Below are 72,089 nucleotides of genomic sequence, written 5' to 3'. Positions count from 1 at the left end.
GCATGTGGGATCTTAGTTCCCTGGCCAGGGATTGAACCTGCTTCCCCTGCATTGGAAGGCGGATTCTAAACCACTGGACCACCAGGGAAGTCCCTATAGGGTGTTTTTGTCACTGTAAATTGCCCAAAGTAATTTTTCTTACCTAATTATTTCTACCTTCCAGTAAGCTAAATTCTACCTTTTCAATTAGGACCCATTTCCTCTTAAAAAAAATCCTACTTGGAGACTATATGGTTCATGTAAAATTGTTTTCAAGGCAAACAGCTGGTCAGAAGTCTGGGACAATTTGAGTGGTAAAATAATGCATGATAGTAATGGGTTTTAAATCATAGAATAAAATAAGAATCCATGAGTCCATACTGATAAATGAATAGGGGAGAAAGAAAAGTTCTTCCTTAGTAACTAATAAGTATAGAAGGAATAATGTTAAAACTAGTGGGTGAAAGTTCGATGAGGAACATAGTCTCAATGAATATCCCCACAAATAACTTATTAATTTCAAAGGGAAAAATAGTAACTTTACAATGGAGAAATCTGGCAGACAGCGTCTTAAGCAAGTGATTAAAGCTAACATCAGCAATATTGGGACAAACCAGCAAATACGCCTTCTGATATGATGCACTGAGGACATGAGATCACTTCTGTGGTATGTCTGCTAAATATGCACGTATGACCTGAACCCAATCATAAGGAAACATTAAGACCATCTCAAACTGAGGAACAAACTACAAAACAACTGGCTTGTACTCTTCAAAAACACCACAAAGAAAGGTTGAAGAACAATTTCAGATGAAAGGAGACTAATAACTAAATGCAACGTGTGACCCTGGCTTGGATCCAAGATTGGTAGCAAATAGCTACAAAGGGCATTATTATTGGGACAACTGATGAAATTTAAAATGCGCTGTGGATTAAATAATAGTATTCTATCAATGTTCAACTTCTTGATTTCAACAGTTGTGCTGTGGTTATGCAAGAGAATGTCTGCTCTTTTTTTTTTTTTTTTTTACTTTATCTGCTCCTCATATTCTTTCTTTCTTTCTTCCTTACTTATTTTTGGCTGCGTTGGGTCTTCTTTGCTGCACGCGGGCTTTCTCTAGCTATGGTGAGCAGGGGCTACCTTCGTTGCAGTGTGCGAGCTTCTCATTGCGGTGGCTTCTCTTGTTGCGGAGCACGGGCTCTAGGCACGCGGGCTTCAGTAGTTGTGGCTCACAGGCTCTAGAGCGCAGGCTAAGTAGTTATGGTACACGGGCTTAGTTGCTCCACGGCATGTGGGATCTTCCCAGACCAGGGCTTGAACCTCGAACACACGTCCCCTGCACTGGCCAGCGGATTCTTAACCACTTCGCCACCAGGGAAGTCCCGAAAATGAATGCTCTTGAAAGATGCACTATTTATGGTTACAGGGACATCATGTCTTCAATTTACTCTTAAGTTTCAGAAACATACATTCAGAGAGAGGGAAAGATAAAGCAAATGAGGCAAAATGTAAACAATTGATGAATCTGAATAGAGGCTATAGGGAGTTCCTTGTACTAACCTGCAACTCTTCTGTAAGTTTGAATTATATGAAAATAAATTATAACAAAAATAGTTGACCAGAAACCTTTTATTTCACTGCACAGTGCTAAAAATATTCCTAGAATTTAAGTCCACTTTCTTGGTAAACACCTCTAAGGAACAGAACTGAACCTCTATGAAATAATTCAGAGGTTCTTCAGGATCCTAAATCTTCAATAACCATTTACTCATCATTGATGAGAAAAAATTAATTTTCCATATAATCAAAATTTATTCCTTTAAGTCATTCTTTCAGCAAATATGTGGGAGCCTTCTATGTGCCAGACACATTCTAGGTGTTTGGTGGGCTAAAGAGACCAAGATCCCTGCCTTTATGGAGCTTACAGTCTAGCAGAGGGAGACAGACAATAAATAATGTTCATAATTAGTAAGTAAATGATATATTATGGGTTAAATGGTTATAAGTGCTATAGAAAGAGTACAGCACGGTAAGGAGGAATCAGAAGTGCAAAGGCAGGGCAAGTCCAGCCAGGCTGCCATTTTAAATAGGGTAGTCAGGAAAAGCCTTATTGTGGAGAAGCACAGGCTTGAAAGAGGTGAGAGAATGAGCTTTGCAGGTATCTGTGGAAAGAGCAATCCAGGAAGGAACAGCCAGTGTAAAGGCCCTGAAATAGAAGCTGCTCATTTTCTTTTTTTTCTTTTTGATTTTTTTTTTGGCTGTGCCGAGTGGCTTGAGGGATCATAGTTCCCCGACCGGGAATTGAATCCGGGCCCTCAGCAGTGAAAGCAAGGAGTCCTAGCCACTGGACCACCAGGGAATTCCCTTTTTTGTTGTTTTTTATTTTTTGCGGAAGCTGCTCATTTTCAAGGAATGGAAACCCCTGTGGCTGCAGTTGAGTGAGAAAGTCATATTTCTGCTCAAAATCCTCCACTGGTTTCCCATTTCTCTCAAAAATCCTTGCAGCAGCCTTTAAGATCCTATAGACCTCACACTTTTCACCTTTCTGATTTCATCTCCTACTCTACCTTTAAGTTCATAAACATTTTTGTTTACACCAGAACAAAAATATCTTCTAAAATACGCATCATTATCTTTTGAAATGCAAGCGTCACGTTTTTTTTGACTGTAGGTTAATAATTATACTGCACTGTAATGGCGCTAGTCACAGGCTATCCTGAGTACTGCATGTAGATTAAAATATTAAGGTCTGTCAAAGTGTAACGTGTGAATGTGTGAGTCATATAAAAGAAAGGCACAGGAAAGTCCAGGATTATGTGTACAGACATTCCCGCTCACTGTTGATTTCCACAGGTGGAGGGTTTTTTCCTAAAATGTGCAGGCATCATCTGTTTCAAAGAATCAAACAACTTCATATTATCTCCAAGCTCCCTTTTAGCTCTAGACTGACACCCCATTTTCCAGAAGAGAAAATTGTAGCTCAGAAAGAATAAACGGGACTTCCCTGGTGGTCCAGTGGGTAAGATTCCGCACTCCCAATGCAGGGGGCCTGGGTTTGATCCCTGGTCAGGGAACTAGACCCTGCATGCTGCAAATAAAGATCCCACATGCCACAACTAAAGATCCCGCGTGCTGCAACTAAGGTCCAGTGCAGCCAAATAAATAAATAATTTTTTTTAAAAAAAGAAAGAATAAACGACTTACCTAAGGAACACATACCAGGGAAAACTAGGAGTCTGTTCAAGCCACCTGAAGCCACCTTCTCCCAGCCCACTGCTTTCTCACTCAGCAGCTCAACACTGTTCCCAGAAGCTCCCCAGAGGACAAAAGCACAGAAGTTCCCTCATCTAAGAATAAAACATTTTACCCTATTATTCTCCAGGGACAATTATGGAGTGTTTCAGGTTGTGTCACTGATTACTTGCTACAATTTTGCAACTCCAAATAACTTTAGGTTCCCATAGCAACACACTCTGCTCTGGAAACTGACATTGTTCCCTAATCCATGTGGGAAGGAACAAGAGCTTCTCCTAGAAAACACAGCAGGTGGGAGAAGACATGTCATGGAGTGTGACGGGTGGGGAATGGTTACTAAGGACTTTGTCCAGCCAAAGACAATGAACTAACATGGTCACCACTGAATGATTAACCAATCCTTGACCATTCTCAATGGGGCCCAAGAAGAGATGTTTGCCAAGAAAGTGTCTTCATATTGCAAGATGTGTTATGATGCTTGGCAGGACCAAGGCAAGAAATTAAGAACCTAAACTCCATCAAGTGAAAGAAACTTCCACTAAACTTCATTAAAAGTACACGGTGTTTTTCATAGAAGAGATGTTGCAAACCCAAAAGATTCATGTTGGCAGATAAACTGAAAGGCCTATCACAGAATTATTTGGGAGGTTGTGTACTGATGTCTGCAACTTACTTTGAAATGGATCACAGAAATAAGACGAATTGATTGATGGAGGGATGGATAGACATGTACGAAAGCAAGCATAGTAAAATAATTGTAGAATCCTGGTGGTTGGTATAGGGGTAGTCAATGTGAATTCTTTCAACTTTTCCCTAAGTTTGAAATATTCATAATAAAATGTTGGAATAAACTTAAATGCATATCACATTATGAGAACAGGAAGAAAAGATGAAAGTGTGGGAGAAAAGATCGTCGGGAAAGGAGAAAAAGAGATAAAAAGGGAAAAGAGAGACAGAAGAGATTATCTTCAGTGTCCTTCCTAAGCTGATTCCCTTTCTTACCTCTGCCCTTGAGAACTGATTGAAGCAGATTTTGATTGAATTGGGTTGAAATTATTGAAATATATCACGGTGTCAAAAGGAACCCAAAGGAATTTTTGAAAAACACCGAATCACTAATGTCTCTTGATGTTTTGAATTGGCTATTGTTATCCTGAGATGTTTATGTAAAATAAAATAAGCATCTATAAAGGGTGGGGTAGAATTAAACAACTGTTTTTTAGTCAGGAAGTCCAATATCCCAAAAACGGAAGCTATAGCTGACAGCTTTTGAACGTTAGGGCTTATCACTCAAGTCCTGGGGCTAGTGGAATACACAGTTGGAAAACTTCTTCAAGGCTGATCTTCATTCCTTTACACACAAAGTTCAAAACAGTGAGTAAGAGCTATTACATGTGAAAATAGTACCACCTAGTGGACAGAGTGGGAAATAGTCTAACAATGTCTTGCCTACCTACTCATTTTCTTCTCCTTTAGAGGAAGATTGTCTACTAGTTCTTTATTTTTTCCACTGTTCTTAATTATTCAACAAACGTACATAAGGAACCTCTGGAACACTAGAAAGAGCACAGGACTTGGAGCTAGAATAACTTGTCACCGTACTTCTACTTCTTTATATACCCTTTGTGTTTCCAGTATTAGTTTTGAACGTAATTTCTCACAAGGACTTGCTCATTAATTATCAAAAGGCCCACAGAATGGCATTTATAGGGTGGGATGGAGGTGTTAGCTAATGCCGTGGTGGTAATCATTTTGCAATACACAAGTGTATCAAATCAAGACTGTACACCTTAAACTTACACAATCTTGTGTGTTAATTATATCTCAAAAAAGCTGGGGGCCAGAGGATGTGGGAGTGGGAAGAGGCCCAGAGACCAAACTGCCTTCCATATACATCTTCATGTATTTAAGATGATTGTAGTCACCTTGGTCATGTCATGGGAAATCTCACCTTTAAACAATTCCTTTCTTAGGGTGTGGAAAATTCTCCAGTTTTCTAATTAAATTAAGAATGCCCACGGGGGAATTCCCTGGCGGTCCAGGGGTTAGGACTCCTCGCTCTCACTGCCAAGGTCCAGGGTTCAATCTCTGGTCGGGGAACTAAGATCCCACAAGCCACTCAGTGTGGCCAAATGAATAAATACATAAATAATGTCTATTCTTGAAAGAAAGAAAGAAAGGAAGGGAGGGAGAGAGGGAGGGAGGAAGGAAGGAAGAAAAAAACACCCATAGGAAGAGTAACACCTCAAATGAAAAGGCCTGGGTTCTGATATCTGCTGTCAGTTTACTAATTGTGTGATTTTGGGAAATAACTCCCTTTGAGTCTGCTTTATTTAGATGTCATCTGCCTACACTACTTCGTAGATTTGTTATTGGATCTTAAATCTCCTTATGTCTTCTAGTAACACCCATCTCTGGGATCAGCAGCCCAGGCCTAGCTTGACTCTCCTCCCTGCTTCCTGGAGCAGAAAGGACTCTCTGCGTCAACTCCCTTCCGGATATAGCAGCAGCTGTAACAGCAGGGAATTAGGGCAGAAACAATACTGCAAGGATGTTATTTTGCTCAAGATCACAAAGTTAATAAGTTTAGATATAGACTGGGCTCCAAAACCCATACATTAAAAAAAATTTTTTTTGGATTGTGAAACATGACACCAATACAGACAAGTGCATTAAACATAGAGCTTAATGAGTAATTATAAAATAAACACCCATGAAGTCACCATGCAAAGCAGAAATAGAACTCTACAAGTCTTCTTTCTTCCACACATTCTTGTATATGTACCCTGGTGCGTGTGTACATGAGTTTCTCCAGGGTATAACTTTAAGGAGTGGCAATACTGTATCATGGGGTATATGTGTATTTATCTTCAAATTTACTAAGACAAACTGTTTATTAAGTGGTTGTTCTAATTTACTCTGCCACCAGCAGCGAATTAGAGTTCTCATTGCTCCATGTCCTAACACTTACCCTTGTCAGCCATTTCCCTGATTACTAATGAGGGTGAGCACTTATTCATATGTTATCACTGGAATATCCTCTTTAAGGTGCGCTGATTCATGATTCAAGTCTCTTGCCCGGTTTTCTACTGAGTTATCCCATGCTCTTTTTTCTACTCAATGCCTCACGCGGGGTTCTAGATATGTCCAAACAGCAGAGAGCAAAGGGAGGACAGGCACTAGGGCTTATTCTTTGTTTGTACTACCCACAGTGCTATACAGAGCTGGCCACAAAGTAGGGCTTAAGAAATACATGCTGATTTTTTTAAAAATATTTATTTATTTTGGCTGCACTGGGTCTTAGTTGCAGCATGTGGAATCTTAGTTGCGGCATGCGTGTGGGATCTAGTTCCCCAATCAGGGATTGAACCTGGGCTCCCTGCATTGGGAGCATGAAGTCTTACCCACTGGACCACCAGGGAAGTCTCAATACATGCTGCTTGGTTAGTACAGGTCCATAATCCTTACCAGTAATCCCAAAACACAAAGAGTTATGAAAACCAAAATAATTTTTCTAAGTTTGGTACAATATTAATTTGGAGGCAAAACCTGAACTGACACAAGGCTAATTATAGTTTTTACTTATCATATGTTTCCTGCAGAAGTATTAATGGTTAACTATGGATGCTGCCCCAGACCCTGCTGCGAAATAACATAACATACAAGAACCTATGCCCCAGAATAGCTTCCTAAAATCTGAAAATTTCTGAATTCTTGAACACATCTGGCCACAAAGATGTTGAATACAGGATTCTGGACCTGCCATTTATTGAATCCTTGCAATATTTCTAGCAGCATGGTTAAGTAGGTGTCTTACATATATAATAGACCTGTTGCGAAGATTAAATAAGGCAGGCATTAGCCTACCTTATTGCACATAGGAGACACCAGAGGCTCAGACAGGTTAAGTAATTTGCCTAGTCACTCAGCAGAGCTGAGATTCATGTTTATTGAAATTAGTATATCCTACAAAATACATAGATGGCATATTAAAGCATAACTGATACTACAGAGTCATTTAAAGATGTCAATGAAACATACTTAACAGTAGTTAAATTAGTGAGCCAAATTGAATGCCTGCAGCATATTCACTGGGAAATGGGATTTAGATGGATTAGTCACAGTAACACAAAGTGCACTCTTTTCAGAGATGAACTCTGAGGTCCAGAGAGGTTAAAGGGCATGCCCAGGGCCTCACAGCTAGTCAGTCTGAAGAGCTGAAGGTATTAATTTTAGTTTGCTGAACTTCTAACAGGGCTTCCTGACACAGATACCAACAATCAAAACTGCATTCCTCTTCTCATGGACTTTTAAGACAAAGTGAGACTGTTATTTCTGAAAAATTCAATATTTAAAGCAAACACGTTTTCATAAGGTAGACTCTCAAACCTCCCCTTCTCACCTTGCAAACTTACATATTCTTCCCTCCAGTCTCGGAGGATGAGATTGTCTTTTTGTCCAAGGTCCACTGCTTCATCAGGGCCTTGCATTCCAGTCACTCCCATCTTTTCTGGGGCCTTGGTTTCATAGTCATCATCCCCTCTCATATTTTTAACCTTCCTGCTTTCAGTTGGCTTTTCCAACTTTTAAAAATATAGCGTAGGGGGCTCCTTCCTCTATACATCAGTGTTTTCCCCTTTCCTTTTCAGCAAGCTTAAGAGTAGTCTACACTACCCCATTTTCTCACCTCCCACTTATTCCTCAAAGCACTAGCAAGTTGCCTCCCCACCCCCTGCCCCAGTGTTCCTCTGGCGACAGAGTGCCAATTTCTGTGGACACATCTCAGTCACCTTTCTCACTCTGCTGTATTTGGTGCTGTTGACCTTTCCCCTCCTTGAAGCTCCTCTCCCTTGGGCTCAGTGTTGCTCCTGTTTCCCAATTCTCCTGGAGGTTTATCTACAGCCTTGATCTCTCACTTGAGCTTCAGACTACATTCAGGCAGACAGATTCCAAATTCAAGTTTCTGGCTTCTCCAGAAACATCAGTCTAATTGTCTTCAAAACCTTAGTTGCTCCTCTTGAGCCCAGGCCTGCTCCTGCACTCCTTATCTCAGGAAATAGCTACTACCTACCAGATAATCTAACTAGAAACCTAGTGGTCACACCTCACCCTTCTCCGGCCTCCAAGTCAATCCCTAATTCCTGCCTTTACCTTATCAAATAAGCTTGAAGGAGAAGGAAGAGAATTCTCACTCTTCTTGTCAGTTAAGCAAATATTTGTTGAGCACCTTATACACACTTAAAACATATTAGAACCCACCTCAGTGTAGAAATTCAGTAGCCCACAAATCTTAGAAAATGCTAAACACCTACCAATTTATTTATATTTAGGTCAAAATACTTTTGAAGCAATCACTATAGATAACTAAAATGTATCAGGAATCATAAATAGGCATTTCTAAGTGCACATGTCAAGGGCCAGCTTTTAAATCTTTTTTTTTTTTTTAAGATCAAATTTATAGAGAGAATGTTTTGCTTATTTCTTTTAAATTTTATTTATTTATTTATGGCTGTGTTGGGTCTTTGTTTCTGCGCCAGGGCTTTCTCCAGTTGTGGCAAATGGGGGCCACTCTTCATCGCAGTGCGCGGGCCTCTCACTATCGCGGCCTCTCTTGTTGCAGAGCACAGGCTCCAGACGCGCAGGCTCGGTAATTGTGGCTCATGGACCCAGCTGCTCCGCGGCATGTGGGATCTTCTGGGACCAGGGCTCGAACCCGTGTCCCCTGCATTGGCAGGCGGACTCTCAACCACTGCGCCACCAGGGAAGCCCAAGGGCCAGTTTTTATAAACTTGGTTTAATGGGACATCAAATAGCTCAAATTCATCCCAAGTTGTGGCAGCTAGCCCCCAAGAAGGCCCCAATGTCTCACCTCCTGGTAGCCTTGCTCTTGTGTAATAGTCTCCTCCCACTGAATGGGGTTGACCTGTGTGATCAATGGTGTATTGTGGAAATGATGGGAGCTTGCTACATTATTCCCTCGGTGAGGGGGGTAGCTAGCTGCATGCCAGGAGAAATAGTCAGTCCAATGAAGAGGTCCACTTGGCTAGAAACTGACTTTTCCTGCCAACAACCGGTACTAATTGCCAGGCATGTGAGTGAGCCACATCGGAAGCAAATCCTCCAACCTCAGTCAAGCCTCTAGATGACCACAACCTCCTGAGAGACTTGAGCCAGATCACTGAACTAAGTCACTCTTGAATTCTTGACCCAGTTTAACTGTATGAAGATAATGTTTGTTTTAAACAGCTAAATTTTGGCACTCATGTAAGAAATGTGGAAAGCTCCGCAGCACAAGCGTTCACATTATTGACCAAATGATGATGAGATGCTCCGAATATAATGACTATGGCAAAGCTTTGAATGTTCTCTCAATTTATACAGATATGAGAATTCATTCTGGAGAGAAAGTCCTATTGAATGTTATCAGTATTGGAAAGTCTTCCATTTTTCCACATGCCTTAGAAAACTTGAGAACTCACACTTCAAAGAAATTTGTGAATATAAAGAATGAGGGAGAGCCTTTAATGATGTCTCTTACATTAGGAAATATATGAAAATCCTCCCCAATGCAAAATCTGTAAGTGTATTAACTTTGGAAAATTTCTCAGTGATTCCTGTCTTCACTGACATGTGAGAACTCATACTGGAGGGGACCCTAGGAATACAATCAATGTGAGGATGTCTCAGCCTCAGTTCTGCACTGAGTGGCCACAAAATAATTTATACTGAGAACAAAAAGTATAAATGTTATGAGAATGGGATTACCTTGATCAATATCCCATTCTTAGTTTGGGCCACTAGCTCATTCCTCTTTAGTCTTTTTTGGTTTCATATAAACATTGATGTCTACATCATCAATGCTATCCCCTAAATTAAACCTTATATTCTTAAAAAAACAAAACACTACTAAGTTTTGGAGGTAATTTGTTATGCCACAATATATAATACACAGACTTCCCAAGACATGTGAAAATCTGTTCAATATAATGCATGAAGAGTTTTGTCCTGCAATTTTATCTATTGGAATGGGGAAAACAAAGACTCTTGGTGGTAAACAGCCAAGAAGAGGCTGAAAATATCTGTCCTTAAGAAGTTATTTTGAAGATTACTCCATAAATCAATCTTTGTAGGACAGTTGATGATTTCCAACTATGGAGGTAGAAGTTAAGCCCTACAGTATATTAGATAATTCATTTAGAAACTGAGGACCAGACCAAGTACCCTTAAGGCGTCAATTTATGATCGTGAGAGTCATACAAGCACTAAAGAACTCAAAACTCAGACTCCTGCTGTCTCCCTATCCTTAGTACTAGCCACGTGTTCATGTTTTTAGACTACTTCTGTCAAAATAACAGCCAACAAGGACATCTCAATTTATCTTTACATTCACATTTCCTACTCCTTTCACTTCAGGTACCACGAAGTCAAGCTGAACAGAACTAATGGCCAGTCCAGAGAATTACACTTTCCTGAAACTACTTCTACACCTTTACCACACTCCTGCTTTTTACACAGATCACACTGTATTGCACTTAAAATCTCTTATTTGATGCTATTTATAAAAGCAGAGGTCTTGTTTTGCTTTTTGCATACCCAAGGCTTAAGCACAGCACTTGGGCACATGGTAGCTGTTCAGTAAAGGATAGCTGGCATTTATGTTACCATTTATGATCTCAATATTTTAATGCCTTCTGCTCTATCATTTTAGAATATACCCTTCTTGTACACCTCTATTTCTAAAATCCTGGCTTCACTTCAAGTATCATCTCCTAGAAATGTTTTCTGATTTTTACCACCTCCTACCCCCAACTGTCAGCCGACCTCATACGGAATGGAAGTAATTGCTGTTTCACTGGAAACCTCACAGATCTTTAAGCTATACTTCTTTCATGTTCTGGCATTAAACTCCCTTTTTGCCCAGATAATCTTCCCCATCAAACTGTGAACCAAGCCCAGAATCCGAATCTCCAATTAAGTCAAATCTTAGTTGAATGGATGAAAGAATTGAGTTTAGGAGTTCCCTTCTCCTGGGAGTCTTCTTTGAACCTACCCACCTTTGGTCTATCCCAATGTTCACCAAAATGTATTAAATTGTTTATGTGTATACTTCCACCACTATACCCTTCATTCCCTGAAGGCATCTAGAAAGGATCAAAATGTTTTAACTCAACTGGAAGGAAATGTACACATCCTCTCATTCTGACGTTCATTCATTCATCTATTTTCCCCCAAATATCACCAGCATATACAGAGCCACCCAGGACTTTTGTAGAACACTACCAAAGACCTTTATTAATATTCTGCCAATTATATAAGCATTCTCAACTTAGAGCTGCCTCTTCCAACTAAAAATGAATATTCTCTTCCCCTTTAGATATATCAATCTACATTTGAAGAGTTTAAAGGCTAAATAAGCCCACATGCAATAAGACTAATGTTAAAAGAAATGAGGCACCAAGGCCTTGTGAAAGGAAAACACCTTCTTTGCTTCTAGTCAGACACTGCAAGTTGAATTAAGTGAAAGTTCATGTTCCTAATTGTTTAATTTGTAGGTGCCCAAACGTAATCTACAGCCTGCTACTCATCATCACCTGGGAGCTTATCAGAAATGCAGATTCTCAAATGGTATAGCCACTTTAGAAAGTTTAGCAGTTCCTCAAAATGTTAAAGTTAACATATGACTAAGATCTACTGCACAATGTTGCACCCACAGTTAACAGTACTGTATTGTGTACTAGAAAATTTAAGAGGGTAGATATTATGTTAATTGTTACAATTTTTTAAAAAGTTACCAAATGACCCAACAATTCCACCCCTAGTTATATTCTTAACAGAAATGAAAACACATGACCACAAAATCTCACACACAAATGTTCACAGCAGCATTATTCATGATAGCCAAAAGGTATAAACAACTCAAATGTCCATCAACTGATGAGTATAAACAAAATGTGGCATGTCCATACAATGGAATGTTATTTGGCCATAAAATGAAGTACCTGGTACATGTTACAACATGTTACAGAATGTACATGTTACAACATGTTACATGTTACAGCCAGTTACAGAAATCCACATAATGTATGAATCCATTTATATGAAATGTCCAGAATAGGTACATCCATAGCAACAGAAAGTAGAGAAGTGGTTGCCAGAGACTTGGGGTGGTGATGAATGGGGATAACTGCTAATGGACATAGGGTTTCTTTCTGGCATGATGAAAACTGTCCTGAATGGAATTAAGACTGGTGACAGGTGCACAACCCTGCATGCTAAAAAAAACCCATTGAATCGTACACGTCTAAGGAGTGAATTTTACATGAATTGTGTTTCAACATGTTTTTTAAAAAAGAAATGCAGATCCTCAGGCTTACCCCAGACCTACTGAATCAAAATCTGCATTTTAACAAGATCACCAGGTGATTCCCATATGTATTCAAGTTTGAGAAGCACTGATGTTTAAGAAATACAGTCAAAATTGCTTCTCCAGTTAATTTCATTATTAACCATTATGGAAGTTAATTTGGTTTCACTAGGGCAGATTTTTCTTGTCACAATTGCCTGAGTCATACAATCAACTACCGTTCACAATGATTTTATAACACCAGGTTTTTCCTTTAAAAATTTGCAAAGTTGTAGTACTGGGTGGCACCTGCATTGAGCTAAAAGCAAAGCCTTGGCATATATTTTGTTAAACTCTCAACAATACTAGGTATATAGTAGGTACTCTTACTTTAAGTAAACCACCGGTTTTGAAAGGGTGGCAATAATATCAAGTGACCAAAGGAGATACACATCCAAATGGGAAATGAGACCAAAAAACCACTCACTTCAGAAAACAGTTTATTAAAGGTCAAATCAGATTTACAGAAATATAAAACAGGGGCTAGAGGTGCAGAGGCTTCAGAAACTATACATACAACAGGAAGTAAATTACCTACCTGGAGTTCTCACAGCAGTTTTTCTTTATTTTGTACAGAGCCTAATCTATTTTTAAAGAATCCTAGGGAAAGTCTCAGCAGTCATATTTTCTCATCATTTAGCAGCTTAATAAAATGTCCATATTCCAGAAGGAAAGAGGGGTGGACATAAGTGACAATAGGTAGTGAAGAGAAAATATAAGGGTGATAAGCTCTGCTTCTCTGTGCCAGCACTTTAAATTTTGTGTGTGTGCACGCACACTGTTGGGGGGAGTGAGGGGAGGGGGAGGAGGGGAGATCATCATGCAAAATGACTGTCTTGGAGCCAAGAGTTGAAAAAAGGGAAATTCTGGTTCTCTAAAAAGTTGGACAACTATTATCTATAGTAGTTCTATATTACTGAAACTTTCCTTTTTAAAACTAGGCAAATTTTATTAAGAATCTGGAAAGTCTTGTGGGTACTCCTAGCCAGGTACTGCACATAAATATCACACCCAAATTGAAGAGTACAGGCTCTGCAATCAGCTTGCCTGGGTTCAAATACTGGTCCTAGATGATAGTTTTGCAAACTTGGGTAAGTTAACTTTTCTGCCTTAATGACTTGGAAAATGGGCTTTAAAAATAGCACCTATCTCATAGGATAGTTATGGGGATTAAATATATATATAAATATATATATATATACATATATATGTATAAAGAGCCTAGAACAGTACCTAGAACATAGGAAGTATTCAGTAAATGTCTCTCTCACACACATGCAGTGCTGGATCTTTCAAATACAATTTGTCATATATCAGATTAACATGCTAGCTACAGTGGATTGTTGACTGGGAAATGGAATTAGCCTCATTTTATTTGATTCTGATTCCCTAAACTAGAATTCTATCTGTATTGTATCAATAAAAATGAATTTCTTGAGACATGAACTGTGTGCTAGTCCATCTTTTTATTCCAGGGCCTGGCACAATGCCTATTATATAGGGATTTAATAAATTTGGAACAATTTAATCCTAGTAATTTAAAAATTATCTATAAACCCATATAGGTGGATGTTAATAGAGATCTATAAAACTCCATCATCTTATTCTTATTTGACTATATACAATACAAATGTAGTTCTGGTAGGAACTCTGAAGCATTTAAAAATTTTTCTAAACGGTAAGGGGTAAAATTAAAACTCAACTAAAAATAATTTTTTAAGAGAGGATTTGAGCACAAAACAACAAAAACTGGCACTTTGTACACTTCAATGCGAGATCCAGCTTAATTGCTGAGAAGTAGAGGAAAAGCTTCGTGTTGGTTGGAACAACTCCACCTTCTCCACAATTACTGAGAACCATACCAAATGGGGACAAGACTTTTGAAGCTCAGAATAAAGAAGCTGTCCATTTTTACTAATACAGAACTGGTTTTAAAATACCTAATAAAGTCTTTCTTCAAAACAGACATCTCACTTACCTTTTCAGTATATTTCCTAAAAACATTAAAGACAGATGTAAGGCTTAGTTGGTAATTTTCATGAACTCAGTTCTTTTCCTCTGACTGTAGTGGAGTTGACGTGACAAAGCAGGTTTGGGAATGCTAGAAATGAATTCCTACTTCCCCTTGCATTCTTCAGATTCATTTTCCCCCAAATTTCTGCAATGGTTGGCTTCCATTTCAGCATCAGTCACGAAATCTTGAAGGTTAGACACAGTAAACAGGGAAGGACATAAAATTAAGTGATATGGGCGTAGCTTTGAGTCTCACAACTTTAATAGGGATGAGTCATACCTTAAAGTATGTGAAAATGAATTACATACTCTGTTCCTTTATGAAATTCAGCTCTTAGTCAAGCTAAAGGTATTAGTTTGGTATAGCCTAAAATTTTGTTTGTTCCTTTAATAAATGTTGAGTGAAAAAAGATGTAATTCCCATGAAGACCAGACAAAAGTTGATCAATTTAGTATGAGTCTGCACCACTGGTTTATTTTGCACTATAAATGTGTAAAGGAAAAACATGTCTAAGAAAGGGAATGAAAAATACTGGCAAACTGTTCTGATTTTCTAATTTGCCAGTCAAATTTGAAATGAGTATTTTACTTACGTATCACTTAAGTCAGAAAAAAAAAAAGTGAACCGTATCTGATTATCATTAGTACAAGCTTTAAATTAAGACTTATTCCATTCAATTGCTTTCATAGGAAATTAGCATTGAAATTAACTTAGTAAGAGAGGAGAAAAAATATTGAATAATTCATGTGGAATTAACAACCAAGAAATGTCTTTATGCTTTGCAAAATCATAAACTGAAAACCAAAACATTCTACACTTCAAGTAGTTAGCAAACAAAACTATTTTTCTTTCCTTCCTATAAATCATTAAATATGTTTTCTGTACTCACACGCTGACATCTCAATTCCCTTTGACAGCCAAAAGTGACAGAATTAGGTCACTACTTTAGGAATATAAATGAGAGTAGCTAGATTTAGGGGAACTCAGGCTCACAAACTTGCTTTTTAGGGGAATGGAAGAGAAAGCCATCGGTATGCCATTAGTTTGAGCATTCTGACCATATATCAGGCAGTTATCCTTGTTGAATGGCTCTGGATTCCAAATGACACATTCTTCCTCAATGTACTCACTCCATCACTGGCTGAGCAGTCCACACTGGAGACCATTTAAAAACATGCTGTTTGTAATAACCGTTATCTATCTTAGCAGCTAGAAAGGTAAAACAAAAGTTAGCATATAAAACTATCTTTAGGGACTAGGGCAGAATACTAATTCATGAATGAGAAATATAATGACCAGAATAATTTCTCAAAAAGTATAATGAACACATCTGGTACTAAGGAGTTGGCTTTGTTTTTAAGAAATAAAAAAAATTTCAAAATGTCTTTTATTCCAAGTATGGTCCAAGTACCCTCTTTCCTCCCCGCAACTTCTATGTTTGAAGTGGCATTCCAGAAGTGTAAGGAATATAAAATATCATGGTTAGGTGTTCGCTAAACAGGAAGGCGAGCCAGTGAATTTATTTATACTGCCCAATTAAATAATAAACATTGGAATCAATATGCCTTCCATCCCAGAAAAGAAAAGTTCATGGATGAAAATCAGACACAGCAACAATTGCTTCTGATGCCAGATTCTAACTGCAAAGGGCAAGAGGGACTCATGTTACCTACTCTTAACTTTACAAAGAAAAAGCAAAATTCAGTTTAAAAAAGAAAAGGCTTTGATATAAAGCAGAAACTAACACACCACTGTAAAGCAATTATACTCCAATAAAGACGTTTAAAAAAAAAAAAAAGAAAGAAATGACCATTTAGAATGATCTGAAAAAAGCTGAGAAATTTTCATAAAACAGAGTTTGAGAACAAGCTGTGTGAATGCTAGGCTCAATGCTTCTTAGTTTGCAGTTAAAAAGTAGTATTCAAAGGGAAGACAAAATGTACATATAAGTTTCTTTTCAAAGTAGGACACTGCTCAAAGCTAAGCAATGGGGCGAGCACTTGCATTAAACTGGTATCTGGAAATAAGGCAAAAATAAAATACGGTTTGTTGCAGGGTTGAGATGCATCCTGGATTAGATTCGTTAAACTAAGAGCCACGAGTTGGCAACAGCAGACTTCTGCTCTTAAAGACATCCTAGTTTGTAGTATTTCGTTCTTGTTAACAGTCAACAATTAAGTTTCAGGGTTTGTATTTTGAAGCTGGTTATTCTGACATCTATACTACAAAACACTTCTACTGTTTATATTTCAAATCCTCTAATATAATCTAATATACTTAACCACAGCTTCACTGACATCACAACTGCTCCTACAGACTTAAGAGGGGAGGGGTGGGGGGAAACTGAGAAATGTAATCATTATACCTGTTCCATTATATCAGTTGAAGAGAATAAAGCTCAAGATATGGAGAACTAATTATTTTTTGTTTCTCTTCATGCCTGGTTTATAATAAGTTGACCACTGGACCTAAGAAAAAGTGGAGGTCCTAGCACCAAGTTTTCATCACTCATTTGAAGTAAACACCAAGGATATTGGCTGTCTCACATAGAAAGATGCTTATAATCTCTCACTTCAAAGTTAAATTACCTGGAGCTATGCATATTTGTGTTCTCCTGTAATAGTGTAAATAATCAAGAACCACATGAGTCATATACCCTAGTGATAACAGCCATATTTTTTTGGCCTACAACAAATGCAACTACACTTTTAAGTGTTTACATGCTTCTTTAAAATAGTAATTTCGAACATATAAAATGAGTAACATTCTTGTTTTATTTAAACCCAATATTCAGTGTCCCTGACTGAGGTGGGCTCAATAACTGGTCTTTCAAAAACAGTACAGTTGATTCATATATATTTTAAGTATAGCTGCTAGCTTGGTCCCAACACTTCCACTTGGTTCTCTCAACTTGGTTCTCAACTCAAGGACAAAGCCAAAAGCAAAACTGAACCTGTAGACTAGGCCTTGTTAACACTGAGCCAAGATGGCCACCAACTTTAAAGAGGAAATCTCTCCCAATTTGGGGATGCTCTGTACATAACTATAAACAAAGGGTCAAGTGTCAATTATGCCCACGAAATGGAGATTTCCGTAGCCTCAGCTCATGAAAATTCATTTTAAAAGATAACAAGGCGTTACGATTATTTTCGTTGTGAAATGTGAAATATCAAGAGAATAAGAAAACAGAAAAAGAAGTCTTGAGCATAATTTCAACTTTTTTTCTATATAAAATTTCCTGATAATCAAAAGCCATCAAAGTGCCTTTCAAGAAGCCTTATCCTCTCCGTTGGCTGATGATGGTGAAGGTGATCACATTCGTGAATATTTATAGATTTTTCCTTTGGAGATGCTGTTGCTCTTGGACTGAATGCCATCAGAGCCACTGCTACCTGGATAGAGAGCATCTGCTGTAGATCTGTGTCTCCAGCCTGGCTTCCCGTTTTTCCCAAAGTGCATACTTAAGGAATGAAACACTCATTTCATGTTAGTTATAAGTAAACCACATAGGAAGCAAATCAGACTACAGATTACTTAATAGTTATTCATGTCATCTCCTGCCTTCCTAATGCTGACCCCACTACTCCATTTCCTGCAACCTCTTCTCTATTTTCATTTTTTTTTTTAAATTTAAGAAAAACATTTTCCCCGTGTAATTCTATTCTCCCAACATTTGTGGGCTTTGCCCACCCCCCTTTCTTTGAAAAAGACATTGAGCTAAGTTCTTGGAAATTTCAGGAAAAAAATCAGTGTTAAAACTAGAGGCAGAGTAAAGAGTAAATACTACTTTTCATATAAATTATTAACAAGGGTCAAATTTAAAAGGTGGCAGTTAATCTGATTAACACCCTCTCCCCTTTCTTCTTGCCTCTGGTTCCAAGAGTGAGCCTTAGAAATCATGGTCACTGACAGACTGTCAGGGACAAAGTGAATATAAGTATGGCGACTCTGACTCCACCTTCCTCTTAGGCAGAGATGTGGAGGAGTGACTGGAGCTGCTGCAAGGTTCATGAGTCAAAGGTTATAAACTTCTAACTCAAACTTCAAAGAATAAGAAATCCTAAATGTGTCACTATCTTTTAATCATTGGCCAATCAGTTATTACACTCTCCCCCTTTCATGAAAATACTAACATGGGCACTCTAATACCATCATACACAACTCCATTAATCAAGCCCTTATTTTCCTATCTAAATTAAACTTTCAAGTCACTTTTTAAAAAATGCTAAGGCAAAGAAAACTAGAAAATCTGTATTTGAATGAACTTTGCCAGTGACTGTGATGTAACCTGGAGTGTCACTTAAAAAACTAAACGGACATAATATTTCTAAGCGTCAATAGCCACACTTTTATTAAGTTTCTCCTTGCTTTATGAAATGGGTCAATTTCTAAAAAATCCCATGAATAAACATAAAATTTTGGGGAATTTCCTGGTGGTCCAGTGGTTAGGACTCCCCGCTTTCACTGCCAAGGACCTGGGTTCAATCCCTGGTCGGGCAAACTAGGATCCCACACACCACGTGGCATGGCCAAAAATAAATAAACAAACATAAAATTTTTATATACCAGATAAATTTCCCACTTACAACAAACTAATTCCAAAGATGCTTTACAATATTTATTTCTGATTGCTATCAACCAGCACCTTCTCCTTCCCTCCACTAGTTTTTTTTCCCAAGTAAATTCTCCAACAGACTAATGGTTCTACCCGATACCTTGGGTGAAATTCCCAATTTGATCTTGCTAAATTAGGTTATTATAAATAAGATGTAAAATGTGGAATTTTAAAAAATGTATTATTGGGAGTTCCCTGGTAGCCTAGTGGTTAGGATTCCGGGCTTTCACTGCCGTGTCCCATGTTCAGTCTATGGTCAGGGAACTGAGATCCCTCAAGCCGCGCGGCCAAAAAAAAAAAAAAGTATTCTTTTTCTATAGCTTTTTAAAAGACTGCCATCAGAGCCTTGTTCTCAGAGATTCGATTATCAAGACAAAGAAGAAAAAGAGAGAATGTGTATTATCCATACGTAGAAACTCATGTTCTCACTGACTTCGCGGAAGAACCTAGTCCTTTTCATTCACTGTGAAGTTCTACTTCAAGTAAATGGAGTTTAAGCAAACTTCAAGTAACTCCAAGTAAAAAAATAATTGCAGACATTTAGTTTTCAAAGAACACCTGTTTGACAGAAAAATGTGTTAAAATTTTTGGTGTCACTAAATTAAAAACTTTAAATGTGTAGCATACCTTGTTTCTAAATTAAAGGATGTTTTAAAACAACTTTATGAGCAGATAAATGACTATGACACTTCCAAGGTTTTTTGCTCTTCCACAACTTCTAGTCATAGAAAAGAACTTGCAGGGTTCACTTTGGCACACCTCGCTCAGACATGTGAGAGATACGATATGGGGTTTATATCCACTGAGGCTTCTGGGGAAGAAAGCATTTCGGACAGAACAGCAGTAAGGCCTGATTCCAATAAATCTAAAATGTTAGTTTTAGATTAGTATTTGCTATTCACTTTACAATTAAGTAGCTCAAGTACTGCATAAAATTTCACACAGAGGGGAAATAAATTTCTAAGTACTTCCTAATATAACATGAGACCACCTTTTTTGACCTGAAGGATTGAGAACTGATATATGTTTATAAAAATAAAAGAGAATCAAAATATCCATAATCGTTTTGGCAAAACCTATACCACTTAAATTGTTACGTAAATATTTTTCAGATTGAACACAGCAAGTATGCAACTAAAGGAAAAAGACTTCATAACCCTAATGTAGAAAATGTTCCATATTATACTTTTTACCTATGTCCTTCTTCAAGTCTGAGGGCTCCAATACATGCTAGTGAAAAAAAAGATCAAAATTAGCATTAGTGTAAGGATTTTCAGTCAATACTACAAACAGAATCACCAGGAGAAAAAAGTCAGAATAAAGAAAACTCAATTATGTGACTTAATGAGAAACTCTTGAGACATACAAAATCAAACTGTATTACTTACCAAACCTCTACACCATCTCCTGACAAATATCCAGGGAAAAAATGTGGGAGATCTAAAATGTATCATAAACATGCAGAGAAAACACTTTCATAGCTCTTCCCCTAAACAACATAGTTCAAAATGAAAAATTTCAAGACAAGACATAGGTCAATGAAGTATAATTATTTTGAAGTCTTTTATAAAATTTCTAAACTTATGAATAAACTTCCAGTTTACTGCTCCTGATGATGCTGAAATAGTTTGAAAAGGGAGGGGAAAAAAAGTTAAAAATGGGGGGGGGGAAATTTACACAGAACATAGGGTAGAGGTAAGTTGCAGGGAGGAAAGGAAGAGAGAAAACACCAAAATTAAATAAAAACCTTTCTCTACAACATGATGGAGCTCTATTTTTTTTTTTTTTTCCTTCTAGTTTATTGAGACGCAGGGCTCTATTTCTGAACAGATCAGTTATGTAGTATTTGAATCATGGCTCTACTACAAACATTCCTGCCTCTCAATGTCCTCATCTGTAAAAGTGAAGCTGTGAAGAGAACACCTGAAAAGCACTTTGAACAGTACCTGACACACAGTAAGCACTTAACAAATGCTAGCCATCAGCATTAAACAGAGCACAGATTCACCTAAATTTTATTTCCTTATCAACTATTATTTTTATTTTTCCAAGGGCAAACGCAGGGATCTCCCCGATGGGCTCCCTTAATGGCTGGAATTTGAGTCCAGGTCTTGCCAATGTATCTAATGATACTTAACTTTCAGAACAGCTTCAGGCAAATTCTTTCAAACGTTCTTTACGTAGAAATAGCTGATCCAAATATGAGGTAACACTCTTCTTGCCTGGCATCAATTATTATTATTGATATTAGGAGGTGGAAGGCAGTATGCCCTTATATATATAGTGTTATACATATGTTAAATGTGGTGAACTAAATGTTCAAGTTTGCTGTGAGGATAATCAAAGTGGTCAGACTCTACTTGCAAGTATTAAACCAACTTAACCTCTTTTATCCCTTTCCCCTACAAAACTAAAGCTTTTGTGTATATATATATAAAGAAGCAAACATGTATCAATCACAAAATGTAGAAAAGAAAATATTCTATGAGGCTAAGAGCAGGGCAATAGAAGCATACAATAGCAAATTAAATTTTACAAATTTAAACCTTATATTCTAGAATAAACCTTGTTTTTAGCTTGTAATTCAAAACTCCCCACAATAAATCTAACCTAAGAAACTGCTTTGTCTCTAGCTCTAAAAAGCAAAATATATTTCCAGAGAAAGATAAAAGTGAAAGTTTTTAGCTCTAATACTTGCCTTATTACAAACTAGCTGTACAACCCTGGCGATGTCATTCAGTCCCTCTGGGCCTAAGTTTTCCCACTAGAAATAGGGATACTAGTGCCTAACATGGGAGTTATTGTGAATATTAAAGATAATATAAAGCGCCTAGCTGCATGTGACTGGCACACAGCAGGAACTCAATGAATGGGAGCTATTGCTTGACTACTGTGAGAAGGGTTGGATATCAAGTCAAAAATTAAAAATATCAAGAAGCCTTTCTTTTTGTACTTTAATTTCCCCAGGAAGAGACAGCTAGAGCATGGAACATAGGAAACAGGTCTAACAGGCTTTGTCTAAGGGAGTCTATCACCATGATTAAAGTACAGATTTAAACAGCCTCACTCACAGTATGGATGACTACCGCAATATGGACGTGTACTGCAATAATATAACAGTACCTTTGCTTTCAGAAAATACAACAGCATGTGAAATTCTATGTACCCACCTATGTAATTTTTAGGCCAGGAATGGCCAACTAGGCTGTTTTTCTGTTTGGTCTGTGTACTTTTAAGAAGTGGAATTCTGAAAACTGTAAAGCAAAAGATTGCTCTTTACCTGTCAACAGAATTTTAAGTTCCCTGTGAGTCACTAGGTTCATCCTCAAAACCTGATGCAAACTCTCATATCCATATTGACTAAATCTAACCCTTCTGCATTTTCTACTTAGATTTTGTTACCCACTGCATCTAGATAATAAGTTTCAGTACAATTTTGTTGTCAAATTGCCACTTAAGTGATTCCAAGTGCTCCCGGAAGTGGGCCACTGGTTGGAGTCTAGAAATCATTTTGTATATAGCAATTTTCATAGTACAACCATATATTCCTGTTATTTCATGAATGATAACACATTCCAATCCATGTCTCTTTAGAAAATGGAATAACCTCCAAAGTAATTGCTAGGAAGTAATGAGTTAAAGCAAGGTGGACAAAGGCAGTCTAACTTTCCTAAGGTTAACAGTAAAGGTTTAACTAGAATGTCAGAATGGGAAAGGAATAAAAGGTTGGAAAGGAAAGATGCCTGGGAAGTATATAAAAGGTCTCAAATTTCAAGAATTCAGATCTGACACCATGATGTGATGGGAATATTGGTATTTGTATGACAATTATTATGGCAACTGTATAGGACAAATAGAATAGTGAGAGAGATCAGGTAGGAAAATTAGGAGAAGAGTTGTAATAATCTAGAAATTGACTTGTAAGACACACAGCAATGCCTCCTAACCTGTAAGTCTTAGATTTGGGGGTACATCAAGCCAACTTAATGTGAATTTTCTCCCTTAATAGAATATTAGCTCCATAATGGGAGAAGACTGCCTTATACCCACAGCATATTTTCAGACCCTAGTACATTATTTAGCATAAAGGTGGCTCTCTAAAAGTATAGTCTAAATCTGAATGTAAATGTTGTTGTAATTAATAAAATAATTCACTTAAAAAGTATTGCTGAATTCCTAGAATCTTTTAATACAAAATTTCCAATCAACAGAAGTAGTGAAGTACAACTGTTAGTTCTTTTTTCAGCCGCATCGTGTGGAGTGCGGCATATGGGATCTTAGTTCCCCAACCAGGGATCCAACCCGTGCCCCCTGCATTGGAAGCACAGAGTCTTAACCACTGGACAGCCAGGGAAGTCCCACAACTGTCAGTTCTTATGGTTGGTCCGATATTTTTTCCTACACTGGTTCCAAGTCATTTTCCTGCAAGGTTAAGAACTCCCACCCTAGGATAGTAGATTAACTAGAGAAAGTAAGGAAAAGACGTTGTAGAAGAATCAGTATGACTTAGCAGAAAATCCAACAGGAGAACTATTAAGATTGCAACCCACAGGATCAAAATGTGCTCCCAAAACACGTAATTCTTTCATGGCTATGTCTGTTAAGGTGTTGTTCCCTTTGCCATATGCTGCTCCTTGTATCCCCAGTGCCAGGAACACATGTACTCACTAAACGTTTGTTAAATGACTGGTAACTATTTTTCAGCATTATCAGGTTTCATGTGATCTGGAGGTACATATGAGATTAGAGACTGAAAGAGTGGGGTTAGAGAGATAAAATTCAGTAGCCTTAATAGTGGTTGAAGTCCCTAAAGAGGGACAAAAGACACAGGAAGAGGGCATTACAAGGGACAAGGAAATACACATATTGTGGACCACAGCCAGCCAAAGCCAGAAAAGCTTTGAAGGTTTACTCAATTGTGTCAAAAATAACAAGACGATCAAGGATAACGACTGGGAAAAAGGGCAACTGAAATGGCCTGAAGATCATTGCTGTCATTAGCAATGCTGGCTTTAACTGAGCAGCAATTAAAATGATCTGTAATTATGAATCTCCTAGACAGGACACAGCTGGATGGAACCTCAAAGCAACCCAGGGCACCTTGGTTTGTCAGATACCTATTTGGAATTCTGAACCTGGTCTTGGTGCTAAGTATAACTAGAGCCAGCCCGACTTTGATGAATACCTTCCAGGTCACGATGAATACCTTCCAGGTCACAAGTCCCAACTCTGATATTGCGAAACTGTTTATTCACCAGCCACATATACATATATGTATATACATATACATATCAGTTACTATCTGAGAACTGATTTTCCCGAAGTTCACAGGCAATCAGGATGCCATTCAACTTTGCTTATGCATACTACATATAGGCTTCTTTCTCCAGGAATCAAAGTGAGTGGAAAACAATAAGGCAATAAGTTCTGGTTCTGCTCTATCTTTAGTCTATGACCCTAGCCTAGGCAAACCATGAGTTAAACAATAATGCCCTACTTCTAAAACACACACAAACAAACAAAACGATAACAATTGCAGGTAATCAGAAAGATGTTAAAAAAAAAAAGATAATCAACACTACACAAAGCCGGGTTATATATGCACCCATACTTCATGACCTTCCTGCAGCCACTTCAAAGACATGAAAGAAAGCCAGGGAACGTACAAAACAGGGCAGCTAAGAAGTGTTTACAAAAATAAAGTAGCTTTTACCTTCAAAGAGTAAGAACTCCAATCTGGAAAGAAAATTAAGATGATAAAATTGAATTCCATGTAAAATCATAGTGGTTGCAGATAAGATACCACAGTCTGGCTCCATTTTATTCAAAGTAATTTAAAACAAATCCTGAAACACTAACTAGGAAATGTTTTAAAATTGGTAAAAAGAAAAATCACAAGATGATTAGTAAACTTGTGACAAAAGCCACAAATACAAAAAAAAGTTTAAAAAGAGAGTAGTTAACCATAAATAAGTTTAAGAAGGTTCAATTAATGAAGGCTACACTGATAGCAATATTTATTTACAAAAGGGAAGCTTCTCAGCTATTCAGAGGCTATCATTAGTCTTACCATCACAACACAAAATAATTCTTATGCTGTCATTTCTATGAAACTAGTCTTTGGCCCCACCTATAGTTCTGAGCTGGGGAAACTAATAGTCTAACCAACTAGTTAGTAATACCCCAGTTATTCAATATTTCAAAGAAGCCTAATGACATTTACCAGATAAGACTGCACACAGCAAGTAAAACCCAGAAGGCAGTACAGAGTGGTGGTTAAAATGCGAGCTCTGGTATCAGACCAACCTGGGGTCAATTCAGGATTGACCACTTCTAGTCAGGAGGACCTTGGACCAAAATGTCTCTCAGTTTTCACATTTACACTTATTTAAGACAATGACAGCCCATTGGAAGCATTCAGTATTAGTTCTTCTGCCAAGTTTGTTTTTGACTGAAATTATAACCACTTCAACGTGTTAACCTCAGTTCTCTCTTACTGACTAAAAGTTCCGGCTAACAATTATAGGTCTTAGAACTTCTTAAAAGAGAAAATGTTCATAGGTGAAAAACAGAAATAACATTGTGTATTATCAGACACTAACCAGTTTTGTTAAGACATCATGGAGTTTGAAACAGCTTGACCTCATGAGGGGCCTTATGAATTACAGGGAATGGAGAAAAGAATTATTTTTAGTGAATCTACTCCATTTGAACAAAGCAACAGCTGTATGTCTGTTTATCTTCAGGGAGGTAAGAAATATTTCAAAGAACTGCCCATTATTTCAACCCTGACCAGGGATTTCTCACTTAAAGGCTCAGTTTTCAGTAAGGGAAAAATAGATACAAATATAAGGAAACCTACCTTCACATTTGTTCTTTCAAATTCATATGGTCACTCCATCTTTACATTTTAAAATTTGAACTGTACAGTGAAAATTCCTAAAATCAAGTTACTTTGATCATATCCAGTGGATACTAAACAATTTTAGTTTAAAAAATTCATGATATATACATTTTACAAGCTCTTCTCTCTAGGAGTAATCCAAATCATACACATTATTCATGTACTCCAATTATAAGCCGAATATTTTATTATGAGCACAGAACCCCTTTCAAATTTCCAATGGTGTTTTTTCTGGAAGATTTGGTTTGATGATCCCTACTATTTATAAATCTATTATTGCCTCCTGGAATCTTTTCTAAATTCTTTGAGGATAATGATGACTTACTATTTTGTATTTCTAACTCCTGAAACGTAAAACACTCAATGGTTATAAAATGAAGGACAACATATCAATTATCAATGTTAGGTATAGACTAGACTTATTAACCTTTTCAATAAATAACTGACTTTTAGTTGATTATCTAGATTTGGTTGATAATGTACAAGATGAATCTATTTGATTATATCCCTTCCTATGCATTAACAGGTTGATCAAGATGTTACTGTACTTTCTGAAAAGAAAAAGAAAAGTTAATTACTGTTATAATACTTCTCAAGGACAAAATCCAGTATGGGGAATTTTTGGTAGTTCTTACTGTCATACTGAAAGCCCACACTATGGAGAAAGCAACTGTATATTTTGCAATCTTGTTAAGGTGAAAAACATGTTACATTAATAAAAATAAGAGTAAAGTTAATAATTTTCAACACCACATGTCATGATGAAGCCTCAATTTGACTTTGCTATTTATTAGAACTATTTAAACATTTTTCCCAAATATTTATTGGTAAGCAAGATCACATAAATTATATGCTGAGAATTCATGTCAGTGTTCAGCTGCTGGAATACAGTTAGTCAAACTTCTTTCTTCAAGACTACTATACTATACATCTATAGACTTAAATATTCTGCCCCAGACAGAATCTTTGGGTAAATTTTAAGAAGCACTCATCGTTGCTTTGACCTACTTTGCAGATTTAAATACAAAGCAACGCTAAAGCTGATATAAAAATATTATTTTTAAAACAGCGATGATAGTGACTTTTCAGAAAATATTGGCCAGATCCTTTATTAATGTAATATTTCAAATCATTAATCATCTCCTTCTGGGAAACATTTAGTCTACACCAAACAAAACTAATCATGTGAAAATTCCGTTAAGGAGAGAGCTGGTTTTCTTAGAGCCAGATCAACTGATCAGTTATAAACTCAAAGAAATGACTTAAGTTTAGGTATCATAAATAAAAAGTCTTCAGCTAATCCCTTATAGCATCACGTTACCATCATGGTGACTTAAATTCAGGACTGCTGAGTACTGGGAATCCCTGAATCTATTCTGAAATACCCAATTATTTTAAGCAATGGACCAAATTACATAGAATTCTAGAAGCAAGACATTACAGTCCTTAAGAATTAATAGTCTTTTAACAAAAATATTGATATCTGTTTACCTATATACCATTTTTATATAGCTCAGATTTTCATGAAATAGAACAGTAGAGAAAACCCTGAATAATCTAAAGCCATAATTTTTTTTATTAAAAAATTTTTTTTTACAGACCACCTTTCTTTCTGCATCAGGGAAGGAAAATAGGTTCTCTACATGACCAATTTTACAGCTGAGTATACTAGCTCCTTTTATATGCTAATTCTGTATCTTGCGTGTGTGTGTGTGTGTGTGTGTGTGTGTGTGCGCGCACGCGCACGCACACACACACTCACAGAGGTTTGGTTTAAGTGAAGGCCTTTAACAAACTTTTCTACCATGTCCTTGAAAAATGTAGAACTGAAACCAAATGTTAGATAGATGATGGGGATGGCTTAATACAACAACACTTTAAAAAATACTTAGGACTTCCTTGCTGGAGCAGTGGTTAAGAATCCGCCTGCCAATGCAGGGGACACGGGTTTGATCCCTGGTCCGGGAAGATCCCACATGCCACCGGAGCAACTACGCCCGTGTGCCGCAACTACTGAGCCTGTGCTCTAGAGCCCGCGAGCCACAACTACTGAGCCCCCGAGCCACAACTACTCAAGCCTGCGCCTAGAGCCTGTGCTCTGCAACAAGAGAGCCACCACAATGAGAAGCCCACGCACCGCAACGAAGAGTAGCCCCTGCTCGCCGCAACTAGAGAAAAAAAGCCCATATGCGCAGCAACGAAGACCCAACACAGCCAAAAATTTTTTAAAAATTAAAAGAATTCAATTTAAAAAAACCCAATACTTTAAACGCTAGTATAGACTAAACTCAGGGATGAAGATTAATTTGGATTTTGTGAATAAAATAAGTGAAATTTTAAAATTTTAAGTAAAAAAAAAATTTTGTTTAAGTCAATCGGAAAGTGGCATTCCCTTTCCAAATCAACTGTAAGTTTGCTTAGTTAAAAATGGCTTTTCTGGAGACCAAAGTCCAATATGATATTTTGGCCTAAACTTTTATAAATGAATAATGGAAGAAAAACAAAACAAATGGCAACTGAACTATCAACATCACACAACACACACACACACACACACTCCTTTTAGCAATCCATTTTAATCTAGGACTTTACAGTTGACCCTTGAACAACACAGGTTTGAACTGTATTGGTCTACTTACATGTGAATTTTTTTCAATAGTAAATACTATATAGTACTATATGATCTGTGGTTGGTTGAATCCGAGAATGTGGAATGGCATACACAGAGGAACTGTGCATAAGGAGGGTCAACTGTAAGTTATATGTGAATTTTCCACTACAAGGAGGGCTGGTCCCTGTAAACCCTGTGTTGTTCAAGGATCAAAGCTACTCTAAATTCAAATTAGTGTGACTTTATTTTAGGCATAAGTTAAAAGAGCTTTAAAGTAAACATAAAATTAAACATTTAAGTCTAACCTGACTTATTAGGCCTATTCCTAACCTAGTAGTTATGAGTGTATACTCAGTCAGGCAGAACAGGGTTTGAATCCTGGCTTTGCCACTTTATGGAACCACTAGCTATGCAAAAAATATTACTTAAATCTCAATCTCTGAGTTCCTCATGTTTAAAGTAGGGACAATACCACCTACCTTAAAGGGTTGTTGATTACATAATACACAAAATATAAAGTGATTCCTTTAGCACAGTGCCTGGTAACACAATACTCACACAATAGTATTATTAACCTACCATTAAAAAAAAATGCTTGGCATAAGGAAACAGCAGAATATTTCTTTTCCATACTTCATCTATAACATTTTTTTATTTCTCAAAATAAAGTTTTAGAGTTGAAAGTAAGATATTTTATCAGTTCCCAGGGACTACATCCTAGTCCCTCTTTATATAAAAATGGATACCATTTTTGGTATGGATACCTGCCATTTCTATTCTTTACATTTCCCATCTGTTGACCTTAATCCATATAAATTATTTTTAAAGTCATCTTTAATGATTTTCTTCCTTAATCTGCTTTAATTTTTCACCACCAAAGGCTTACTTTGATCTGATTAATGAATGTTAACTTTTTTTAAGTCAGAGATTTCAAGAAAAATAATACCACATGGCTATTTTTTGTTACCTATTAGCCTTCCCTTTCTGAGCTGTCAGAAGTTATTTTTATTTTATCTTCTATGACTTTTTGTATCTGTTTTCTGATGTAATTCCTAAATAAACATGCCATGACACTTCCTCAGCCACCTAGTCTTTTTTGCTTTTTCCTTCTTATCTTCCATCAGTTCCCTAAAACTATTAATGCCTGATTTTCTAAACTCATTTCATTTTCTTGCAGATTATGCTCTTAACCTTTCCTTGGGATCTAAACACAATTAACATTTGTGGTGGCCATTACCAAAGTTTTTAATCTCCAACTAGATCCCCCTAGACCAACCATCCTACAAACCACTGTAAACATCTGTTGTTGGTATCTTTTCTACTAAGGTCTACTCTCTAAAAACCCCCCAAATGTGATATAATCTATGACCATGCTATTTATTCAAAGTGTAATTAGGGACATTGACATCACCTACGAGCACGTTAGAAGTGAAGATTCTTGCTCCGTCTCAAATTATTGAATCAGAATCTGCATTTTAAAAAAATCCCCAGGGATTCCCATCCACATTAAAGTTTGAGAAACACTGTTAAATGGTGAACTGTGACCTAAACAGTTTAACTAAAAAGTTAAAATAATCACCAGAAGTTCTTGCAAAATTATTTTGATAAATGCAACAAATGGTCTCATTTATCTTTTTCCCACCTTTGAAAAGTCAAATAAAAATGACATTACAACTAACAAGCATACTTACATTACTCTTCAGGATTTAAAAAGACATTTCAATAACAATATTTATTGTTGGTTATATTTAAATAGATCAAATTGTTGTCCACACCAACTCTACATAGATGATACTTAAATATTATTAATCTGATAAGGTTATATACTTCTTAACAGGAAGCATGGAAAGAAAGTTTCAGTATGATAAGCCAATGCTAAACATGTACCATCTAACCAAAATATTTAGTTATACCTAACTTGCCAGAAGTATGCCCAAGTCGTTCTGACCAAAGCAATTGAGGTACTTGAACATAACAAAATACATAAACACATACCATTATAATCAATAGGTTCAAATAAAAACAAGATTTGTCTTGATAATATTTTTCACTTTTTTCCCCACAAAATTTCAAAATAGTGATTTAGCTGATAAACAGTAATGGCCTTTTAGAATATATTAACCTCTGCTTAATCTACTTAAAAACCTAGGCAACTGAAATTTGCAGATTTAAAGGATTCCTGGCAGAAGCTTGAAATTAACACCCCGAGAACCACCTGTATAGATGTCTCCGTCTCCAGAGTCTATTAAAAAGTGCTCAGTATAGTACATGAGATCTCTAATTATGCAATATTTTCATATTTAAGGAAATATCTTCCCCTTTACATGTTTGAAAACTGAGGCTGAGCTCCTTTTTCACCAGTCTTACTATACTTAACAATATTGGTCCTCACCTTTAACCCTGTGGGAAAAAACTTTTAAGTGATCAAACCTCACATTATTTTAAAAGGCATGACTAAGTTGTACAATTTTATGACTAATTTAACCTCCTGTCCTCTTAATAAATGGACAGCTAGGCCTAAAATCACCCTTAGGGAATTTTAAGTAAATAGGTGAATAAAACGCTACTCCTGCTTATTAGTTTTTTGAGGAAATATCTATACATGATTGTGATTTCAGTCACAGATTTCAAGTCTAAATAAACAGAAATGTGATTTCTTTCACAGCAATAGGAAGATATTCCCCTATGTGAATAAAATATACTCCATAGGGAAAATACTTAATAAAATCTTATTTCTAAAAATAAATAAATTTAGGGCTTTAGGCAGAGCCAAAAGACACCAATAGAGCCTAAGCCTAAAATGATCATCAAAAATCAACCTCCTTTTATTTTTGGAAAACATACACCATAAACCTGTGAGCTGCACCACCCCTGCCCCAATCCGCCCCCATCCCCAGCTCTGCCAACTCCTAAAGGTGTCCAAGTTTAGATATTTTTGCTGTCAGAACATTCCTTACTGTCTCAGCGAGTGACCTCTTGATTTGGGGGAAAAGGAAAATAAAAACAGTAAACTCTTTCTGGAAAATACTGACCAAAGAATTTTGTCTACTCTTTCTTAAACAATAGGGTACACTTTTTATTCCCCATAGCTCACATTTACTTAACAGTCTTCATTTAAAAGAGACAAGGCAGAATGTATTACTACTCCTTCTGAATGGCTTCTTACTCGATTTATTTACAAATCATTAGGTCACTTTCCTCCTAAATCCTTACTGTTATTAATGGTACAGTATTCAGAGGAATGAGCACATTACTTCCAGTAAATTTCCATTCTTAGTTGCAGAGCTTCTACCTTTTTGACTGGTAAGGAACTAAGTACACCTTCAAGGAAAAGAAGTCACAAGAAATACTACTAGATTAGGGCTATCTTTAAGACAATGGGATCAGTATGAAACAGAGAGCCCTCTATATGGTATTTCTTACACACTGGAGATATTTCCCAGTGATGCACCTAAATCCTCCAACATAGCCTTTCTCAAATATTCCCTCACTTCTCCTTCACTTGCTGAAATGTCATGTCAAGGGGTCAAGGACACTGGGAGAATAAAATGCCTACTGAAAGCACTGTACAAGTGTTTCCCTTTGCCCAACTCTGTTTTCTAGGATCATCTCCAATGTGGATATGCCACAATTTCATCAGAGAAGCTTTATAAGTAGCCTATTATGCCAAAGACAACAATCCCATCTGACACCTGTAGACCCAGTTCTAACCCCAGTAAAGCTACTTCCTGATACTCTAATAAACCCACTAGAGTTCATTCGGTACTTTTATTTTTACTATCCCACTCCTTCACTACCTTCACTTGAACAGGTGCCCAATATCTAGTACTAAATTTGAGGAAAAGAACTCCATTTGACTACAAAAGTCTCAATTATAGTATTATTGAATCTTTTTTGCACAATTGAACCCATCACACCCCACCCAAAATCACCAACACAACACTTTGAACATGTTAGATTTTATTAAAAATATTTAACATTGTACAAATATTCCAACACAGTTATGATACCTGAACACTGTACCAAAAGCATTAATTTTTATTAAACTGCTGATTAAATGGTCTTGCAAATGTTCCTATTTTAATATTCTCATGTTACTGTATGCGTATCAGCAATGTAATGTTTGCAGGAGCTTTCAGCTCAGTTATAGAAATAGCCTTATAACAGTACTAAACATCATAATAAGACTCATTAAAGTACAATTCTATCTATGTTACTGAACAGGGTAGAGAAGTCCCCTTTGTCCAACCATCATAAATGAGACATCAAGATACGCAATGTTCATGGGATCCTGACAAAGTTACTACAGAAAATGAAAGCCCTTTTTTATATTTGAGGAATTTAAGTTTTCCCCCATAATGCTTCCTTCTTTTTTGGTCCCATGAAATGTATTTTATTGTTAGTGTATAAAAGCCAGCAAGTTTGCACTGCATTTTCCTTAAGTTATATGAACCCCTCAGCACTACCTGAGTGTTCCTATTGCTAATTATAAAACTTCCCTAGGATAACACGGTATTAAGTGCAATCTAAAAGTTCAACACCCCAATCTTTTCTATCACTGATACATGCATAAAATGTGTCAGAAGAGAAACAAGTACTTTAACACAATGATACAATCACTGCAGTTCTTAAAGTATAATTTCATTGTAGTAATATACAGCTACTCTATAGCAAGCTTACAGATAAAGGTTTACATTCATGACACTGACTAGCCCATTAATACCTAGGAGATTCTCCCTAGACTGATATGCCCAACCAACAAAGAAGGCATAAGAATACTGAGGAGGTTCTAGGCATGAAAATTCATAATTACTTTTAACCAGTGCTTATGTTATACAATTACTTTTTATGTGGTAAATAGTCAGAAATGCCTAATTATTACATTTAATTTCCTCAATTTATACTTTACCATCATAGAATCCCCTGAGTACGAGATTTTGCTCTTCAGTAATGACCTAAAAATCTACTCTAATTCTATCAATATCTTCTAATCCCATCAGCTGTCCTGGGTTTCAGATGAAACACAAGTTGATAGATTTGTGTTACTGCTATATTCAAGGTCCTAATATTTCCGTTATGTAATTTCCTCTTGACCTAAAGTCATCATATCAAATGTACCTTTAAATTGAGCCCACTCTTGTTTGTCAAGTTGCTAAAACTTTTAAGTTTCATTTTATAATGTTAGTATCTCTTTTGGAGGACTTTAAAAAATAATTTATCCTAGTGTTTAAACCTTCCATTCTATTAACACCTTCCTATTTTCTACTAACATTCGTGTGCAATAAATATTTTTAAAGATGCATTATATGCTCATCTACCCCATAAAAATGTAAATATAAGGAAAATATTAGAGGGATTGAACTCACATAAAACAAAGCAAATTTACTGTTTCTCCAAGAGATTTATTTAGAGTCTATCTTGACCACTTAAAATATACCCTGAATATTTCATTACTTTATACTTGCAGGCCTTTCCTGCTAATCTACGAATTTGAGAATAAAGAGTATGAAGTACTTATTATATGTTCCTATTAAGAACCGAATTACCTAATATTAAAGTCTTATTTTTCTACAAGGCTGACATAAATGCCCACTTACAGAATATGGGCATTCTCCCAAACTTAATGACCCACTACTGACAAAAAAAAAAAAATAGGAAAAAAAAAAGTTCTTACCAATAATTCCACTGGTTATCGTCCCCAGCGAACCCCACCTAGCAAGTCGACATCATGACATGTCAGGTCAGGGCAGCCTCAACCTCGCTTCCCTGATAGTCAGGTGATAAAAGGAAGGAGTTAAAACAGGAAAAGTACACTTGCAGATTTCTGGATAACATCTGAAAATGATTAAAAAACAGAAACAAAACAAAAAACCCAGAGCTTCTGGTAACCTCTAAATAAAAAGTATGTATGTATATATATTTAAAAGGAAAAAAAACTTTCCTAGAAAGATTAATAATGATCACTTCCAATTAAATATTTAAATTACTGACCAATACATTAAATATGCAATATTTTTAAAGTTTAGTGTTTGCATTTCAAAAATAAAAACTAATCAACAAACTTCTAATGCAAAAGTAAACATGCCTGGTCAATGGATTTGTCATTCTGGATTCTCTAGTCAGTCACCCAGTCCACTGTCTTAGAACAACTAAGTTAACAGAAGCTCCCATTCTCAGAGAAACATAAACACACTTATAAATCCAGTGCACTCTTTCTATAAGGCTTTTTCTTAGCTGCTCACTTAAGTGGCTTCACATAATAAAGGACAATAAAAACATTTAACAATTCTTCTATATACTTTGGTTGGTTTTAAGAATACTGGATAGTTCAATATAATAAAATTCTCTTTGGAAAAATCAAAATGGTAAATTTTAACATCTTCAGAAGTCTTTTTAATTGACAAGTGATAGCCTTATAGCAAGTATTTACTGGAAGGGTTTGGTTTTACAAATAATACACAATTAATAAAACATAGGTATGATTATCCAAATGGGCAGGAGGCAAATGATGCAATGAGTTTCAAGAATATTATATGGCTTTATGCTAGGAATGGAATTTTACGTCCCTTCTCTTCTGGAATTTTATATAATTTATTTCGATGCATGCTGACCTTTTTAAAAAGAGGGTTCAACTCCTAAATCACATTTCAAAGTCAAATGAGAGAAAAATTACCTACTAACAGAAAGCATTGGGCTTTCTTATGCAGAATAACCCCAGTAACTAGAATAACTGAAAAACAATTATGCTGAACTCTTTTGTTTAAAAAAACTACCTACAGAACCATAGTAACTCAATTTCCACATCAATTGATCAAATAAACTTGGAATTATTAAAAATCTAGCTACTTATTAGAACTTTTTTGCTTTTAAAAAATTAAAACACCATCATATAAATACATACATTTAAGCAACTGCTATAAATGAGTGATCAAATAAAAATTAGTATTTCATTATGGGGAGGGGGCATATATATGTCAATCTCAGGAGGGTACCTACAAAGAAGAGGTCATCCTCAACATAAAGTAAAAATCTTTCCCAACACACACGTTACTGTAGCAGGCTCAGAAATAAAACCAAATGAATTAGGTTGGGGAACAAAAAAGATGGCAGGAGAGTCGGAAATCAGATTTCCCAGAACTCATAATTTGTGCCTACTTAAGAAAAAACCTCATGCAAATCTAGAATAAAAATCTCCTCAACTGACATTTTTCAGGTTTGTATATTATTTAGATTGTTAAATTTACTTCTGTGAAAATTTAAGCTCTGAAGCTATTTTCTCGTAATAGCTTACAAGAAGACATCAACAAGGGAAAAGCTCTAGAGTGAGATTTAATGCTTATAAAGTTTTGTCTGTCTGTTAAAAAACCTATAAGGCAATATTAGAGGGACACCTCTATAGATATATTTTTAATTGGTGAGAGCGAAATATAATTTGTAATTAAAGAAAAGGATTTTGACAGGGAACCTAGGTTTGATTCTTATGTTCTTGCTAGGGTTTATATTTTAGGATGGGCGGGGGAAGCACATATATTACTTTTTCAGAATCACTTCTATTCCCATTCCTAATTTTGTTCCTAAGAACTTTGTAGCTGGTAACATCTAAGTTGTAAGAAATACAAACAATTCAAATTTTATTTCTAGATCCTCTCTTCTTTCCAAGAAAAATCAAGGTTTTACTTAAGTCTAATTTAGATTTATAGTTATAGCTTCAAATTGTATTTTCAAAGTTTAAAGGCAGAATTTAAAGAATGTTTGGTGTCTTTACTTGCACACATGGGCATAAGAAAAACAACCAGATCTAAGCTTCATCGAATAGATACCCATGTTAACTTGACACTACTATACACAGCAATTAAATATAATTCCTTTATCAGCTTCCAAAACATAAAAGGAATATTAACGAGGTCTGTTAACTTACTGTACTATGTAATAAGTGTACTTTTAAAGAGAAATCAGATATATTGACTTTCATCAGCAAATATTCATTTTCCTCCTCAAAGTCAAAAGAGAAGCCATGAAACCCAAAATATGATCTACCTGAGCTCACAAGGAATTAAGTGGCTTATAATTTTGAAATCTAATACTCCTGTCATAAAAGACACCAAACAAGAACAAAACACAAAATAAAGGTGTGCCCATTTTAATTATTCTCCAATGGCTTATTTTTATAATTTAAAAACATTTTAGATCCACCTAAGAATAGAATAGAAGGGAAAATTTTATTGGTAATTTGAAAGTGATAGAGTTTTTTGCACTGTTAGGGTCAGATTCTTTTGTTCCTTTTATTCTCAAGCAAAAAAAAGTAGTTACAATAAATCAGAATTTCTAAAGGAAATGGAAATAGATGCTATGACTTGGCCAACAAAACTTCAGCCATTCGAGTAGTAAAAAAAATTAAAATAAGAGGTTATTAACAGAAAGCAGAAGTAGGACTACTGGATATTTTTAAGCCTCTCTTAATAAGGCATGAGTGTTTCTCAGAGTAAATTTACATAGCAATAGGAAATTATATTCCTAAACCAGTAACTGAAGTGGTAGTCACAATCACGTATACTAAAAGTTTACATGAAGTTTAGTCCGCAGAGCAATTGACGCCACAGTACTAACATTTTTTCCTGTTATGTACATTCACTCCAGCAAATAAGGTCTTCAGACAACAAATTATCCTTTATAGAAAGAATGTGGGTCAAAATAAATTGCAGTCTGCTTCCCCAACCCCATTTTATTTAACGCAAATTATCCAATGCCTGCAAGAATGTTCAAAAGCCTTTGAACCTGTTTTTAATAAAAATAAAGGATAAAATTGCCAAATTAGAAAAGACTATGAGAGAACATCAATCAGTGCAGTGCTATTTGGAATAAATACTAGAATTTAGTCTAATTCTCAGTCTGATATCCACGATACCTACTGGAATAGACAAGAAATTTTGCATGAATTTGATCACTCACATAGGCAGTTATAGTTTGAAAACAATATTCCTTGCAAGGATTACGAATAAAATAATGTTTTAGGACACAATTGAATTTGAAATAGGTAATGTTTTGAATAGATTTTTGAGTTTTATTGAAATCTTACATGAACAAGAAATTGGAAATACAATCACATCAAAGAACAAATTGTCACGGCTTTGACGTTTAAGCCAAACAAATTTTGTAGGGCAGATTTCAAAAAGGTGTGAAGTTATAACAATTTAAAAACACAGTTGACCTACTTCTAGGAATGCAAAACATACAATCATAGGTTATTTTCAATACAAGAAAACTTAAATTTGTTTGCTTTAATTTCTTAAAACTACTAAGACAAAGCACTAGCTTGTATTTTTATTTACAGCATACTCCATACTGCTAGGTAATCTATCCCAAATCCAAAAAATGAAGCTGTCCAAAACCAAAGGTTCTGCAAAATCATGATTTAACAGTGTGCTCAGCTTGTTTTGAAGCTAAAATGAAGCCTGAAAGGATAAAAGCATTGTAACTCCCAGAATAAGGGAACTCTGCGAGCCCAATAATGTCCAAGAGCATTTATGAAAAGAGGAAAAAATAAAAAGACTTGAGTATATACACAATAGTGATTTCTTCAGCCCAATACAAATGGCAGCAAATTGCTACTTAAAGATGAAACAGATAAGCCAATTTTGTTTTTGAAGGATGTAGATCTAGAGCCAATCGTATCTTGCCAGTATCATTTTCAAGCCCTCACTTGTCTATTTCCACTGTTGCCCATAAGTATCCTGATAAAATTCCTGGTTGTCATTATTGTAACCATAGTTACCAGAATAGTCACCACCTTGCTGAAGCGGCTGTTGAGCGATGGGCTGGGAACCCCAGTTCTGTTGGTTGTTGGTCTGACGGCGCTTGGAATCAGGTTGGTTGTACCCATCTGCCTTTCTCTTGCCTCCTACATTGCCCCCACGGTTGCCCCGAGATCCACGGGAACCACGGCCTCTCTGCTGTTGTGCAGGACCCCCTCTGCCACCCCTAGAGCCTCTTGGTGGTCCCAAAGGTGCCCCCCTTTGTGAATAGCCAGCTCTACCTCTTGGAGGTGGTGCTCCCCGCCCCCTTGGTGGTGGTGGAGCACCTCGCCCTCCCCTTCCTCCTCCTCTTCCTCTTACTGCATAGCCATCATCATAGCCGTAGTAGGGATCTTCATAGCCTCCACGATAGTCGTGATAATCATAACCATAGTAATCATCATAGTAATCTTCATAGCCATAGTAATCTGGAGGGTAGCCATATCCACCTCTCCCCCCACCACGACCCCGACCTCTAATTGGAGGTGGCATACGAGGAGGAGGGTGATAGTAATAATCTTCATACCTAGCAATGGAGGGAAGGGAGAAAAGAAAAAACAAGTTAGTTTGCTTCAAGACTCTTCCTGACTTTTTAAATTACCTGATCTCTGTTATCAAGTTATTCTCTGTTCAAAGATGTATTTACTAAAATGTAGACTCACGCAGTGCTTCTGGAGGCCTGTCTAGCAGCTTGGCGCTCTTTCCTTTTCTTGTCTGGTGGCTTGGCTAAGACTATTTCAATTTCTTCCCCTTCTATTTCTTTGCCATTCATTTCATCCATGGCCTATACAAAATTAGGAAATAAATTTACTTTACACATAACAGTACTTTAAACATAACAAACATATCTGTGCCATTAATACACTTGATAAGCAATTTACTTCACAACTATTTTAATTTGCAAGATGAATATACCCACCAAGTTAAAAAAAAATACACAAAGAAAGTACTTGTTCCCCTCAATCTTACTTTCTTATGTGTAAATTATGTTGAGAACAAAACTGATGTCCTACCATTATATTTAAAAAGATAAAAGACTGGGGCTTCCCTGGTGGCGCAGTGGTTAAGAATCCGCCTGCCAATGCAGGGGACACGGGTTCGAGCCCTGGTCAGGGAAGATCCCACATGCCGCGGAGCAACTAAGCCCGTGCGCCACAACTACTGAGCCTGCGCTCTAGAGCCCGCGAGCCACAACTACTGAAGCCTGTGTGCCACAACTACTGAAGCCCAGGCGCCTAGAGCCTGTGCTCCGCAACAAGAGAAGCCACCGCAATGAGAAGCCCGCACACCACAACGAAGAGTAGCCCCCACTCTCAGCAACCAGAAAAAACCCGCGTGCAGCAGCGAAGACCCAATGCAGCCAAAAATTAAATAAATGAATAAATAAATAAATAATTTAAAATTAAAATAAATTAAAAAAAGATAAAAGATTGCCAGAGAGCTGCCTGTTGCTGCTACTTAAATCCAAAAACTTAATTCCAAATAACTTCCAAGCTTAGCCAAACCAAAGCAGCAAATTCACATCTGGAAAAAGTGCCAGTAGTAACAAACTTTTCAGGATTCAAATTTTTAAACAAACATGTGGCATTCAACATGTAGGTCTTAAACTGTTGTTCTATAAAAATTTTAAGGATTTGAAACATAAATGAGGTTATCAGTGAAATTCAATAAGATACTGACCAAAAAAAGCCCCACAATGCTTAACCTGGAACATACTTTGCCTGAATAGTTAAAAGCACAAAGCCTAGCAAAGGCCTGAACTAATGAAGATTCAAGTACTCACCTGGAAAGCAGTAATCAAAAGTATTCTAGGCTCTAGTTTTTTATTTATGTAGTTCCACCTAATGGCCTCTGCCATAGGGTTCAGGGTTCAGGTAACTCAGTAACAAAGTATCACCTCCTCACCACAGCTTTTCTGTTCCCTATACAACCTTTTCCTCTCTGGATATACATAATAAAATGCTCTATCCATAAAGAACATTTAGTGCTTTACAAGTATCTAGACAAAGATTAAATCAGTATCTTCCTCTAACTAGTTTTTCCCCTTTACCACCTTAGCTTTTGGCTGCTTCAACTGAAGCAACTAAATGAGTCTATAAAAGCTTCCTGGTATAAACAAAAGAATGGAGCATCTGTCTACTCTCCCCTCTGGCCATCCTCTGATTTCCAGTTACTGAGCTAGAAATCTTATAATTTCAGAGACTTCTTTGGCAAACCACCCTTGAAAATTATTTTAAATTACGAACAACCAGTTATTTAATACCAACTGATTCAAAAGGAGTATTTAGAAGGTATAAATGTATTAGTTATCTGTCCTTCGTACCATTGGCAATTCAGAAGCCACACATTAAATTCTGTATTAAGCTGTGAATTTTATAAGCAATATTGTCTCACTAATTAGCTTCCATGAAAAAGCAAACCAATAAATTCTAACTAGTCAAAGATTCTATAAGGCACATTTTAAAGCAGTACCCTGAGCAGGAAACAAAAACTGCTCAAATTAGAGGTGGCATCACTTTAACCGACAGAACATGTAGAAAAAGAACCAGGCCTGAGTCACCAAGGATTTCAGATCTATCTCCCCAATTACATAAAAAAGCTTTTATTTTGTCTTGTCTTTTGTTTTGTCATCCCCCTCCCCTCCACCCCTCCCCCGCCTTCCCCCAGAAAGGAGAGAGGAACAAGAGGAAGAAGAAACCTGAAATTTCACCCACTAAGGATGGTGCTGATCCATTATCATCAGAAAGCAGCAGAGTATTCGGGTTATATGTTCTAGACACCGTATGAAAAGACTTTTTTCACACTTTTCAATACTATCATCAACAAATAAATTAACTACTCCATGCAAGAAATATTTCTAACAACTACTGAAACTGGCAAAACACAGTCAATACTATGAGAATTCTAAAATGACTAAAGAAAGGCAAAACTATGAAGAACTAACCATTCCCTCAGAGCACAGCTACTGAATTAAATGTGTTGTACTAGGTATGAAGCCATGTACACTGCTCAGTTCCATTCATAGGTCCACAAACCAAGGTAAACAAAGTAGTTACGATACACTCATTACCATTTTAGTATTTACACCAGCTAATTACTATTCCTTGTAACATTTCCAAGGTATCATGCTATCAAACCTTAGGCTTACAAAAATAATACGGAGATTAAAAATAACTTGCCTGAGATCACAAACCCAGTTAGTAATAATCAGGCTTTGAAATATGGAGTCTTACCTGTTATACTACTACCACTTCACAGAGATTATTAAAAGAAAGTTCCAGAGTTCGGTAAAAGCTGAAAACAATTTTATTTGTTTTTAAAGTCACTTTATGTGTTTAGCAAGTTTCAACAAAATTCAAGTATCAAAAAACAAAATTTTAAATTTTCTACCTTAACAGCTGCTCCTCTGTCTTCGAAATGAACAAATGCATAATCTTTCAACTTCTTCACTCTTTCAAGTTTTCCAAATTCAGAAAACGACTTTTCCAATATTTCTTCTGTCACTGTAGTAGCCAAGTTTCTCACAAATAAAACTTTCACCTAATATAACAAATATACAAATTGGCATTGGCTACTTAATTTTAGCTGAAGTCCTATATTAAAGTATTTCTTCTTATCTTCATGGCATAGGCTTTTCTTCTCTAAAACATTAAGTGTTAAAAGTGCTGTGATCTGGTAACTGACTATACTGCTGAACTGAATAAATAAGCATTTTCAGAACTCTAATGGAAAACTGATGAATTCATAAAAGTGCTAACAAAAGATCAAGATGAAAAATAAATTAATTACATGGGACTGAGCAAACTGATGAGGATGATTATAATTTTTGTGACTTTCTGTTTAAAGAAAAAAAAAGAAAAAAAAATCCCACAAGGACTGAGAGGCAAAAAATATACAAATCAATTTTCACTGCAAAGTAAAGGAGCTGTTACAGTGGAGGATTACTGGGGACTGAATGTCAATATTAGAACATAGTATGAGTGTGTTTCGTGTTTGGTAATTGCAATCATTGTTGCTTTTGTTGTGGTCATCCATTTACAATGCTTGGTGTCAGTTTATCTCTTGTAAAAATAAAATACAGTGTGTGTGTGTATGAAAAAAAAAAGAAGTATATTGTAACTTGGAGGCTAATGATACTGTGCTACTGTATTTCTGTACACTATTTTTAGTAAGGTAAATGGTATATAGATTAATGCTTAAAAAAAAGTATACAAAACTTCAAAAATACGGTATTGTAAATCTACTAAAATGTTAAGATTATAAAGAAAATAAATGGCAATTTATGGAAGTGTTAAAAAAAAAAAAAAGTCCTGTGATATAGACGTGAAGAACAGACTTGTGGTTGCCAAGGGCTGGGGTCGGGGGGCGGGGGGAAGGGATGGACTGGGAGTTTGGGGTTGGTAGGTGCAAACTATCACATGTAGAATGGATAAACAAGGTCCTACTGTATAGCACAGGGAACTATATTCAACATCCTGTGATAAACCATAATACAAAAGAATATTTAAAAAATTGTATATATGTGTATAACCGAGTCACTCTGCTGTACAGCAGAGACTGGCAAAACATTGTAAATCAACTATACTTCAATTAAAAAAAAAAGTGCTATGATAGAAAGTATGAAAAGTACCAAGAAAATGATTCTATTAGTTACCAATTTATATAAATTATCAGTTCCTTCTCCTGCCATGTCGTTAAAAGTAACTAATACTGTGAACAGGACCTTCAAGGAACCAAAATATATTTATTACTAAGTTAATTTACAAATTTAATATGGTCCCTAAGTCCCCCTAAAACAACAAGTTTTTGTTTTTACCCCCCAGAACTGGATGTGCTGATTCTAAAGTTCATATGAAAAAATAAACAAGCAGGAAGAGCCAGGAAAAAAATAAGAACAAAATTTAGAGACTAGCCCTACTAGACATAACAAACTCTATCAATTCAATGCTTAAATCATTTAATCAGTGTAGTGTTAATCTGAATAAAGATGAAAATTGGATCCATACCTCACACTATACACCGGGATAAAGTCCAAATAGATAAAAAATTTAAAAGGGGGAGATGTTGAAAGTATTAGAAGAAAATAAAGGCAATTCCTTTATGTAACACTGCACTTGGAGAAGGCTTTGTGACTTAAAATCTATAAACTACGAAGGACTGAAAAATTCAACTACTGAAAAGAAATGACTTCTACACAGTAGAAAAATACCATAAGAAAACTCAGAAAACAACTTATATCACAAAGAGTTAATCTCTTTCATATCAGAGCTCCAGAAAATAAGAAAAAGATCAACAGAAAAACAAAATGAATGGAAAGATAGACAAAATTCATGAATACATGGTTCATACAAAGAAACACAAATGGTCCTTAAATGTATAAAAAACGTAAACTCACGCATGCTTAGTAAAGAGAAGCAAATCATAACAGCTTTGAGGTACCATTTGTTATGAGATTTGGCAAAACCCAGAAGTTTGATCCTATCCTCTTTTGACAAGGATGAGGAACATCAGCCTGTTGTATTCTGCTGGTGGGGAGCAGAATACAAGTACACCTCCTACAGAGAATATGGTCAATATCTTAATAATTACAGATGCATTTACCCTTTGGCCCACAATTCTATCCTCAAGAATCTATCCTACAGATATATTTGCACTTGAATTAACTGAAACGATATAAGCTTACTCATTGGAGTACTATAATAACAAAAGATTAGAAACATCCAATGCCCAGCTGGTTGAATATACTATGGTACATCTACAAAACGGAAAATTATGTAGTCAAAAAATTAAGAAGAGCTCTAAGAGCTACTTTGAAAAAAATGTGAGGATACACTGTTGCTAAGATTTTTTTCCCCATTTTTATACCTCCAAATAGGGATCCAATTTACAGTCAATGTGACAGATAAGCACTTGTCATAGTTTAATTGGTAGCATTTTATAATTTCTTAGTGGTACATATAATAACAGTATACTTCCTTAGAGATGAAATATGACAGTGAATAAAGCAAACATAGATCATTAATACAGCTACCAGTAACCATTTGTGCAAGTAGGGAAGGAAAGAATATATACTAATATTTGCCTGTGTTTGTCCAAGGAAGCACTAAAAGGACAAACCAGAGACCATTAACACTGGATGTCTACAAGAGACAAGGAGGACATGGTAGATGGGGCTAGAGGTGGAAGTAGGACTTCCTACTTAGGATTTAGGATGAATTTCTATGTATAATTTTGATTTGTGAACTAAGGAAATACATTACTCATTCAAAAAAAAAATTAACACACCTACCGAACAAACTGTCGCCTCAGATAAAGGGCTATCTGAGTAAAAAGGATTTGGGGAGAAGACATTAATTCAAGGGAGGAAAATTTTCCACCTCTATCATTACACCCTTTATCTTTCTCAATGCTGTCATACTGAAGTCTAATTCTACATTAGACAGGCCTCCAATTGGTTTATTTACCTTTTTTTTTAAACTCAACATGGATCTTTTATTCTTTTCTGAGATGAAACCAAAGCATCCTATATAAAAATTACTAGTTGAAACTGTGTTTAAAACATTCAATAGGAAAAAGGTCCCTTTAAGAAAGATATATTTATGTACACCTGAAACTAACATAACACCGTAAATCAAACTATAATCCAATATAAAAATAAAAATTAAAAAAAAAAGAAAGAAAGATACATTTAGGCTCTTTGGTTCTGGTTGATTATAAAAATGACCCAACTTGGCAAAAAAATCTTCAATGAATGATAACACTGATACAGTGAATCAACAGCAGAAGCTTTACACTATTGGGTATACTCCCCCTTGCCCAACCCCGGAATAGAAAACAATAAAGGAGCATTATTCAATCAAGTTTATTCAAATCGGCATTGTTCAAGTTTATAGAGGCTTCCTTTTCATCCTGAAACTTGTTTTTGATCCAGGAAGAATAGTTACTAGAATAAAATCATGAGGTTTTTCTAATCTTATAAAAAGATTTAGGATGAATTTCAATCTGAAAGGTTACCAGAGGTATGTGAAAAGTGGTCGAATAAGCAAATTACTAGCTATACTTTAGATATTCTGGGGATGTTATTCCCCTCTCAATCTATAAGCTATTTTTAAAATGTTTTTATAGGAAATGCAATACAGGCTACAGTCAGTTTCTACAAGGTAGATTCAAAGTTGTAAGAGATCTTGTAAAGAGATTTATCCAACTCCAATAAAATAGATAACGTCCAAATTCAGTAAGTTTGCTCAAAGTCACAATTGTATTAGGAGAAGAAACAAGTGGAATTAAAATCAAGCTAGTAATAAATAAAAATAAAAAATCAGGGCTCTTTAGATTCCCAGTCCCTTTCCTTGACACCTATCTACTCAAAGAATATGAGAAAAAGAGTGAGCGACACATCTGAGTCTCTCCAGTTCATTCTCAATGAATCTTCTTTGCTTAATCCAAAAATGCTTTTGCTTACAAAAACTTTTACCATGCTAGTATAAACCAGGGCTCTCCTCCAAACTAATCAAGAGTGAGGACTGTCTCCTCAGAATCTGGAATAAAAAGCTTGAGGAAAAGACTTCTCAGTCCAGAATAATCCAACCACTGATTTATCACCATCCATAGAGTTGCTGCCTCCGAAAAGGAAAGAGACATACACCAAAATACTCGAAAACTCACTAAAAGCAGCAGAGATGCAACTTCAGATGTGTCCCTTCAACCCCAGGAGTCTCCCAGAGGAAAGCCTAAGAACCAGAACTCTTGGAACCATCCTTTACCAGGCAAAGATCCTGGCAATGCAAGTACAGGACTTAGGAGGAAAGTGAGGGCCCGCTACAGGACTTGCCATGCATATTTTGCCACTACTGTATAACAGCAAACGTGATAACCCTTTGCCTGTCTTCATGGAGACAATACTCTAAGGGAGCTTGATCATTAAAAAAGAAAAGCTTTAAAAAAAGAAAAAGGAAAGTAAACTATAAATCTCAATGAAACATAGTTCATGGCCATGTAATAAAAGTCATAGTATGGTCAATGAAGATTCTAACTCATAATCACCAGAACATTACTTCTCTCTTTATTCAGTAAGACCTTGTCTTTTTTCTTTTCTTCTTAACTTTTTTACCTTTGTATCTCTCATAGTGCCTAGCACTAAACAAACACTTAATTGAAGGGATTTCATTTCAGTTCCTTTTACACATTTATTCTGCAGAAAAAGGAATGGTTAATGGAAATTGCTGGATACCAAGACAGACTGTTAAATTTGGTGTCTAAATGGTTAAGATCAAGGGCTACAATTTGTATTTACTGTAAAATTTGAAATATTCGAGCATTATTCTGAGTACAAAATTTAAATGACAACCGCACCCCCAACCCAAGCAATTGCATTTACCTTAGCCATGACTTCTGGATCTGGTTCTTCCACAGGGTCAGCCCATTCAACTGTAACTACATTTCCCCATACTTTTACTTTTCCACTCATCAGCCGGCGTCTGGCTTGTGCTGCTGACTTGTGATCCTCATACTCAAGGAAGCAGAACCCCCGATTCTTCTTTTTGTCATCGGGTTGATGATAGAGAATAACGTCCACCAAACCCTCTGTTAAACCAACAGCCAGATATATAAGCCAAAAGCATCCACCACACATTTAGCGATTAGGCAGACCTAAATCCACTTGCCGAAGAGTAAAAAATAACTGAAGAAGCCTCAAAATGATTTGCTAATTACCTAGTAGACAATTAAATCAGCGTTATTAGATATGGAGCTAGGGACAGTATTTTATGTTCCCTTTTAAATTTTAGGGATCCTGAAGGTACAGCCATAAACAAGTCCAACTACTGTATTCTGACATACAACAATGTTTTAGCGTGTTTGACATAACGTGAGCTTAAAATTTATGAAAATACTACCAAGGAACTTAAAAACCAAATTATAATATAAATCCAAGAGAACACTCAACAACTAATCATGACCAAAAATCATCCTTGAATCTAACTTTTTAAAAGTTACTATTTTTACCAAGAATAAAAGTAATTGCTTAAAACTGGTGTACCTCTGGTCTTAGTCCTGTACCCTCATCTTTCCATATATGTTCTTTCTAGGTGGTCCCTACTTTTAAATACCATCCATATCCTTAAGAGTGCTTAGATTTTACTCCTAGCAGCAAGATCCAGAATGTGATTTGGATGTGGGGGAGCTGAAGTGAAGGACCAGAGATGAGGCAGTCATAAAACTAGGAGGTTACAGCATTGGATGGTTCATCCACATAGATGTTAAAAGTCCTAACAATAAGTCAATTTCGGGCAGAAGAGAAAGACTGTGAACCAGAAAAAATCTTCAATTAATGCAAGACTGAAACCAGAAGAGCAACAGGTGACAGCTTGAAGGAAGGGGAAAGGATTGTTTATCTGTAGTATATGTCTGGATGACAAAAATGTAAAGAAATAATGGTTTTTATATGGGATGGAGAAGTAATGGTGTAAAAGTGTTTTTTTAAATGCAGCTAGCATTAGTGGATCTCCATTAGCATTTAAAACAATGAAATGGAATAGGAAATGTCAGACTAAATCATATGCAGTAAGCGAAAATATAATTTTGTTAAATTTTGTTTCAGTTATATATAAATGTATATAAATCTGTGATATAAAATGTTCTTTTCAATCACTTCCATGGATTTAGAATTGGAAATCTGGAAAAATCTGATCTAGACAAGGTAAGAGGAAGAAGGCGGATTAAGAACTCTCACCCCCTTAGTCCTAAAGCACACTGAATGTCAAGGGGGAAAAGCCTTCCTTCACTTGAGGGCTACCAGGGCAAAGACTGTGTCAAAAGCTAGCGTTCAATTAAGGCAAAGTAAAGAGGACATTCCAAGAAATTGAGGCTATGAGGGAAGCTGCTTAGTCCAAACCACTAAAAAGAAGAAAGGAGGCAATTTAGACACTGAATAGACATGTGAATTCTTAGATTAAGATACACCTCATTTTTTTGCACTTATAAATAGTACCACAGATTTCCCAAAACTAATTTCTAAATACATTTTTGTTTTACCTGTGACTTTACTGAATTCTTCGAGAATGTTTTCTTTAGTCTTATTCTTCGGAATTGATCCAACAAAAAGCCTGTTGTTTGCCACAGAAATGCACACTCCAAGGTGTTTACCAGGGCGAATTTCATAGCTGTCACACTGAAAGGAAGAAAAGAACCAGACACCCCACAACCACCCCAAACTCAGAACAACTGATCTCAATCTAAAAAATTGAACAATTTAAGGTCAAACACTCCCTGCTTAATGAACTCACTGAGTTCCCTCATGCTTGCCGTAACATAAAATGTGTATTTTTAAACTTGTTACAGCCTCTCGTTTTAGTTTTAACCTTCACTGCTATTCACTTTATCTTTAAAAAGATCTGATTTCATATTTCAGTATTATCTATCTGAAGATTTTCTCCCAGAGAATTTCATAAAAAATACCTGAGACTGATCATTCATCTGCCCTTGGAGATGAAATTAGATATAGATAAGCCACAGGCAAAATAACAATATATAAAGAACACCAGCTATGTTTAATCAATGTAAAGAAATTTAGAAGAATTTCACATTTTACATAAAACACAGAATTCCAACATCTGAAACTACATACCAAACACAATACTTATAAAATTATATGAAATGATAGGAATAAAAAATGTTTCATTTAAATGGCTATGGTGATGATTTCCTTGATAAACTTTAGCTTTTTAATGGCTTAACACTACTTACCTATTAGTTTACTAAAAGATATGTAATTTTTTCAAAAAAATCATCCACATGTTGTCAGAAACAAGGAAATAAAGCTTTGAAAACTTCTCGGTACTAAATAAACAAACTGGAAGGAAAAGTCCATAATAAAAACTAAAATCTGGGTCAAGCTAGAAGTAGAACTAATTTTGAGGCAAGTAATAAAACCAAAAGCCTTGGTGAAAGAGGTTACCATTCTAGAAGAACTAGAACTAGACTAAGTGAGGCCTTTAGCTGTCTGGCAAAAGAGTATGCCAAGGAACAATGATATTGCTATTGTGGGTTACTGAGAGGGTTGTATCTTAACAGAACAGGAGCAAAGATATAGTTAATTGGCATAACTGTTAATACTACTACTACTACTCTGAAATAAGTACAAAGGGTAAAAGGCCCTACAGAAAGGAAATTACTAGATTGGTTATAAAACAGTAGAAAAAGAGAGAGATTAAAGACAGAGAGAACTGGAGGGCTTGGAAACAAAAAGATAGAAAAGAACAAGAATATACTTAGAAAATAAACTGTATGATTAGGCTATGACAAAAACAAGACAGATTCACAGCCATTTCCTGAATTGTGTCCTAAAAGTCACTGTTGCCCAGTTATGTTCCCCAGAACCCATCCCAGACTTCATCACACTTTAAGAATCCTACCCTAAAGTTTAACAGCAAGAATTGACATTTTTGTCTAAGATCAAAAGAGAGACCTGCAGAAGCCAAATATTCAATGAAACTTTAGATACTAATCACTCTAATAAATAACTTCTTAGAAATATGGGAGACTTTCTCTAACACCTTATTTCTTGGGTATTTTCATTTCTTTTTTACTTTTATAATCAGAAAAAAATAGCCAACAGTCACATACCAACTCAGTCGATATAAAAACTTTCAAAGCAAAAACTAAAGAAAGTGAAACAATGTTAACTGCAAATGTTTTTAATTGAGGTATTTCTCTCAAATAATGACTTGCTAGACAGTGGGCATTTGCTTATCACATACCAGTTTAACAGCTTCCTGTGCAGCTTCCTTTCCACAGAAGGTGATAAATGCATACCCTCTGTTCTGACCAGACAGTGGATCCATCATAAGACGTAGATCCCAAATGGGACCAGCCTTTTCAAAAAGGGGCACCAACTCATCCTCATATAAATCTCTTGGTATTTTACCTACAAAGACCTGAAATAAAACCTCTGTGTTAGAATCCCAATGTAAGCATTTGATTTTAGAGCCACAAAGCCTAGTTGCCTTTTTTTTAGGGGGTGGGGACAGAAAGATGGTTAAGGAAAAATGGGGACAATTTGAATCTTGCAAAGCTAACCTTAGTTTTTATTATAATGACTTTCAGGGCATCAACATAGAACAATATTCTATATTGAAAAATGGAAAATGATTAATAAAAGTGTGCAACATTTGTAGTAACAACTCTAAATTTTGAATTTTTATAATTTGTCTTTTTCTCACAAAAAAACAGAATAAAAGGCATGTATGAATCTTCATGGAAATACCTCTGCATTTTTATAAAAACAATAATTGAACAAAAAGATTGATGAGGTCTTCCTCATATTTTCTCCTCAACTCCAAATTCTTTACTACTTAGAACTCCAGTGCTGGGACTTCCCTGGCGGTCCAGTGGTTAAGACTCGGCCCTTCCAATGCAGGGGGCGCGGGTTCAATCCCTGGTCAGGGAACTAAGATCCCACATGCTGTGCGGCTTAAAAAAAAAAAACTCCAGTGCTTCAATCTATCCCTTTCTCTATCAGGATATTACATTTTAAGTAAGTATGAAAAAAATTTTTCAACATTTGAAGATTTTGTGTGCTTAGTTAAAATTATATAGTAAGTAGGATTAAGTTATATAAGAATGATAAATTAAATGATAAATTAGAACAATCAAAAACCCTCTCAGTATTTAATATCAGACTACAATTTTCTTCAAATTTCCACCATGTCAGCAACATTGAAAATAATCTTTTATGGTAAAACATTTGCAATCCACACACAAAGTCTTAAAGAGTAAATTAGTGTTTGCATGAGATGAATTTTCTAGTGAAACTCATCTACATCAACATTTCATATTCTGAAATGACCTGATTAATGAAGTAATAATAATAGCAATCCAAAAGATGCCAATATTATTACTAGAGATTAAGTTTCTGGTGTTAAGCTCTACTACAGTTGTGCTATCTTAAGACAATCCTTTTCAAAATAATCAGATTCACCTTCACTGCTACCTGGTAAAACTTGAGGTCTTCTTCTAAATCTCTAGCACAGTTCTCACACGACAGCTATTCTCATTTGTCTACCTCCTTGAAGTCTCCAATCCTCGTTCACTAAACCTCATTCTAAGGAGATCACCTGAAAAGCCATTGGTTTCCTAACATTCTTTCCTCTCAGTGCTAAAAACCTTTCTCAACATCTATTTTCACGTCTTTCCTTTATACCTCAGAAATTTACCTCCTTTCCAAAAAAAGGTTAGCTCCTTAACCCTAATAAATAAGCCCATTTCTTCTCACTACCTTCTTCTGGAAATAATCCCAAATCTTCATCTCTTCAACTGTCCTATTTTGCTCAGTGCATTCTTTCCTTCCCAGTGGTTCCTCCATCTTCAAACATGCCAAATATCCCATAACAAAACAAAATACAAACAAAAAAAACCCTTCTTTAGCCTATATCTTTCCTTTCACTTTTAAATGCTTTGAACACATGGCCCATATCTGTTTTATTTCACTCATGCAGTTATTCTTTTCAACACATCTACTGTATGCTTAGTACTGTGCAGCTACGAGAAGTATAAATAAGACATCAGGCATCATCTGAGTGACATCCCTACAGAACCATCTTTCTAATAAAAGCTCACTCTGAAAAGCACTTGCATCTACGCTCTCTTTAACTCTCTAAAAATTGGCTTCTTCTTCTGTCACTAAACTGTATGCCCTAACGTCACTAATGGACTTCTAAGGACCAAATTCAGAAGTCTTTCTTTCCTCAGTCTCATCATCCTTGCCTTCTCAACAAGCATTAACACTGGTGATCTTATCTTCTGAAAATTCTCTTCCCTTAAGCTTTCAGAATCCTCCACTAACCTGGTCTTATCTTTAACTACTCCTCTATCCTTTCCATGGTGATTCGTCTATCCATCTAATAATAATCTGCATGTTTCCCAAAGTTATGGCCCTATTTCCCATAATTCACTGTATTTTCTTCACTCGTAAGGATCATATCCATTCCCAAAGGCTACAACTCTACAGTCATCTCTCAATACATCCCATACATCCCAAGACCTAATTCTAGATCTCCAACTACCTATTAAACATTTCCTCTGGTAGTCCTGATTTTACCCCAAATCATCAGTAAGTTTAGCAATGCCGATTTCTGTTTTTTGATTATAAATGTATGTATAGATAAGAATGACTATGTATCAGAATATTAAAAGTTTTCATCAATGCATGAAAAAAACTACTCTAATTTTATTTTCATTATTATATTTTCTAAATATTTTGCAATAAAGGTATAATATATTTGTAACAAATGTTTCCTTTATCCAAAAATCAAAATGACTAAAACCTACCCTTGTCAGTCGGCTCCTCTGATTTTCCCCACATTTCTCTTGGGAGAACCTAATTTCTGCTCCCCCCTCCACCCCAAGATGACTGAGGAAATAATACTCTCATAAATAAAAACCTCAGATATTTTTAATCCCTCCCATTCCCATCCATATCCAATTTGTTTTTTAAATATAAGCTGAAGTCGCTCCAATCTATAATGCTACCCTATACAGATAACTGGCTCCCTTCCTATTCAGAGAACTTGTCCAGACCTCTCACGAGACGTGGACTCATAAGCCATGTATTTTTCTACATTCTAGAGATAAGAGTGAACACCACAGACAGGTCTAGGCATTAATGAGGCTTATATTCTACTGATAGACAAAAAAAATTTAAAAGATAAACAATATGATTTCAGGAGGTGTTAAAGGCTAAGTAAAATAAAAGCAAAGGGACTTCCCTGGTGGTGCAGTGGTTAAGAATCCGCCTGCCAATGCAGGGGACATGGGTTCGAGCCCTGGTCCGGGAAGATCCCACATGCCACAGAGCAACTAAGTCCGTGCGCCACAACTACTGAGCCCGCATGCCACAACTACTGAAGCCCGTGCGCCTCGAGCCCATGCTCCACAACAAGAGAAGCCACCGCAATGAGAAGCCTGCACACCACAATGAAGAGTAGCCCCCGCCCGCCAAAACTAGAGAAAGCCCACACACAGCAACGAAGACCCAACGCAGCCAAAAATAAATAAATTTATTTTTAAAAAATTTTAAAAAGAAAAGGGGGACTTCCCTGGTGGTCCAGTGGCTAAGACTCCATATTCCCAATGCAGGGGGCCCGGGTTCGATCCCTGGTCAGATCTCACATGCATGTCGCAACTAAGAGTTCGCATGCCACAACTAAAAGATCCCACATGCTACAACTACAAAAAAAAAAAAAGGTTCTGCGAGCCCCAACTAAGACCTGGCGCAGCCAAATAAATAAATAAATTTTTTTTTTTTAAAGCAAAGAAAAGGGATAAAGAAAGAAGAGGTTGTATTTTAATAGAAGGGCCTCCCTGAGAAGGTGAATTTGAACTGAGACCTAAGAGAGAAAATTAAGTAAAAATCTGAGGAAAGAGCATTCCAAGGTGATAGAACAAGTACAAAAAGATGGGGAGTACAACTGACATATCTGAAGAACAGCAAATAGGCCAGTGATTAAAATAAAAGATCTGGGACTTCCCTGGTGGCGCACTGGGTAAGACTCCACGCTCCCAATGCAGGGGGTCCAGGTTTGATCCCTGGTCAGCGAACTAGATCCCACATGCATGCCGCAACTAAGAGTTTGCATGCCACACCTAAGGAGCCCACCAGCTGCAACTAAGACCTGGTGCAACCAAATAAATAAATACTTATTTATTTTAAAAAATTAAAATAAAATAAAATGTCCACACAGGAGACAGTGATGGGAAAGGGAGAACAGGGGCCAGATTAAGTTAAACCATGGTTAGAAGTTTGAGTTTTATTTCTTAGGAAGACAGAGGATTTGAGCAGACAAATAACTGAGTATTACCTATGTTCTAAAAGGAATATTCTGGGGCTTCCCTGGTGGCACAGTGGTTAAGAATCCGCCTGTTAATGCAGGGGACACGGGTTCGAGCCCTGGTCCGGGAAGATCCCACATGCCGCGGAGCAACGAAGCCTGTGCACCACAACTACTGAGCCTGCACTCTAGAGCCCGCGAGCCACAACTACTGAAGCCCGCGCACCTAGAGCCCGTGCTCTACAGCAAGAGAAGCCACTGCAGTGAGAAGCCCACTCACCGCAACGAAGAGTAGCCCCTGCTCGCCGCAACTAGAGAAAAGCCCATGCACAGCAACCAAGACCCAACGCAGCCAAAAATAAAATTAATTAATTAAAAGAAAAAAAAAAAGGAATATTCTGGCAGCTGGATAGAAAGTGGACTGTATGGAAAAACAGGCTGACCAGTCAGCTTAATAGGGCAGGGGATGATGGTGGCTTGGTGTAGTAGGATGATAGCTTAAAGGTAGGGAGAATTTGAGAAACAGTGAGTTTTTAGTTATGTGGGATTCAAATCTACATTTTAGTTACCTTGAGCGAGTTTCTCAATCAGTGAGTCTCAAGATCCTTATCTGGGAATAACATCAGCAAGAGGGTTCAATTTCCATGTGAGCAGAGAGCGCACATCTTGATCCTCATTTTATTCCCAGCACTGAACACAGTACCAGGGACACAACAGCTGCTCATCTTTGAATGATATACGAATGAACATCTACCTCATACTGTAACTTACGCGCTAGATCCCATCCTTTCTTTCTTACTCAAGGACACTTGGTCCGGCAACAATTTTATCATGAATTTCCCCCTTTATACGTGGATCATACCTATCAGCACATAGTATGTTATAATTTCTCCCTTAAAATTTAAATTAAAATAAAAAATATATCTTGATTATAACACCTTCTAGCTATTGCCCCGTTTCTCTGCTACCCTTTGTAGCAAAATTGCTCAAAAGAGCCATATATACTTGCTGCCTCAAATTTCTCATCTCCTTAGTCTCTTGAATCTTCTCCAAATCTGGCTTTTAGCACCATTCCAGTCAAAGTCATTAATGCCATCAATGCTGTCACAATCAAATGTCAATTCTTAGTCCTCATCTTACTTGGGAAGTTTGATATAATTAACCATTCTTCCTTCTATGAAAACTTTCTTCACTTGACTTCTGGGACACCCTACTCCTGGTTTTTCTTACCTCACTGGCTCTTTCTTCTCAGTCCCCTTTGCTAGTTCCTCCTTGTCTCCCCAAACTCTAAATGTTGAAGGGCTGCAGGAATCAGATCTTAGACCTTTTCTCTAGCTACACACACTTCCTTGGTGACACACCCAAACTCATGGTTTTAAAATACCATCTAGAGACTTTCCTGGTAGTCCGGTGGTTAAGAATCCGCCTTCCAATGCAGGGGATGCAGGCTCGATCCCTGGTCGGGGAACTAAGATCCCACATGCCGCAGGGCAACTAAGCCCGTGCTGCAACTACTGAGCCCGCACGCTCTAGAGCCTGTGTGCCACAACTAGAGAGCCTGCGTGCCGGAATTACAGAGCCCACACACTCTGGAGCCTGCACGCCACAACTAGAGAGAAGTCTGCACGTCACAACTAAGACCCAAGGCAGAAATAAATAAATAAATAAACAAATAAATAAATAACCCATCTAGATGCTTATGCCTCCCACATTTATAATCTCCAGCCAGAATTCTCCTATGAACTCCATGATATAAGCAACTGCTCACTCAACAGCTCCATCTGGATGTCTAAGAGACATCTAACTCATAACATGTCCAGAACTGAACTACTATCTTTCAATCCTGCTAATTTGCTCTTCTCTATAGCCTTCCTCATTTCAACAAATGGCAATTCCATCCTTCCAGCCGCTCAGGGCATAAGTCTTAAAGTCATCTTTGGCTCCTTTCTCTCATATCTCCATATCCAACTCATCAATAAATCCTGTTAGATATGCTTTCAAATTATCCAGAATCTGACCACTTCTCACTAGCTTCAGCCATATCACCCTACAACATTATCAACTCTATAAATCAGCATTCATTAACAGGGCACGGCACTTTAAAAAAAAAAAAAAAGCTACTGATAAAAGGTATCCTGAAACAAAAAATACACAAGAGTAATTGGTATTAATTTTGAAATGTATTTTTTGGTGTGGCTAGGTTCTCTGGCCACACTAGGCCTAGCCTGGTTTGAATATTTTTAAATTTGAGAAAATCTGTATTTGAGTATTTTAAAACTGTTCTGGGAAGTAAGTTCGGCTTTATATTGTTTCTATTAACATAATGCAGTTGTGCTTCATAATTACATCATTCACCATCCATATTTTCTCCCTACCCATTACAAATACAGGCAAAAGCAAAGAAAGCACATGCAGTGGCACTATGAAAATACAGTTGAGGGGCTTCCCTAGTGGCGCGGTGGTTAAGAATCCGCCTCCCAATGCAGGAGACACAGGTTCGAGCCCTGGTCCAGGAAGATCCCACATGCCGCGGAGCAACTAAGCCCGTGCACCACAACTACTGAGCCTGCGCTCTAGAGCCCGTGAGCCACAACTACTGAAGCCCGCGTGCCTAGAGCCCACGCTCCGCAACAAGAGAAGCCACCGCAATGAGAAGCCCACACACTGCAACAAAGAGTAGCCCCCGCTCACCGCAACTAGGGAAAGCCCGCGGGCAGCAACAAAGACCCAACGCAGCCAAAAATAAATAAATAAAAATTTAAAAAAAATATATAGTTGAACACACCTAAGTGAGGAAGCTAAGTGTCAGATTATTATACTTCTTTCATAACACATGTCTATATTTTTAGAACCGTTCAGGTTTGCTTCATTAAGCATACCTAAAATGAAAAAAATCTGTATTTTCAGGAAAAGCAATTTAATGATTACCTTACAGAAAGAATTCATAACAGCAAGCTCCTCATACTCTAAATTATCATTTGAATGTTAGAAGTCCAACTTATAGCTTTTCCATAAGAATACTGTTCTATTTTAAAAGAAACATCACGGAATCCCCTGGTGGTTCAGTGGTTAGGACTCCATGCGTTTACTGCAGGGGGCATGGGTTTGATCCCTGGTCGGGGAACTAAGATCCCACATGCCCCGTGGCACGGCCAAAACAAAACAAAAATTAAAAAAATAAATAAATAAATAAAAGAAACATCCACAAACCTATGGTTAACAAAGTGCCCAATATTATAATCACTGGGGTCCATGAAGAAACATGCCAAAAATACTGATTCGTTTGAGAAATAGGAGATGGTCTCATTTCAAGATCAATTTAACTTAGGACATTAAAAGAACTTAAAAAGGCTGAAAATAAATAGTATTCAAAAACTAAGATAACTCTTTTTAAAGTTTTTAAGCTCAATTTTTAATTAACTAAAATGTAACATAAATGTTTTCCTTTTATTAACTTGTTGAACCATTCTGGCTCCATATGAGCTGTTCAGAGTAACCACTCAATCATGTGCAGGTTAATCCTCCCCCTCCAGGACCAACAGAATCTAGTGAATACCCTAACAACAGTTCTTCCTTTACTCACTAGGCATTAAGGCTTTGAAAGTTTTGGCTGTCTATTATCTATCCACTCATTACTTCAACAGTAATAGAGGAAGCCCTCTGAGACTCTGGAAGGAATCAACAGAAGTAACCAGACAGCTCAACAGTGTCTTTTTTTTTGGGGCGGGGGGCTGCATAGGGTCCTAGTTGTAGCACGCGGGGGGTCTTCATTGAGGGGTACGGGATCTTTCGTTGCGGCACGGGCTCTTTGCTGTGGCACGCGGGCTCCAGGGTGCGTGGACTCTGTAGTTTGCGGCACTCGGGCTCTCTAGCTGAGGCGTGCGGGCTTAGTTGTCCCACTGCATGTGGGATCTTAGTTCCCCAAAAAGGGATCGAACCCGCGTCCCCTGCATTGGAAGGTGGATTCTTTATCACTGGACCACCAGAGAAGTCCCTCAACAGTGTCTTTTGATTATCTACTAGGGTTGTTCCATTATCCAGCTCCTATTCGCTATTTTGCAAACAAAGCAGCTTTTCTTTATATGTAATTCAAGTCAGATGCTACAAAGTCATATACTTACAGGTCTGTTAAATACACTGGTTCTTTAACACTTCAACTAGCTAATACACCAAAGAGTTAGATCCCAATCTACTATTGCCTTTGAATTCCTCCACAGATCATCAGTGCTATGCTCTTTAAACAAGAGTTTATTACATAGACATGATCTCCATAGAGATTACATTTGTCAATGGAAACAAATTAAAACAGTTTTACAGTACCAGCAGAAGAATACAAAGATACTGTGACACATGGTAACTAGACTTATCATGGTAATCATTTTGAAACTACAGAAATATCAATATATTTATCAATATTACTGTGTTGTGCACCTGGAACTAACATAGTGTTGAAAGTCAACTGTACTTCAAAAACAAACAAACAAACTCATAGAAAAAGAGATTAATCTGTGGTTACCAGAGGCAGGGTTGAGGAGAGGATGAACTAGATGAAGGTAGTCAAAAGGTACAAACTTCCACTTATAAGTACTAGGGATGTAATGTACAACATAATATAATTAGCACGGCTGTATGTTATATAAGAAAGTTGCTAAGAGAGTAAATCCTAAGAGTTCTCATCACAAGGAAAAATCATTTTTTTCTATTTCTTTAATTTTATGAGATGATGGACGCCCACTAAACTTAGTGTGGTCATCATTTCATGATGTATGTAAGTGAAACCATTATGCTGTACACCTTAAGTTTATATAGTGCTGTATGTCAAGTATTTCTCAATAAAACTGGAAGAAAAAGGAAAAAAAAAGGATACAAAGATACTATAACCAGACTAAGTCTGAGAGCCAAGGCACACTAAAAAAAAAAACGCATTTCAAAATTGATACTTATCATTCTTGTGTATTTCTCATCTCAAGGTCAATGCTTAGCAACTATGTCCATTAATGAGTACTCACTTATAGGGTTAATTTACAGTAGATTTTCATTTATTTATTTATTTATGGCTGCACTGGGTCTTCGTTGCTGTGCTTGGGCTTTCTTTAGTTGCGGTGAGCAGGGGCTACTCTTCGTTGCGGTGCGCGGGCTTACTGTGGTGGCTTCTCTTGTTGCGGAACACGGGCTCTAGGCACACGGGCTTCAGTAGTTGTGGCTCTTGGGCTCTGGAGTTGCTCCACGGCATGTGGAATCTTCCCGGACCAGGGCTTGAACCCGTGTCCCCTGCACTGGCAGGCAGATTCTTAACCAATGCACCACCAGGGAAGCCCTTTACAGTAGCTTTTATCCAAAGATAAAACCTCGTAGTCTTCTCATAGCTTAATTTTAATAATGTCAGTCTCATGCACTGACCCTAATTTCAACTTCCTCAGTCAAGAGCTAATAATAATTTTGGGGGACTTCCCTGGTGGTCCAGTGGTTAAGAATCCGCCTTCCAATGCAGGGGACGTGGGTTCGATACCTGGTCGGGAAACTAAGATCTCACATGCTGTGGAGCAACTAAGCCCGCGCGCCTCAACTAGAGAGCCCAAGTGCCGCAAACTACAAGAGTCCACGCACTCTGGAGCCCGCGCACCACAACTAGTGACAGAAAACCCACATGCCACAACTAGAGAGAAGCCCGCGCACTGCAACAAAGAGCCCGAGTGCCAAAAAATTTAAAAAAAAAAAAAAAAAAAAAAGAGCCCAAGTGCCGCAACGAAGACCCGACGCAGCCAAAAATAAAAATAAATAAATAAAATAAAACATTAAAAGAAAGAGCTAATAATAATTTTTAGTAACTGTAATGAACCATAAAAGAACAAAAACCCAAACCTTAGAGCATCAATATGACACCAATTAAAACCAATTATGTACTAAACCTATCATCAACCCAGTATGTTAAAAACTTTAATTTTCAAAACATATAGGCCAAATCTCATGAAATCTAAACTTAAGGGAGAAATCCAAACTTTACACTGCACTTTTATTGCAACAAACTGCTTGACTAGAGTGGCTTAGGCTGGTGATCTCATATAGGGATTTTTGCTGCAACCATATCTGCTGTATGTAATGATATCTAACATACAGAAAAACGCATCTTTCTGCTAAAGAGGGAGTGCAATATAAGAGAATGTATACATATTTTACAATTAGCATACTATTTGTTTCTAACTGGATACTCAAAAGTTTACTCTATTAAATTGTTCAAATACTTCCAGTGAAATCTTAAAGTACTAGCAAACTCCTTCCTTACCTACATAAAGCAAAGATAAAACAAGTTTCCATTAAAGAGCTCATTAATGAAGCCAATCTAATAAAAAAAGTTTATTTCTATAATTATGAGATAGATACAACCAACTAATTTTACACCAGGCTATATTCGACATTGTGAAGAACAGAACCATATGATACAATTTTTACTCCTAAGGATTTTATAATTAGTCAAAGAAACAAAACTAAGAAAATGTAGCAATAATTGATAAGGATATCACATGGTATACTACAGATAACTTTTTCAAAATGTATTCTCCTCTTGGAGGTGTTTCAAGCTGCCTCAAGAACAAGAGAAAAGGCAAAGCATCAATTCCATTTTTATTCATTTTATATGAGGGCTTAAGGTAAGGGAAAAAAAAAATCCTGATGCCAGGAACAAAATTTAAAACCATTAGAAAAAAATACATATGGTGTAGGAGTCCCTGTAAGAAAGCTGAACTATATTTCCATATTGTTTAAAAATAAAATATAAATGTAGATTTTAAAGGGTTCATAACATAAAGAGAACATTAAAGATAAAGGATGGTGGAGGGGGATTAATGAGAGGACAAAAGTGAGTGAGGCTAAAGATATCATTCACTTGTATATTGTTTCAATGACACTTGCTCCTGTAAGGAATGTAGATGGTTTAGAGTCCCAATCCCAACTCTATCAATAATTATATAGCATTAAGTAATTTACAGTAGTTTTTTGAGACTCAAAACAAACATATGTAGCTGATACAGGTATCAAAAAAAACAAAAATGCTTAGAGCCCTTTTAATAATGTTAAATATCAAGAAACAGAACATTAACTGTAATAACGTATAAAAGAAGTTCAGGGAACAAAGACCAATAACTGTAAACATTTACATACAGAGAACATTCTACATACAGAGAACATAATTAGAATTAGCTCTGATATACATCTAAAGTGTTATGTTAAATGGTGATGTCTTTATTTATCTATTCACAAACCAGAAATAATAATCTTTGCTTTTGGCTACCTGAAAAGTTAAGTTTCAGCTTTTAGAAGGGTGCCATTGACAACGTTTGAGTAAAGTTTTAAGATTTCTTAGAATTCTAATATAAGTAGGAGATACATAACAATACCACCTAAATATTTTAACTGACATCATCACCTAAGGAAGCTACCGCCATCACTTTGTTTTAAAGAAAATCCTATAAGATTATCATTTAACCTAGTTTAAATTTTAAGTTACGAAGTCAGGATTACAGTACTCAAAGAAAAAAACCATACCCAATTATTTGTCAAATACTGTGTGCCTACTATACTCCTGGCATTATGCTAGGTACTAAATAGACACCAAACAGAAAAGGTCCGTGCAATAACAGGGCTTACCTTTTGGCACACAGTTTTTTCCATTTAAAGGATGAGAATAGGCTAGCACAAAGGTGTATGAAGAGACCGTCATGAAAACACAGATGGAGGACGGATTCCTTCTTTGTTCAAGTATAGACCAATGTGCTCAACCTTTTATCTGATTCTACATCCTTCCCTTGTGCAACCCACTCCCTTCAATAAATCTCTCTGTAAACACTGAGTATCTTCTATGTGATGAAGGGGAGGGTCAAGGAGGGAGGACAAGCACCATTCAAAATTACTGACATAAAACAAAAACAAAAACAGAATAAAGCAATTGTTTCTCCTTAATAACCTCACCCCAAGGACCTAAAATGGTGTGTTGTTAGTTGCATAGTTTTAGTAGCCAGTTCCAAAAACTCTATATTCCTTTACAAAGTGTCTGGGTATCTACCAGTCACATGATTATCCCTACTTATGATGGCAGCAAAATACAGATGGATATCCAAAAAAATAATAATAGCTACTCTTTGAAAAAAAATCAATTTTTTCCCCCATGATACAATAGGCAGAATTATTTACAAACTGGAAAGATTTTAGCGAACAGCTGAAGAACACTTACTTCTGTTCCAATTCCAGGTTGCATGCCAGAGTACACACTGTCTGGTGGAGGACCACCATACTTCCTCTGTCCTGTGGTTACATCCAGGGTATAACCAGTCCTCTCAAGCAAGGCCTAAAGATAATTATACATAATTGTTTATAGTTGAATATTAAATATCATACACACACAAATCAAAATATAAATCTTTTCCAAAAGGTTCCCTAACATCTTAGGTTATGTATTTTAGTTAGGGGGAAAAAATCACAAAGTTCACACTGGTTCCTCTCACACGTGTTGACTTTTACTTCTCCTTTCCCTACATTTAATGGAAGGAGTTGCAGGCAAGTTAAGTCTCCAAGCACACATCACTTTTTTGTTATGAGAACAGAAAAAAGGGGAAAGGATTACTAAAACTTCAACATAAGCTGACCCCAGGCTACCTATTCATACTTATGTACCACAGTATTCCTCATTTTGCACCCCCTCTATGTCAATTAGATTTTTTCCTTATTTGCTCCCTTTACGTAGCATACTTACATCCAGTGACTCTTTTCAAATGAAATGTTCTCTATCCCCTTTAAAGAACATTATGGAAAAGTTGTATTAATTCCAGTGAGGATGCTGGCATTAAAGGATATCAAAGTGATTTAAGTGTCCGTATCATACTGACAATAATAAATTCATAATACAACTAACAAAAAAAAAGTTCTCTATCCTTAAAAAAATCAAGTCCTAGCTCTTTTATGCAGCTTCTCTAATTTACTATTTCTCACATCGTCCTACTCTTTCTACTGTACTCAAATAATTTAACCTTTATTTTGTTTAATCCTGTTGTTTTGTACTCCTACTATACCATAAGCTCCATAAAAACCAGACCATTTCTCATACAGCACAGACTCAAAACATCTGGCAATTACCAAATGAATATACTCTCAGGTTTCAAAAAACAAACTATGTTTCCTGATTTCCAACCTTCCTCACAACATTATATTAGATATTAAGAGGAATCATAGAAAAGAAGACAATGTCCTTGCCTTTAAGGGTTTGTGTTCATATGAAAGGCCTACAGAACAAAGACACATGGAAAAAAAGAAATGGAATCTACCTAGAAAGGAGAATTTTACACTTCAGGTTTTTAAAATCACAGCACGTCAGAGCAGCAAGAGACTTCAGACATCACCAAGTTCAATAGTTTTCAAAAATATCTCTGGGGCTTCCCTGGTGGCGCAGTGGTTGAGAGTCCGCCTGCCAATGCAGGGGACACGGGTTCGAGCCCTGGTCCCGGAAGATCCCACATGCCGCGGAGCAGCTGGGCCCGTGAGCCACAATTACTGAGCCTGCGCGTCTGGAGCCTGTGCTCCGCAACAGGAGAGGCCGCGATAGTGAGAGGCCCGCGCACCGCGATGAAGAGTGGCCCCCACTTGCCACAACTGGAGAAAGCCCTCGCACAGAAACGAAGACCGAACGCAGCCATAAATAAATAAATAAATTAATTAATTAATTTTTTTAAAAAAGGGATAATAGTGCTGGGGAATAGAACTAGAACCTGCTATTCACCAACAATAATTAAAAAAAAAAAAAAATCTCTGGAGGAACCCTGGGATTCCAGTTACCTTAGACTCTCCATTCTTCTACCTTTGACTATTTTAACCACAGAAATACACGTAATATAGAATACACACAAAACATATTACATATTATACATTACTTGTATAATATGTAATATACACATGTTACATATATAATATGCACCTTCTCAAGAGCAAATAGCCAGCTTTAGGGAAATAATACAGATCTATCCAATGAACAGCAATAAGTTTTTTAAAAAACAACCATTACAGCAAATAGAGTTTTCATCTATTAGTTAAAAGATATAAGAATGGGATTGTGCCATTTTACAGATGAGGGAAAAAAGGTACAAAGGAGCTTTATATAAGCTAGTTACATGATAAAAACTATGTTATATTTCTTGTCTAAAACATAGAATTGTACAAACTTCAACATTAAATAAATTAACTATTTCAAACTCAAAAGTCTATCACTGCAGCAAAACATCAATATCCATTTAATTCTTTTACTAAAAGCCCTATATTCACCTTTTAGTTTATCTAAATAATAATAGTAATAATAATAATGGCTCATAGTTATACTGTTCTCGCTACATTCCAGGCATTACTCTAAGCACTTTACCTATCTTAATTCCTTTAACCTTCACACTTCATGAGGTAGGTACTATTACTGTTCCCAGTTTACAAACAAAGAAACTGAAGTAAATAAAAACTGAGAAGGAGGAAAGCAGTTATTAAAACACCTCTTCAGCAAGAGAAAAGACACAAAATACTTGGAAAGAAACTGAAGAGACATGACTGAATCAATCTAAAAAACTATTATTGGAAGTATCAATAAATATGTCATTCATAGCCAAAAGAACAAGGAATAAGGGAGAGTATGTTTAGGAATTTTCACCAAACATACAATTAAATGTCTGCCCCCAAAATTCTTCTTACTTAATTTTCCCTAAATTATCTCATTTCCAAACATTAGTTTTTCTTTTTCTTTTTTTTTTTTTACGTGCAATAAAAGCTGTTTCTAGGAAACATGAAAAGAAGCATTTGATCTCATAATTAAATTTAATTTCATTACAACTATCCAAGTCAAGTTTTACCTTGATCTTTGCTTCATCGGGTCCCTTCGTAGACTCTTGCACCTTGCTCCCCTGTTTCTCCCTTTGCCTGTAGGTCTTCATAACTCCACATAAAAATGCACTTTTGTTCTAGAACAGCCAAGTAATTCAATGAAAAAGAATCACCAGGAATTGATGAAGGGTCAAATACATAATTAAATTTAAATTTCAGAAGACCAGAATTTTAACAAAATATTTACTCATTTATTCACTCAACAAATATTTGCAGAGTGGTTGTTACATGCCAGACTGGAGCAGACAGCAGTTAAGACACACAAGACCTCTAGGGAGCTTACCTGCTACACTGGCAAAACAGTCTTCCATTGGTTGATATTTAAATGTATCTGGGCTATTTTGCCAGGTGTCCTGAATCTATTCCTCCCACCAACATTATTTCCCTCCAAGATAATAAAACAGGATCACATAATCCAAAAATATTACAAAGGAGTGGGGGACTTTTACTTTATGCTTGTGTTTCTGAAAACTCTCTGCCATGTAGATCTTTTTTTCTTTAAGCTAATTTTTTAAAAGAAGCAGAGGTAGTCAGAAACAAAAATACCACTCCTCCACAGGAAAAAAAGTAACAGTAAAATAATTTCAGATCATTAGTTGTTCAAAGACATTTCTGAATAATGACCTTACCTGAACATGTGATAAGTCACTTTCCTTGAACTGCTGTAGTACAGACAGAGCTCCTTCTTCATTAAATTCCCTGAGAGCATCAATGGCTCTTTCATCAAGATCGACATAAGCTACCAATCCTAAAAATTAAATTGAAAAGGGGTAACATTATTGCAACAAAGGGGAAAATCTAAACTGTGTTATCAGTGTTTAATCAAGAATTGTTATATTCAATACTATCACTAACCAAATTTTCATTTAACTATATGCATATAGGCAGCTATACAAATACTATACAGAAAGGTCAAGAGTACAAGTATGAAAACAAAAGATAAAATGTCAACACTTGTAAACATAAATTTCAATCCCCATATCCCCCAAAAAACCAAAAAAATCCTAACCCCATTTCCCACTCCCCAAAACGTTTAAGTTCCGGAAGTTAAATCTGATGTACACACTGTACTATAGATTAAGCATTAATATAACAAGTTATGTTAGGGTGATAAGAACACACTGTATTTCCCAAGGAGCAACCTTCAAATTACATGCACTGTTGGAGTTATTGCTAACCACACAAGAAGTGGGGAAAAAAATAAGAGAGAACCTCTTTTACTAAATAATTCTTTCCACTCTCCAAAAAGTGTCACAGGTTTTCCCTCCTTAACACCTAAGATAAAATGAAATTCATCTGTTTATCTGAACATCTACTTTGCTGCAGTCAGAATGTGGAAAGGCATAATTTTAAACTTTTCTATAAATGCCAGTGCAGCTTGATTAATCAATTCTGAAAGTCATATTTTAAGGCATTTTTTTGTTCTTCAGAAGTGTCACAATGAGATTTTAAAAGATGCTGTGGCATTCACAACACTGTCAACAATGACAATTTTTCCAAATGGCATTAAAAGGACTTTACTGTAGACTTAACGAGCAAACTATACAGAAAATATATGCACTGCATTCTATATATATACAGTATATTTAACTGCACACAGAACATTTACTAAGTTTAAGTATAATTTCTTAAGTTTGTTAAATTTTATATTTCTCAATATATTTCAGAATTGATCCAAAGTAAAATGGAAATATTTGGCAGATTAAAACCCCCAAATCCATATGAACTAACATCAAAAGTGACTCCATTTTGGTAAAGCCAAAAAGAACTTTACTCCATAATAAATACTGTCACTTGCGAAGTTACTTTTAAAAAAATGTTGCCATGATTTAAGAGCTCAAAATGAGCATGCCTAAATAATTGGAGTTTCCTTACTTGAATATTCCATATCACCACCCAAAGCCACAACTCAGGACACCCATCAGTCCGTTCTGTCAATCCAACCCTACACCCAAACCATCAGCCTCTTACCAGTAACAGAACACTCTACAAGAGAGTATCTCGAAGCAGATCACTGCCAATTCTCTATGGCAGAATGTCACAGAAAGTTCCTGAGGACTGATTTTCAAATGGGACCATCACCCAGGAGTCATTTTGAGAAGTCATTTTAATGTCTAAAATTATCTTGAGCTTCTCAGATTAAAAAAAAAAAATGTTTTAAGGACAAAAAATCCCCAGAAATTTGTTACTACGGTACTTAAGACACATTTGTGAGACAGTTCAATTCTCTCTCCCAGAATCTGGATAGGCACACAAAACACAGAGGAAGAAAGTTTCCATCTATGGTCCCAAAGGGGGAGGACACATTTATTTATGAACAACACTTCCTAAGGGGATATATTTCTCTCCCTCTTTAGAACTTCAAACCACTTACAACCACCATATTAAAATGTTCAAATTTCCTTAAGCACTTAAGCATGGGACTCCTAGATTTAAAAAAAAAAAAAAAGAAAGAAAAAAAAAAGCAGCTGTTACAAACCAAACACTTCCAAATTACTGAGAGTTGGGGATTTCTGTCTGTTAGAAACTAGACAGGCCACAAACTCTCAAGGAGTCTGACATTTATTATCATTTCAGACAATACAGTCTAACTAGTCCTCTTATTATGCCACCTAATCAGACCTAAGCTGTTTTAACAATCACTTTAAGAAGCTAAAGTAGAAAAGTAAAAGCAAAATGATGACTGATTTAGATTAAGAAAAAATGTAAAATTTGATAATGCTGAAACATATATATTAATTGATGGTAAATCTAAGACAAATTGATGTACTGTTCTGAAACAACTAAGACTGCATATTCAACACTAAGAAGGCTTTGAAATAATGAAATAAGAATATCAAAGTCAAACCCAATATGCCCTCAATGAAGGGAAAGTAACATTCAGCTCTATATAGATCAGAAACAATAATATTTAACCTTAAAAAAAGTCTATAAAATTCAAAGTGGTTTGCCCTCACTTTCATAACCAGTCAGAAACAAGAAATGTATATTATACCTGTCTGAAATATTTCATCAAGTCTTTCTGCCACCTTCTGTGGGAGGCCTGCCTCTATCAGTGTCTTGTAGTGTTCTGTGTGAGTTACACTGGAAGTATCCATTGGTTCTTCCTCTTCTTTTAACTGTACCGCATTACCATTCACCTGATTAGCCATTTTATTATGCTGCTGGAAAAAATTCAGGAGCTATATTACATTAAGCCAGAAATAACTAGTTTGTAGGACAATGCATGATTTATCTAAACTAATTTGTATACATGCTGCTAATAACTTCTATCAAAATATTATTTTATGATGCCTTTTCTGATGTATCTGACCTAAATTTGCATAATAATTCTGTAAAACCATGGAAAATGTACATGGAAGTGTTACTTAAGGAACTTCATGTACACTAGGTTAAATAAAGGCTTGAATTTACTTAAGGTAGAATCACTGATTAACAAAAGCAGCTGTTGTGTCCTGACGAGCTTATCAACAAATCACCACAAAATCCTAAAAAGCCCCTCAAGCTCTCAATTCTTACACAGTTTTAAAAAGTTTGGTTTAAAAACAGAATGAACACCCACAGACAACTTAAGGTTCAAGGACTTTCAAATTTTCCTAGCTCTGCTTCAAATCCAAGATAGGTGTGAAATAAATGCCCTGCTGTCTCTAGTTCAACATTCTGGTGATCTGGGTTTTCTCCGCCTCACTTAAAACAAAACAAAAAACACAACTTGACATTAATTTTTGTTCTAAAATTAATTTGCTATTCCCATTCACAGATTTAAAAGAAAAAATGACCAGGTTTAAAAGCTAAATGATTGTTTTAAGTCCACATAAAATAAAAAGTGAGCTAAAGTTAAGGTTGCTTCTTAAAAAAAAAAAATCATGAGTGTATACTGAATTTTTCATATCAGTAAAATAAACCTAAAAAACATATTTTAGAACGGATAACTAATTCCTTCCAAATAGTTTCAACAAACATTACCTAATTAGGATAAACTTAGGTCAGATGTCTCAGATTAACCTACCCAAATCATTTTGGGTGTTCAAACTGTATGTAATGCTGAAATGGATCAACTCCCTGAAGAGAGAGATTAAATAATAAAACCATACAAGGCCAGTCTCTATACTACCTCTTCAAAAGACGGAATTAAAGTTAAAGTGCATTTGTCTGTGGTGAAATTATAATGTGATGAAGATAATAAGCACCAGAATAAAGACATTGCAACGAATACTGAAATAAAGGACATGAAGGTGGATTTCAAGGAAAAGCCTACTTTTCTTGATGAAACTCAAAATACCTAGTCAGCTATAAAGAAAATACAAGTTTCCTAAAAAGCACTAAAACCCATACGTAAGATAACCACACCTCCAGACTGCTTATCAAAACACTGTGCAAATGCACCAGGTGCAGTTTTCTGACTTAAAACAACTTCATTTCAAAGTCCACCGATATTTAGCTGAAGTTAATGAAAAAGGGAAGAAGTTCGAGAAGGTGGTAATACAGAGTAGGAAGAGAGGAAAATGCAGAAAGGGTTACTTTGAAAATGGGATAAACAATATCATGACTTCTTATGATTACAAAACATTATTAAGACTTAGTAACCCTCTAATGTCTATACAGACGCAGACTCCGTGGTTAATCGCTGGGTGGATAAATGTTTCTCAAGGCAAGCCTCAAATTCTGATGAACTGGCAAAAACAAAAACATTCAAAACTGGCACTTTTGATCAAGAAACTACTTATAGTGTAAGATGAACAGTTTACTGATTAATACAACCTACTTCTATAAAGATGCATCCTAAAGTCCAAAACATCTTTGTGAACATAGAGTATTCCATGCTTCCCCACCCCCAAATACGACCATAAGATCATCAGAACTCAAAAGTTCTCCGTATCACAAGACCCTTGCAGTATTGCACCTTGGAATACTATTAGTCACGGAAAGAAAGCAAATTTTTAACAGAAAAGTTCAACGAACATCTGTTAAGGTGGTATTTTTTTTAAGTATGTGTAAAGCAAAAAGACAAGTTGCATATTAAGCACAAGACAGAAATATTTATGACTACCATTCATTGCAAAGGCTCTCTACAAGTTGATTCTGAAATTGTTTGAAATTTACAAAAAAAAAGTCTGTAAACTTTAACAACAACAAAAAAGTACAACTATTAGATTCCAGAAAATAAAACCTTTCGGATCAAGGAAAAAGCTCTCTTCAAGCCAAATACAATGTGCTCATTTAAAAAAAGACTTTCATGTCATATGAGACCATTTAAAACTCTTGTGTGTATTCAATATGATGCCACACAGCCAAACCATATTTCTGGATGCAGCAAATACACTAATGTGACTTAAGTCATTTGATCTAAACTTTTTTGCGAAAAGTAGAAATTTAAATAAGGGTTGCTGGGAGATTTGGGAAGTCTGACACTAGCCTCTCTCTGATTTTTTCTGAACATCTCGTGAAAATTCTTCACATTTAAGAGACCGGCTTTAAAAGAACCAACGCAATGAAGACTAACGGTTATCTCATGGCTTAGGAGTGTCAAGCCCTTAACCTACAACTGACTCATGAGACATAAATTCAGCCTCCGGAGGACAGCAAAAATCTGAAACAGGTAGTGTGAAAGGACTGAACCCTTCAAGAGCCCCGTGGCTTCAAGTTTTAAATTTTGGCAATTACGGTTTCTACCGCAGAAAAAAAAGAATCGCCTTTCCAATTTAGTGCGCCTATGACAGTCTTAGAATTAGGTATCTCAGGCGCCGCTCGAAGGCTAAGTTTCATGGCCTCTAGTAGTCATTTTTTCCTTCAAATCTCGACTCGCAGCATGCAGAATGGGGGAGGGGAGGGACGCTTCCTACACAAACCAGCCTTTTGGCCTCTGCTTCACACAAAAGTTTTCTCCCGGCTCAGGTCACCCGGGGTTTGCATCCCGCCCTCTGCCCACCCCCTCCCCGTGCCGGTCCGGATCATCAACACATCCCACTCGTGGCTAGGCCGGATGAGACGGGAGCGAGACGGCTCCGGCGGGGAGAGGCAATGGGGCCGCGGGCGCCCCAGGCCGCCGGCCCGGCCCGGCCCGGCCCGGCCGCGTGGAGCAGCGGGCGGAGGCGGGAAAAGCGCGCCCGGGCCGGCAGCCTGCGCGGAGGGCGCCGGGCCGGCCGGACCGCGGGCCGGGGGTTGGAGGAGCGGGGGGAGGATGAGCGAGGGCGAGGAGGCGCCTCGGCTGGGCCAGGCCCTCAACTGAGCGGCCGGACGAGGCTGAAGCCACCACCAGCCCATCCCCACCCCCACCCCGGGCCCTCGGAGCGAAAACGAAACTGGGGACAAGGCGCCGTGCCCCGGCCGGGCCCAGTAGGGTCGGATCGGGGCTCCCGGCCCCTCCCCCCGCGGGCCGGCGCGAGACTCACCGGGGCAGAGCTGGGGCCGGCGGCCGGGCCCGTGAGAATCAGCGCGAGGCGCTTTGAAAACGACTAGAAATGGCGCGCGCGCCACCCCCTCCCCCCCTCATGGAGAGAGACGCGATCCCGGCAGCACGCGGGGTTTCCCGGAACTGCTTCCAGGGACTCCGAGCGGCCGGGCAATCACCGCGCGCGGCGGCCTGAGGAGCAGCTCAGACGACCAATAGTAGCGAGAAGAGGCGCACCACGCCGGACGACTTGGGAGCCAATCGATGAAGCCGTCGGCCGAGCCAATGAGGGAACTCAGCGCCGCCGGCTGGGGCGCCTCCGGGGCGGGGGCAGGAACACAAAGGGGTCTGTGGCGAAGCCCCGGGTGGAGGCGAGGCTGCGGTGCTCCAGTCCCA

General features: G+C 36.9%; 1 protein-coding gene across 3 annotated transcripts; it reads right to left on the bottom strand.

Moving 5' to 3' along the window:
• Positions 1-37,876: 37,876 nt before the first annotated feature.
• Positions 37,877-71,828, bottom strand: HNRNPR (heterogeneous nuclear ribonucleoprotein R). Of its 3 annotated transcripts, none has more exons than XM_061184760.1 (11): positions 71,695-71,828; positions 68,298-68,466; positions 65,932-66,050; positions 65,272-65,379; positions 62,625-62,738; positions 50,330-50,506; positions 48,606-48,741; positions 46,951-47,156; positions 41,964-42,113; positions 39,236-39,357; positions 37,877-39,099 (listed from the first exon to the last, which is right to left on the bottom strand). In XM_061184760.1, exons 2-11 carry the CDS (start codon positions 68,452-68,454, stop codon positions 38,487-38,489), a joined length of 1,902 nt encoding a protein of 633 aa, XP_061040743.1. In that variant the 5' UTR covers positions 68,455-68,466; positions 71,695-71,828; the 3' UTR covers positions 37,877-38,486. The 3 variants fall into 3 exon arrangements, with proteins under 3 accessions (XP_061040743.1, XP_061040744.1, XP_061040745.1); XM_061184761.1 differs by having other exon boundaries at positions 68,298-68,463; XM_061184762.1 differs by lacking the exon at positions 68,298-68,466 and having other exon boundaries at positions 37,878-39,099; positions 71,695-71,787.
• Between the last annotated feature and the right edge of the window lie 261 nt (positions 71,829-72,089).

The sequence above is a fragment of the Eubalaena glacialis genome, chromosome 3 (genome assembly GCF_028564815.1).
Source record: "Eubalaena glacialis isolate mEubGla1 chromosome 3, mEubGla1.1.hap2.+ XY, whole genome shotgun sequence".
NCBI lineage: Eukaryota > Metazoa > Chordata > Mammalia > Artiodactyla > Balaenidae > Eubalaena > Eubalaena glacialis.
This window is presented reverse-complemented; position numbering and strand designations above follow the sequence as displayed.

What these genes read in the sequence shown, in the direction of transcription:
- HNRNPR (XM_061184760.1), bottom strand. Translation starts at nt 68,454, where the DNA reads ATGGCTAATCAGGTGAATGGTAATGCGGTACAGTTAAAAGAAGAGGAA. An exon ending in AACCTGGAATTGGAACAGAA is followed by an intron (nt 50,507 to 62,624) that starts GTAAGTGTTCTT and finishes GTTTTATTTCAG; the next exon opens with GTCTTTGTAGGTAAAATACC. An exon ending in CACAGGAAGCTGTTAAACTG is followed by an intron (nt 48,742 to 50,329) that starts GTATGTGATAAG and finishes TCTTCCTTTCAG; the next exon opens with TGTGACAGCTATGAAATTCG.